Below are 71,698 nucleotides of genomic sequence, written 5' to 3'. Positions count from 1 at the left end.
CCAAACAAGTTGACAACAAGAAGAAGAAGAAGCTGAAGAAGGCAGAAGAGAGGATGCTTGGCTGGGGTGGGTTCTTATCTCGCATCTTGAACTCCTTAGTACATCAATAATATACGATATAAATCCTTTAAATTGAGTGCTGATTGGTTCTTAGTAGTATCAGTATCTCACATTATTAATCTAAATTTTTTAATTTAATTTTGTTGATTTTCTTTTTCTGTTTTTTGCTATTGCTTTTTTCCCCCTGAGCTTGTGTCTTGTATTATTGATTAATTAATTGTTGTGTTTTGATGCATTATACCTAGTTTGCTAGATCTAGTAGGTGTGGGTACTGAACACTGTATCTTTTTCGCCTTTTGAAATGATGTCTAAGTATATGTCATGATTCTGCCATGACATTTAGCTTTGTGATTATTGCTGCAGCACTTGTTGATGTTTTGATTGTGGACTATGCAACCTAGAATCTTCTTATCTTTTCACATATTTGAGTCCGTATACTGGGAATTAGAATATGGAGAAGTGCTTGGTGTGCTGATCTTGATGATCACTTTCGAATTAAAACTATCCAAAGAAATTAAGCACCTTTTATTTATGGCTGGAGAGATGAACCATTCAAATGTTACAGTTTCCACATAAAAGAAAGTCACTCTGGTTTATAATCCTCGTTTTCAGAGGTGCCAATAACCTCCTTTTCAGTATTTTATAATCTTATAACTGGTTTTTTTCCCCCATATTTTTTTTCCTTTTTTTTGTGGTAAATTTAAGAAATTATGGTTTAGAGACAATTCTCTTATGAGTAGAATGAATTAGTGGATGACTCTTCTTGAATGATGTTTAGTTTTACCGACCTTTTCTTGTTTTTCCCTTCCTGTTTTGTTTGATCATTGTAATTTGGTTTCTTGATGTTGATGCCCCTATAGTACATTTCCTGCATACTTGGGCTGTTTTATTTTTCTAATAAAAGTTTTTACATTACCTATCCAAAAAAAAAAAAAAAAGGATTAGTGGATGGAGTTTTTTCATCTTTCAAGAAATCGATGAAGTTTATTGCCAGTGACCTCTAGCTTAAATGATACCTCCTCCCCCCACAAGAAAGGGTGGAGCATAAGGGTGTAGGTTCAAAACCCACTGCTTTTGTGTGTAAACTTCTAATAAAAAAAAGGATGAAGTTTATTTATTTATTTATAAGTGGAAGAAGTTTATGAAGAAAAGATTGTTTGTATGACCTACTGGCCTTATACTCTCCATTCCTAAGTAATTAACCACTTTGAAAAACCCAAGAAGGATGGAGTCCACAATTCCCCCCCCTCTCTCTCTCTCTCAACTTACTGCGTGTGGACTGTTTTTATCTTCCTAAAATTGAAAATGAAATGCTGTTGATTCTGTATATGCATGATAAATCATTTTCTTCGTATTTTCAGATCTATATGTAAGATTTTCTTGGTTAAGTGAACATATAGCTAATCTCTTTGTGAATCTAATGAGGATGAAATCAAGAAATTACATGTCATACTCTTACAATAAATTCTAAAGCTCATTTTTATCTGTTGGAGGAATTGATCTGAAATCTCAGCTTTGATAATTGTTTGTTCTGTGTATCCTGACAATAACATGATCTTTCTCTTATGTGGCACAGCTGGTCGTGATGATGCAAAGGTCTCAATTCCTGCTACTGTTATTCTTCGTTACATGTTCACTCCTGCTGAAATGAGGGTAAGTTTTGAACCTCCCATGGTTTGTAGGACACTTCTCCCTGTGATTATCGTGATGGGAACTTGTTACAACATCTGTGGCCTTGCCTGTCCTGCCCCTATCTGGATAATGACATTGGAATCCAATTTTATAAATCACAGATTGTGAATTTTATGTTACTGTTATTGACCAGTGTTTTAAAAACCAGACCAGACAGATTGGTTGGATTGATCTGACCATGAACTGGTCTCTGTAATGGTCCAATTAATACTTCAAATTTGTACTTAGTAGAATCCACCTAAAACCATCAAACTTCCAGTCTAAGCATAACAACTGGTGAACTGTAAGCAGGTCTGATGGTTCCTACAGTTTGTTTCAGCTCTCTCTAGTTTTCTCAAACTCATGCCATTTAGGTCTTGAAACCCATATACTAGCTTTCCCTGAACACCTTAGCCCATTAAACCAAATTGCGGTTGTCCTCTACTTCTCTCCTCCCCTCATCACTTGTTCTACCTCAACCTTTCCTATTCCTCTCATTTTTGTCCTGCTTCCACCCATGCCCTCTCATTTTAAACTACATGCCATTGTCATTACTAGAAACAATATGCCATTCTAATAAGTCCAGGTGTTGGTTCTTGGGTTCGTATCATTCTCTCATGCCTGCACCCTTGGGTATATTTTTCTGTTTTAACAGCTTAGTGCTGATTCCGAACAAACCCTAGGTGCTGATTTATAGGTTCTTATCTTTGGTTCCCAAACACTGAATCCCAATTTTTTTAGAGTTCATTGTCCTGCATCAGCTTTATTATTCAATTATGGTTTTTTTGTTTAAACATGAACGTTCCAACTTAAAATTTTAGAACAATAGGACAGTTGTTTCTGATTTCCATCTGTAAATAGTTGATATTACAATGCATGCTCCTCTCTGATAGGATATATGCTATTACTAGCAAGTAGTAACAAATTAGACTTGTGGATTCTCTGAGTTTGACTTTTTCCAAATGTTCACAGGCTGATGAAAATTTGCATTTAGATTTAGAGGCAGATGTTAAGGAGGAATGCACAAAGCTTGGTCCATTGGACTTGGTCAAGGTAATCTAACTCTCATAATCAGGGGTTTTCACTCTCTTTCCTCTTTATAAATATGCTCTTTCTTGAGACATATGTTGAATTAGCTATTTAATTGACAATTCCACCAGCTTATTTCCAGTGCTGACTGCTCAGGTCTGTAAGATTAGTTATTAAAAGACTTTTATTTTTTATTTTTTGATAATTAAGTGATGTAATTTTATTAATCATATAAAAAATGAATCTTTGAGTTCATTATAATGAACACAAAGGAATAGAGAATTCAAAAAATCATATGGGAAGTCTAAGAGAAGCTAGAAAATCAAAAGTGGATGGACAATCCGTGAAACCCCAACATCTGGACCAATCAAAAAGAGTGCAATGTAACACAATTTTTAACTGATTCAAGGAACTCTTTCAATTCTCAAACGAGTGAACGATTCTGTTCCTTCCAAACAATCCACATCAAACACCCCATAATTAAATTCCAAATATTCAAACAATGCTTCCCTAGCCCATTCCTCCAGCAAAGTAGTAAGCACTTAATTGACTCAGGCATGACCCAAGAAATTCCAAATAACTGAAGCACAGCTCCCCACAAAGCATGGGCAACATCACAATGCAGTAAGAGATTATCTACTGATTCTCTCGTCCTACGACACATACAACACCAATTCACTAAAAGTAAACCCATCCCCATAAGGTTATCCAGCGTAAGAATCCAACTCCAAGCTACTGTCCACAAAAAGAATACAACCCTTCTAGGAATCTTAGAAGTCCAAATACCCTTCCAAGGAAATGAGAAGTTGTTAACACCCCTAATCACTTGATAATAAGTTTGGGTATCAAACTTACCACTTCCTTTAAGATACCAAGGCATCCTGTCATTGCCCTCACCCCTTGGAACCTGAGAGTAAATATGATCAAGAAAAGAGACTGCTGTCTCTGTTTCCCAATCGTGAAGATTTCTGTGAAACCTCAAATTCCAACTCCTACCAAACCTCCAAAGCCGTTTCCCCAACAAAGCTTGATTAAAACAAATAATCCTCCTAATCCCCAATCCACCCACCTCAATAGGTGAACAAATTTTATCCCATGCCACCAAAGGATATTTGAAACCCTCATCCAAAGCCCCCCTCAAGAAATTCCTCTGAATTCTTTCCAATCTATCAGCCACAGATTTAGGGATGGTAAACAAGGATAAATGGTATGTAGGAAGACTAGACAGAGTGCTCTTCAACAAAGTGAGTCTGCCTCCCTTTGAAAGGTAAAGACATTTCCAACCCAAAAGTTTCTGTTCCATCTTCTCTAATATGGGATTCCAAATAGAAGATTTCTTGAAAGGGGAACCCAGAGGCATGCCCAAGTATTTCATAGCCAAACAATCCACCCTACATTGAAGAATGTCAGCTAAACTCTCGAAAATTACTCACATCCCCAATAGGAACAATTTCACTTTTCCCCACATTAACCTTCAAACCAGTATCAAAACATGAAAAAGCCAGCCTGATGCAAAGCAACTGCTCCGTAGAAGCATTGCATTGTTTGCAAAAAGGAGGTGTGAAATTCTCACCCTAGAGTTGTTGAGCCCCACGTGAAAGCCATGAATTAAGTCACTCTCCTCAGTTTTTCTTTAAAATTCAGCTCAAAACTTCCATGGTCAAAAGAAACAGAATGGGTGACAAAGAATCACCTTGTGTTTTTATGTTTATAAGTTTTTTATTGGCTAAATCCTCTATTCCTTCTCCATTTTACTAGTTTGTGACCATAGGATTTCTTTATGCCATTCTTTGTGTTCACTTAACCATGTCTAGATTTCAGTTTCTTTCCTCTGTACTTTCTGCTTTGGCATTTGTGAAGAATAAGATAAAAATAAATTTATTGAAAATGGATTTTCTTATATTAGTATTTTTATATTTTTTTGTCATTTTTCTAATTTTTTTTTTTAAAAATTTATTGTCATTTTTCACATTTTTTAATCACAACGAGCCAAGCTTCTCTTTACTCTTTTTTTTTTTTTTGGCTTTATAGCTTTGGATTTTTATCTAGAGTGATGGTTTGGTTTTGTCCATTTTCATTTCTTTGAAATTCTTTCTTATTTATTTTTTCTCATGCTCATTTTGGATTTTGCTTGCAGGTTTGCGAGAATCATCCACAAGGTGTTGTTTTGGTAAAATTCAAGGATAGGAAGGACGCTCAAAAGTGCATTGAAACAATGAATGGAAGATGGTAATTGATAAGAACCTACTCACCCAAATAAATAAATAAAACCCCTTCAAAAATTTTATGATGTGAGTGCAGTTACTGTGCTCCTTGCCTCACTTAAAGTCTGGTAGCTAACTGCATCTTTCTATATCACAAAATGGAATGACATGGATTTTTTTTTCATGCTAAGTTAGTTTTTGGCCCCATGCATGGGTGGGGGCCCCCGGGGTGGTGGGGGGAAGATCCTGTTATTTGGTTTATGATATTAAGTTTTTTCCTCGCAGTAACTGTTGTCCAATCTATATGGGTCTTGCTGTTGTGTCACCATAGGATTCTTTAGATGTAATGGCATCAACTTGTGTCAGTATATATCCTCCTATCTGATATGGCGTTGAAGGTCTTTTTCACCCTCCCAATGTCTAGAATGGGTTCATCAGGTTTGTGGGTATATTACCTTGAGCGTGATAGGACTTCCTTGGGAAAGGATCAACTGCCATATTATTTGCTACTGTTATACTTGAAATTGGGTCATTTTTTTAGCTTGCATGGAAAATATCATCAAGTAAACTTGGGACATTGTATTAGCTAACACAGAAGATATCATAAAGTAAACCATGTGCTCCCTGAGATACTGAGAAGCTTTGCTTCCCTGCATCTGTTCCTGAAATCCCTGTAGCTTGGCTTGAAATTTAAAGATGTATGTTGGCTGGCATTTTTTGCTATTAGTGTTATTATTTCAACTTGTTTTCGTTTTCCTTTTCTTTTCTATTTTTTCATTTTGTATAAGGCTCTTTTTTCTCTTCAGGTTTGGTGGTAGACAGATACATGCCAGTGAGGATGATGGTTTGGTCAACCATGCTCTGGTGCGGAATTTGGATGAGGATGCTGTACGGCTGGAGCAGTTTGGTGCTGAGCTTGAAGCTGAATAAGTTGGTATCAGTGCTGCAAATTTACTATGTATTCGCGAAGGACTAATTCTTGTTGTGTAGAAATCACTTGAGGATGATAATGGTGCTTTAAGATCCACATTATCCTATGACCTCTGTTAATATAGGTTTTACGATAAAAAAAAAATGACCATCTGTAAAGAAAGTGTTGATATTTGGCACTTTTTTAGTGAGCTATGAGATGTTGAAGTTTGATAGTTACCCTTCCTTTCTTTTCTTTTCTTCTGTTTTTTTTTTGGTTGTGCTGAATGATAGTTATCCTTTATTTAGGGACCAAAGCTGTTCACTGATGAATTTTAGTAAGCTACTTAGAACTATTATTTATCCCACTGTGCCATCTTTTCCTAGACCTTGATGCACCAACATTGGCAAATTTTCATGATCCTTTTGTTTGTCAATTACCGACATACCTCTTTGCATTTGAATTTTGATCATTTCACAGATGAGGAATCTTAGTAAGCTTTGTTGTTCAATGGAAGTTATTTGGTAATAATCTGGATAATATTGTTGAAAATTTAGCAGGTATGACAGTTGGTGATCAGTTACATTCATAACCTTTTTATTTTTTTGGCCACACCAAAAACACTTTTGTTGGTGTCTATCACCATAAAAAAATTGGCGCTTTGGTTCTACAGTTAGTTGCTTCGTTCTTGTTGTTGTTGTGTTTATATTTTTATGGTTTTATTTTTTGTTGTACTAACAAGCAGAACCCAAGACCCTGTTGAAAATCAAATTTGCAGGTCATCCCTTTCATTTTCTTTTTAATGGAAATCATTCTGTGTTTCAACTTTCAAGACAAATATGCGTGTTCCATTTAATCGTAATTGTTCATCCTCTATGATGAGAAAAAAAAGTTCTCTTTTGCTATTTACACCTAGTAAAATCTGAAAAGTAGACATTGAAAGAGCACTATCATCAGGTGTGTCAAATGCCAAATATTTGGCATTTGACACACCAAACAACAAAAATAGACCCTCATGAGGTGTGCCAAATGCCAAAAAATTTGGCACACCGCTACAGTACCGTCTCAAATATGAGACGGTACGGACACAAATGCTATAAATTTTTTTCCTTATTTTATTCTCTTTTCTCTCTCTCCACAACACAATTCTCTCTCTTTCTCTCCTCTCTGGTCTCCATCTCTCCGTCTCTGCACCTCTTTCTCTCTCTTTTTTATTTTATTTTTTTCCTGAGAAGGCGATTCCGATCTCAGTTTCATTTTTTTTATCTCTCCATCTCTACGCCTCTTTCTCTCTCTCTTTTTTTTTTCCCCCTGAGAAGGCGATTCTGATCTGAACCTCTACTCGCCGATTGAAGCTCGCCAATCTGAACCTCTGCTCGCCAATCTGAAGCCTTGCTCGCCCAGGGGTGGTCGCTGATCTTTGCTCGTCGTCCTCCATAGTCGCCGATCTTTGCTCGTCGTCCTCCACAGTCGTCGTTCTTTGCTCGTCGTCTTCCACAGCTCTTGCCGCCGATCTCGTCGCCGATGGTTGGTTGAGTTTGGTCATTGATTAATCTATTGGGTTGGGGTTTTGTTGAAGATTTTGAGTTTTTTTTTTTTTTTGGTTGAGGTTTTTGGATTTGGAATTTGTTGGAGGATCCGGTGATTGTGGTTGTTGTGGCGGTGGTTGTAGCAGTGGTTGTTGTTGTGGCGGTGGTTGTAGCGGTGGCTGTTGGACCTGGTGGTGACTGGGCTGTGCATTTGTATTTTTGCTGTGTTTTGGGTAAATATATTAATTTATTGTGTAGGAAATATTATTTTAATATATAGAATTGAAGTATAGAACATCTGATAAATTGTATGTTGTAAAATGATGTTCTAAAATGATAAAGTGGGTTTTTGGTGTGTTAAAATGACATTTTTTTTTAGAGAGTTGATGAGAATGTTCTAATTGCTGTTATTCTAGTTCAAATATTGAGAGAGAGAGAGAGGAGGGGGGGTGGGGGGGAAGGAGGAGGAGGAAGGGGGAATAGCATTTAATACAAATTACAACTATGATTTATTTATTTTATATCAGATTTACAATGATAATGTTTGTTCTAGGTAAATAAATACATCATTTTAACCATAATTGTTTTGTTGTTGTTGAGAATCTCATATTTAACCATGGTTAGTCACATAACATGGAAATTTTAGCATTAAAAGAAATGATGAAATTTGGACTTGGATTGTGTCGAATCCAAGCACTGGACACGTGTCTGTATCTTAACATGTCTAGTATATTAATGCATTAAACACAAGTCGTATTTGAAAATTATATAATGAGGAAACATCTTCAACATAATAGTGTGTGATTTTTAAATTGAGCAATTTTCGTGTGCCTTGGATTTAATTAAAAATAGGTTAAAAAAATAAATTATACAAAAAGTGAATTTGGTCTCTAAAGTTTCGTTTTGTTTTTTTTTTTTTTTCATTAATGTTTATGTTTATTGTCAATGTTGATCATTCTGTACAAGTACTCAATTAACTGTTAAAAAGTATTTTCTTATAACTAGAAAATTAATAAATATAATCTAAAGTAAAAAAAAATCTTTAAAGAAATAAAAACGAATCTCCTCATTGACTCTGAGGTAACAATGGAAAACTCCAAAAGTCCACTTAACACGCCCATTTCCCCTAGTATTTATTTATTTAAAGGGATTGCTAGTAGTGTAAGTCCAATAGGCTATGTAAGGAGGTCTCCTAAAATATAACATATTATATCTAACTGTCTAAAAGTATTGCAAAATAATAATACCAAAAAAAAAAAAAAGAAAAAAGTAAGGCCTCTCACCTAGTCCAAAAAAAAAAAAAAAAGACGAGAAAAATTTAATAAATAAAAAATATTATACTCTTTTCGAATGTTGTTCATTCTTTTAATACATTTTACTATGTTTGCAATAATTTAAGGAAATTGCTTTGGACATCTCTTATTGTCCTAATTTTATATTTGTTGGGCCTAGCCACCTTGTCAAAGTTTACTCCACAATATTTTGTAATTTTGGGCTTTATGTCTTATGGTTTTTTTTTTTTTTTTTAAATGAAAGAAACTAAGTATTATCATTCAATCAGAAGGAAAATCAACAACAACATAATGAGAAATGTATGATGAAATATACTCCATCCAAATTAACAAAGGATAAGAAAATCTAATTCTCCTAGTTAAGGCATAGGCTACAGAGTTACCTTATCTCCTAGTATAAGAGAAGGAATGAGTTTTAAAAGAACTCACAATAAAGAATGTGTCTTTAATAATATGACCAATAACTAAGTGGGGAGAGGGACCATCTATGAGAGCCTTGTGAACCAATTTTGAATCTCCTTAAAAAACCAAGTGATGTAAGCCTAATTCAACAACGAACTGAGTTGCCCTTCGCGCTGTTAAAGCCTCCAAAACCTCTACCGAAGAAGGTAATGGAGTTTTTTCATAATGGGCAGCTAAAATTTCTCCACTGTCAATCCAAACTACCACTACAATCCATGCTTCACTTGTATCTTCAAAGGTTGCCCCATCATAACTAGTTTTAATCTCGTCGCTGGCTAGAGGCTTCCATTTGATTTCCTTCTGTCTTGTCTTTGCTATAGATACCTGAGGTCTTTGCTGAAATTCATAAAGATAATTGCTTGCTGTGTATAGCATGAAATGTGGACTCTTGAGTTGTTGAACACAAGCTGCGATCTGCATTCTCCAGGATTTTCCTATTCTTCAGATTTCCTCTGTTGGTAAAGCCTCAGAGCAAGCTCTCTAAAGAAAAATCATGACTTATGTTTTTTTTTTGAAAAAATGACTTATGTCTTATGTGATTACTAATTAGTGAATAAAAAATGTTTTATGCCACATGTTGTATTTTATGCTTTATTAATCATAATTTGTTACATGGTTTTTTGCCTTACAAATGCAGTTTAAAAATTGAAAGAGTCATCATGCAACCTACATTATAGGTTGAAATCCTACGGTATATATCACTTCTTTTTTCTTGTTGAAAAAAATCATATTAGTAACGTACTAGTAAAGGCATAAACCATAAATTGGAAGTACAACACTTCAAAGTTTATAACAAAGTTGTTTCTCAAAAAAAGTTTATAACAAAGTTTATTTTATTTTTTTTATTATAAGAAAATGGTGTCTGTTTTACTCTTTACTAAAACATTTAGAAAATCTCGTCAACCGATAACGTGGTGGATTGTACTAGAGCATTCACAGCAGGTTTGGCAAATGTGTCAAATGCCAAATATTTGGCACATTTGCCACACCAAACACAAAAAACACCAAATACCAGATGTGCCAAATCCTATAATTTTTACAACATGTAAACAGTACCGTTGCAAATTTGCAACCGTACAGAATAAAAATGACATAATTTTAATCATATTTTATTCTCTATTCTCTCTCCTCTCTCTTCATTTTCATTTTATTCTTTTCTCTTCTCTCTCACCTCTGTTCTCTCTCACCGGTTCTCCCTCTTCTCAGCCACCAATCCCCTCTATTCTCTCTTTTCCCTTTAATTTAAGATCAGTTTGACGGTGGCCATTATCACCGGAGGCGCAAGCGGCATGGGCAACGAGTTCGCCGCTCAGGACGCACGAGCCATCGTCATCGCCATCGCTCTCTCTCTCTCTCTCTCTCTCTCTCTCTCTCTCTTGGTGGTTGTTGTTTTGATTGTTGTTGGTTGGCTGAGATTTGTGGATCGGCGTTGATGTGGGTTACGATGTGGGTTTTGGGTCGACGTTGATGTGGGTTTCGACGTGGGTTTTGGGTCGGTGTTGATGTAGGTTTTGGGTCGGCGTTGTGGGTGTGAGATTTGGGATGGGTGAAGGTTGATGAAGGTTGCTACGGATGATCTGGATTGGTGAAGGTTGTTGTTGGTGTTTGTTTGATGAAATGATGAATCGGTGGCTATGTTTGTCTGTTTGAATCAATGACTATTTGTTTGTTTGAATCGGTGTTGAATCGGTGTTGGTTTGGCATTTGGGTGGTGGTTGTGCTTGGTGATTGGTTTTTTTTTTTTTTTTTTTTTTTTTTTTTTTTTTTTTTCATGTTATGTTGGTGGTTTCTGCCTTGATGGGGTGTGTGTGATGGTGGGGTGGTGGTGGCTGTTGGTGCGGCAGTGGTTTTTGGTGGCTGTTGTTGCGGCAGTGGTGATGTGCCGTTGTTGTTGATGGTAATGAGAGGGGTAGATAATATATTATTTTAATGTGTAGTATATATTATTTTAATATATAGAATTGAAGGATAAAATATCTGATAAATGGAATGTTATAAAATAATGTGGTAAAATAATAAAGTAGGTGTTTGGTATGGCAAAATGGCATAATTTTTGCCACAGCTGCTGTGGATGCTCTTAGAGATTTATAGGGTTTATACCTAGCCCAATGACCCCAAAATTTATTTATTTTTTCTTTCAAAATTATGCTGTTGATTCATGATAATTACATTTTATTTTCAAATCAAAACATCAATTAATTTTTTGGTATAAACGGAAACCTTATTCCACGCAAAAGACTTTACCGAAGATTTTCATTCATTGGAAGATTAGGAACCTTCTAAAAGAAACATTAATACGGACCGAAGATTTTTTCATTCGACGGTCACTAATAGTCAGTCTGATACTTCAAAAAAAGCAACATTAATCTGGACCGTTGGTGCGTTGATCCCCTACATCGAATCCAACCTTAGTCCTTGGTTGTCGACTTGTCGTTCAACACTTTGGTAAAGATCGTTGTACTGAATCCCCAAACTACCCCCAATATGCAATACAAAAAGACTAAAATACCCCTACTCAGACACTTGTCAATCTCCTATTGATCTAGCTACTAAACCCTAAATCCAGATTCTTAGAGGGGATATAAACTCCCAAAACCCTAACCCTTTTGTTCTATCACACACACCTACAAAAGCGAGAGAGCAAGAGACAAAGAGACCCACTAGGGTTTTAGGCAAAATATCAAAAGCAAGAGCTTTAGAGAGAGAGAGAGAGCGCTAGGGTTTTGGTAATAAGCTAGAGAGAGAGATAGAGAGAGAGAGAGAGAAAGAGAGAGCGACAATGGTGGCCGACAAAGGGAAGAAGCTAAAGACAACAGAGAAAGGCGAAGAGGAAAACAACTCTGAGACCATCGATGAGAAGCTTGTCCTCTCCATCGAAAAGCTCCAGGAGATCCAAGACGAGCTCGAAAAGGTTTTTTACTCAATTGGGTTTTTTCTCTTTTTTTGTTTGTGTTTCCGTGTTTTTTGCATTTCTAAATTTTCTCGGAAACCAAACAGGATTGTGTAATTGAGTACTGACTATCTGGGTTTTTTTTGGCCCTGGTAATGTTTTAATTAATTGCAGTGGATTCCTAATTGTAATGGCTAATTTGGTTCTAGTAAGTGCATGAGTGAAGTGCACAAACTTAAAGATTTGATTTTTCTTAATCTGGGTGAAGGTAATTAAGCTAATTCAGGAATTGATTTGCTAGTTGGATTCCTAGCAAAATGAATAGTGTTGATTTTTATTTGTTTTGTATGTTGTGGGTTTCTACACTAACAATTTACACATTGGAATATCTGGGTGTGTTGAGTTTTTCGTGGATGGTGGATGCTTAAATTTTGCTTGGATTCACGCAATTCACGCCAATCCTAATTGATTTCTATCACCAAGAGCCTTGTAGCTCAACTGACACTTTTTGGTGTTTCCGAGGGAGACATCCAGAGTTCAAATCCCCCCTTCCCAACTATTGACAACAAATCAATTTCGTTCATTTTGCACGAGATGGAAATTGAATTTGGATAGGACCGAGGGGCTGCCCATGGATATGCTCGATATTGCATATGATTTTTTTTTTGTTTTTTTTTTTTTTAAATTTCAATTGGTTCTTGTTTGAGTTGTTTTTGATTCGTTGTTCATCACTTGAATCTAAAATGTTCTAACATGGGTTATAAAATGTTCTAGATCAATGAGGAGGCCAGTGATAAGGTCCTAGAAGTGGAGCAGAAGTATAATGAAATACGCGGGCCTGTTTATGATAAGCGGAATGAGATTATTAAATCCATTCCAGACTTCTGGTTAACTGCTGTTAGTAATCTGTCTTTGTCTCTCTATTTTAAAGAAAAACGCAATATGTTTGCTGTTATATATTTTATTTAATTTTTTTGTTTCCAACTTCATGCAGTTTTTGAGTCATCCTGCTCTAAGTGAACTATTGACAGAAGATGATCAAAAGGTTTGGGCATTGTACCTGCATTAATAATAATTTTCAATCTTAATCAATGAGCAATGCCACAAGGATTCTTCTTAAGTATCTTATTATTTAGCTGGTGTTTCTCAATGTGCCTACATTGTGATTTTGCTTTATTTTATTTCCTATGTTGTTGATAGATATTCAAGCATCTAAGCTCCTTGGAAGTGGAGGATTTCAAAGATGTCAAATCGGGTTACTCTATCACATTTGTGAGTTTACTTCTTTTCTAAATGCTTAGTCTTATAGAAAAATATGGAAAATTAGTTCCTTTAACTCTTCATTTTGATGTAGTTGTCAATTTTATGCTATGTTTCAACTAATGAAAGCAATAAATTGTAATGGATTTGTTTCTGTGATTTGCAGCACTTTAACCCAAACCCTTATTTTGAAGATACAAAGCTTACAAAGACTTTCACTTATGCTGATGATGAAGGAGCAACAAAAATTACAGCCACATCAATAAAGTGGAAAGAGGGCATGGTAAGGCCTACTTATATTACTACTAGCCATATTATACTTGTCTGTTTTGTTGTGGTTTGGTGATTAATTGCATTAATGGTATGTGAAGGGCATACAAAACGGAGTTAACCATGAGAAGAAAGGGAACAAGCGGCCTGCCACTGAAGATAGGTTGGTTTTCCACAGCCTGTGAACTGAATTTCAGCCAATCCATTGGCATAATAATCCATTTTGTGCAACAAAAAAAAAAAAAATGAAACTGTAACAATAATGCAAACAAGGATGTAATAACAATTTAGCTTTAGTCACTTCTGAAATTCTAGTCGTTTGGGCTTTGGGGGTCATGATGTGCTAAGATTAACCTGATTATTGAAACTTGTTCTGTTTGTTGTGGTTGGCTCCTGGTCAATCTTTTTGGTTGGTATCCCTCATGTAGGGTGTATTTTTTTTTTTAATGGGAATGTAAGGTGTATTTGATTTTTGCAGTAACATGCTCCACAATATTGCATTGGTAATTTGCTGTTGCAAGGTGGAAAAAGCATGCGGCATGCCCTCCCTTATAGTTGCTTACATGATTTGATTCCTTTATGCCTTGTGTCAGTACTCTGATTTTTGATGATTGTTACCGTCAAGTTAAAAAAAAAATGTCAAATATTTCCTCATTGTTATTGTTCTTTTACCTTGTTTGAGCTCTAGATTGAGAGGGGAAGAATACTGGTGGTTGCCAGAGTCATGTATTAAGTGTTACTAACGCTTATTCCTTCTATCTCCAACCTTCAATCTATGGATAAGATTAGTACCTTGACATTCTTTAGATCAATTGAACATCTTCACTTTCACTATTACTTCATGCTTTGCCATGTTGGATGCAGCTTCTTTAGCTGGTTTTCAGAGACTCCAGAGAAAGATGACTTAGATGACATTCATGATGAGGTAAGTTTTATTTTAGTCTACAAATATTCTAGCAAGAGTTTTTTTTTTTTTTCCAATGCTGGGAGGTACTGGAGATGTCTATTATTATTACTATTACTACTACTACTCTCATTGCACTGCTGTACTAAGCTTTCACTTCCAAAAAATTTCAGATTGCAGAGATCATCAAGGAGGATTTATGGCCGAATCCACTCACCTATTTCAATAATGTAACTTCTTTTTCCCTGGTTTTTTTTTTCCCTTTAATCCCATATCTCATGAATGGGTTTTTTTATTAAGTACTTGGCCTTTTTACTTACATAATATTATATTCTAATAATAATTGATGACCTCTCTGACATAGGAAGCTGATGAAGAAGACTTCGATGAGGAAGAACCTGGTGAAGAGGTAAATGAAGATATGGATCTTGATGTGAATAATTTGAGGGCATAATTTCTGTAATTCTGGTGCTGTTGTCTATTGCAGGGTTTCATGTTCATTAATATTTGTTTAAGAGCTATTGTTTTGTCTTTTATGTGCTTTGTCAATCCTAGTTTGTTATTGCTTGCAGATTCAATTGATACCTTTTCAGGTAATATATCATCTAGTTCAGAGAAGATGTGGGTGCTTATCATTTAGGAAACATGCTTAATGAAAAGAAGATTAGGAGTCTGATAGGATATTAAGACCTATCCAAAAAAACGAGTCTGATAATATATTAAAGCTGACATTTGAGTTTCATGTAGTATGTTAGGTGCCCCCACCTGGGGTGCCTCAGCACCAGCGGTAAGGGAGAGTGTCTGGACAGACTATAATTCTAGAAGTCTCTAGTTTGACTCCTAGCTGAGGCATTTCGCGATTTACCCGATGCTTGCTCAGTGGGGGGGTGTAGGCATCCGGGATTTGCCACTTAGGGGCGGTCCCACTGGCCCATACCTTGAGGGGGTTCCTCGTAAAAAAAAAAAAGTAGTTATTTAAGTGATCTAGAGCAGTTTTAGCAGTGAATTCAAGGTTCATGAACTTCCTAAATACTTCTAGGCTTTTCTTTATTAGCCTTAAATGAATAAATATATCAAGATGGCAAGAGGAGGTGTGGATGTAGATGAATTGACTGAAACTGCTCTAGTAATTTTATAAAATCCACTATCATTTGAACCGGATTTATGGGGTTCTGGTTTAGCCTCATATATTTCCTTGAAAAAGAGGGTCTGTGATCTAGGTTCCATTGTATGTTTGTGGGATCTTGGCTTTTTTCTGTCTCTCTTGAAGGGGTATATGGCTGAGGAAATCAAGGTGAGTTGACTACATTTAATGAACAGTTTATGTGGAAACAAGATTTTCATAATGGCTTACCCAAACAAAAAAAATTGGATAGTATGAATTTATCATAATGTAGTGATTTGTTATTCTTCTATGATAGGGATTGGAGTAGGTAAAAAAGATTCTTTTGTCAATCTGAGAGATTTCTTATCATGCAAACTTTCAAGCTTAAACATTTTTATAGTGCCTTTTCAAATCACACTAGCTTTATTAAAGGAATGACTGTTCCTACCACTTTTTGGAGGAATGTTTAGGAGGGAATGGAAGGGCATTTCCCTCATAGCCATTCCATTCATGCCCACCAAACTCCCAAATAATGTAATAGTTGGAATATCCCTTAAAGATCCTTTTTTTCCAGTTCCTTTCCACTTTTGGCATTCCTTTCCCTTGTTTCAAATGGGATGTAAGCGTTGTCACCCAACCCTAAGGGGTTGGTCTAGTAGTTCCCAAGGCTTCATGACCATGAGATCTTGGATTCAAAATTCCTAGCCAACATCTTTGGGCCACCACCAAGGGATTTCTTGCTTTAATTACTTGGTATGTGGCACAAAACTCTACACACTAGGGGGGATTAGTCAGGTGCTTGAAAAACTTTGGACACCCATGTTAGCAAAAAAAGGTGTCATCTCCTAATCAATTTTTTTAGGTAGGACAACAAGCAGAAGTATGCTTAGGTTTCTAGCACACAATACACCTTTTTATGACAATGGTGATACAAAATTAAAGTACTTGCTGGTTGTGGATGATAAAAGGTCAACTTTAGAAGTATATTGAATAGCTGTGGAGGAAAGTTTTGGGCTCACCGGTGGGAATACAGTAAAGTTATCATTAAGAGGCTTTTAGATAGATGTTCAATTCAGCCTCTCTTCATCAGTTAGGTAATGAGCAATATCTTGATGAATTGTTATACTGAGAGTAAGCTTTAAGTCAAAGAATACTTGCCTCATTGATGGCTTGCAACAATTTTTGGAGCATAGTTATTATTCATTGTAGACAAAAAACCAAGGTGAATCAGTTTCTCTGGTTCCCTTGATGGAAATGGACGAATAGATGGTGATCAAATGGAAGCAATTGCTGCACATGGAGTATAGTTAGTCTTTTCCATGAATTTAAGATGAAGATTTGTCATTAAGAGTTGCATCTTGAGTGGTTTTGTTTGTTTCGGTCATTGAAAGCAGGCATTTTACTTATCAAAGACAGTTTTCACCATGACTTCCTCCAATTTGGTTCTTTAGTTCATCAAATTTATTTGTTGAAATAAAATATTTTTTGATTGATAAGTTATACATGCACCTAGTGGGTTTTGAACCCACAACCTAACCCTCCAATCAATTACTATTGGATAAGGAAGTACTAGTTAAGCTACACTCATTGGCAGTTGGTATAGAGAATTAATTGTAGTAGATTTGAGGCTTGTGTTATGAGGAGGTCAAATAACACTCTGGGTTTTAGTTGGTTAATGAAAAATTTAGTTTTCAAAGATATGTCAAAGCTGGAATCAGTACTTGCAACATGCTTGGATGATGTAGGTTGAAAGATTTTACCTGTGGGGTTGACACTAGAATATTTATTTCCATGCCTGAAACCATAATCTATCTTTTTATTATTTTTTAAAAGAAAAAGGAAGGCTATTTTTTGGATGTTAATAGATGATATAAGATTATATCTGGAGTAGTATCTACTGAGATAAATTTCTGTTTGAAATGGATAGAGAGGGACTATGTAATCCCTCTTGCTATATATTGTTCTCAATTATGTAATGTGTTTCTCTATAAAGGTTTATGATATTGTACCTACTCAATTCGTCATGTGAGGATGTTTGTTTAAAACTTTGCAATGAAATGTCTGATAAGTCCTCTAATTCCAAAATTGATTTTACTTCACAATGCAGATATTTAGTTCTGAATATTTGCACAAACTCTTAATTTACCAGCAAGGAATTTTGTTGATTATAATAGTAATTATCCCATCAGTAATTTTGACTGTTGAAATTGTAGATATAAAATTAAAAATTGACTGTTGAAATATTTAACAATACATACAATCACACAGTGCTTGCCTTTATCTCTTTTCCATCACTTTTCTATTTTCCAGACCTGTTTGGAAGCTATAATTTAGTATTTGAGTCCTATGCTTTCTGAAGTTATATTTGATGTTGAATGCTTTTTGGACTTTCTGTATTGCCTATAACCATGTTAATGTGAATATTGGACTGTTATATTTCAAGGCTGAATCAATGCCAATGAACTACTGTCTTTCCTATGGCAGGGAAAGGAAGGCGACGACTCTGAAGATGATGAGGATGACCAAGAAGATGATGAGGATGATGATGACGATGGTGGTGAGGACGATGGCAAGTGATCTCGCTTCATTAGTGCATTCACTTGTGGCTTTCACTGCTTTGGTAACAGCTTTGTGTAAAGTGGTCTCTACTAGTTGCTGAAGTATCCTGTGATGGTGAGGATGACACCATCTTCACTCCTTTATGATAGCTCTCTATCGTGTAGGCAACTGACTGCCACCGCGGCCAGTCCGTAATTTTCTGACTTTGTTCTTTTTGTACTTTTTAAGGCCATATTATGCTATTTTATGGGGTTATTTTTGTGGGTTCCCTCCCTAATATCCAGTCTCTTAAGACAAAAAATGGTATATGAGCTTTATATGTTACATTTTATCATAACTTATGTGGGGAGTAAATCATGGTACTTGGTGTAAAGCTGTTCGAGTATCCTATATATGCCAGATTATCCACAAATTGTGCTATTTTTTAGCATGTTATAGATAGTTATTGCGATCTTTTTTTTTTTTTTTGGTTATAATTTTAGCTCAGACCCGGTGCAATAAGGGATGGTGTAATAGGTCTGCGTATCGGCTAGCCACCTGATTATTAATATTAATTGTAATGAAATAATTGTCATGGTGAGATAATGATTAATTCTATTTTCACAACATTATCACCATAAATTGTAGATGCCAAGTTGTTATTGGTTTTTATTAATTTTTTGGCTCCCTACACTATTGGTTTTTATTTTCAAAATTCCAAAACTTTTAAAAAATATCATTTAAAAAAAAAATCGGTGGATTTTGAAATATTTCAATAGACCGAATTAAAGTGGGGCCCTTGTCTCCTTATAAATCAGGGAAAAAAATTATTAATTTTCTTTTAAATGGATTCATTTAAAGGTTTGGATTAAAAGTTATAAATCCAGAAATTGTATTGGGTGTCATGCAAGCCATTTGAAATTTGAAATTATACTATTTGATGATATAAGAATACGAAAAATAAAAATATTCCCTACTCGAGATACTCAAAGGAAACTGAAAGTTTTGGGCTTCTGCTAGTAAATCCAGGTTCCCAAGAAACAACGCTGGACAAGTATAACAAATTAAGGGGCTGTTCGGGTGAAAAAAAAAAATGCCCATTCATTACTGAAATATTATCGCTCATCACTCCATAAGAAGCTAAAAAAATTAGGACCCACATATTGTGCACCTGAACCCACCCCTATCCGGCCCCTACTAACTCCACTCACCCCAAATTTCACTTTACAAACAACACCAACAATGTCATTTGCACCTGCCGCCGATGATGGTCAAGGTCTCGCCGTGATCGTCGCCGGTCTGAGTTGTGGCTGCCTTTGGGGTTGGATGATCTCGTCGGCTCGGTAGGCGTGACTGGAGGTGAAGGATGAAGGATGAAGAATGAAGAAGGTAGATTGGAGAAGAAAGGTGAGAGAGAGATGCTTTTGGGTGATTTTGCTCTGTTGCTTTTTCGTGTGAAGGGGGAGGGTACTGTGCTTAGCCGTTGGGTGGAGTGTTGGTGTGGGAAAAGGTCTGAATTGGATTTGACAAGTAGTCTCTGCCATGAGCCCCTGTGGTTTGATTAAAATTACCAAAATGCCCCACCGTTATTCAGTTTTTATAAATCAAAAAACGCTTAAAATTCGTTTTTATTAGTTTCCTTAACTTATTACTCAATTCGGTGAGAACTGTGTGATGAAAACAAAATCTGAGAACAAATCTAAACAAGTAATTGCTCCATGGAACCCACTATTTTTAAGTGATGAATGTTCGATGAGTGATGAAAACGCAAAAATCCAAACAACCCATAAGTTGTCATGCTGACATAGGATTTTACTCTGGTATCAATTATTCTGCTGGTAAATCCAGGTTCCCAAGAAACAACACTGCACAAGTATGACAATTGCCATTTTTTTTTGCATGGATGACAATTGTCATGTTGACATGTTGTGTTACTCGTGTATCAATTGTTCTCTTGGCTCCTTTTAAAAAAAAAAAAAAAAAAACTCTCTTGGCTCAATTAGCTTTAGCATTATAGGCGTAAAAACCCCGGTTGCTATTTTACCAACCATCATTTCAAATCTCTTTTATTCGGGAATGTATTGCTATATATTTTAAGGAACCGTGAGTTCTCAAATATACAACTTACCATTCATGGATTGTAAACATAAAAAAATATATTATTGGAGAGAGAGAGACATAGAGGAAGAGAGATGGGAGAGAAGAGGGAAACAATTTTTTATATATTATTTGATTGTGTAGTTTATATTATTTTTTTGGGTTATATGTAAAAATAAAAACTAAGATATTGAGTATATTGTTAAATGCGTTGATAAAATAGATAAAGTGGTGTTTGAAAATATAAAATATGTTTTTTTTTTTTTTAATTTTTTTCAACTGTATGAGATAACAAGTTGTTGTTGATGATGGATCAATAATAACTTGTCAATAGCAGTGGCAATTCATCTTCATGTGTCGGGTTCATGTCGTGTTAACTTATGAGTATTTGACTATATAAGTCAACACTAATCTGACATGTTTATTAAATAGGTCAGAATTCCTTAATCCTAATACAATTTGTTTATAAAATAGGTCAGTTTTATTGACCCATTTATCAAATTTTATCAAAGCGAAAAGGAAAAAAATAAGTTTTAACCTAATTGATTTGAACTATGAAAAACCAAACAAATAAAATTTGTTAATATTAATTGCATCACAAATAATCATTTAAAATTAAAACATATCTCAATATCACAAATAATCAATCACAATATTTTTATATACCACAACAACTAATAAGTTTATATACCTAAGGTTTTGAAGGGTATACTAGTAAAATAACAGTTAAACAAGTAAAACGAGTTTTGTGAGTTGGACACAAACACGACATATTTGTTAAACGGGCCAGTCGTGTCAACTCATATATGAAACCCTTGTTAAGCCTAACCCATAACCTGCTAACTTTGGGTAGTGTCATGTTTTTAGGTCATGTTGGATTTTGCTACTCCTACTTGTCAACTCAATAGTTGTAAAATTTATTATGAAAAATATTGTGTCAGTAGCATTACTCTTGGCCAATATGTTTGGTGACAAACGGACATTCGGTGGAGGCAAAATGATTTGACTGCTAGTGTGCTAGGAAAATTATCAACTTTATAAAAGTGATGGTGGTGCAAGAGTTGCAAAACATAGTTATCAAGTAAAACAGAATTTGCAGAAATGGTTAGCTCAGTCATTCCCACCGTTGATTTATCTCCTTTCTTTAGAGATGGGGATCATCAGGGTGACAAGAACAAGGCCATGGAGGCAATAGGTCAAGCCTGTTCTGAGTATGGCTTCTTCCAGATTGTGAACCATGGTGTGCCCCATGATCTAATGAGCCAAGCCCTTCACCTCTCGAAGACATTCTTTGAGTACCCTGATGAGGAAAAGCTCAAGTCTAGTCCTGGGTCTGAAGCACCACTTCCTGCAGGTTACAGTAGGCAGCCTAAACACTCGCAGGACAAGAATGAGTACTTGCTACTGTTTCCACCCAGTCCAACTTCAATGTGTACCCCAAAAACCCACCTGAATTCAGGTATGTCTAAGACTATTTGCATCACTGACAAACTAAATCACACACCAAGAATAAATTTTTTGATAATGTTGATTACTGACTGTTATCACTTATCAGTATAAAAAATTTTGGATTAGGTTTTATCCTCATAGTGAAATTTTCTCATTTATTTATTTATTCTTAATAATACTTATCATTAAGTAGAAAAAGGAACTACATAGAAAGGAAACTAGTGCCATCTAAATTTATTTCCCTAGGAAAAGATTAGGGATGGAGAAGATGAGAATATTTCCCTCAATAATACACAAAAAGCTGATTTAGCAATGTTATAGGCTAACTTGTAGTTTGAACTAGATTGAGGATATATAATAAATGATTCTTACTTATTAAAAAAAAAAAGTTTATATAATAATCTCTTATTGTTATTATTATTCGTTAATGTTGGTGTCCATAACTCTTCTAGTAACTAAGTATTTTGCGGGTGTGTAATTTCCCATCCCACAAACACTAGGAAATGATAGGGATACTAGAGATACTGGTTAGAAGGTTTGGACCTAAGACCTCATTAGGCTTTGGAAACCACTAGATCAAATAATCCGTTATTTGTTTATATGTTCAGGAAACTATTTCAATTTGTTAACTAAAAATATAGATAAAATGTATGAGAAATGATAACATGATGGAATTTTTCATTGCTTATTAAATATATTGATTTTGACAGGGAAGTATTTGAAGAGATTTTCTCCCACTTAACCAGAACTGGTATGCTTGTGGAGAGCATCTTAAATGAGTGCTTGGGTCTCCCTCCCAACTTCCTCAAGGAATACAATCATGATAGGAGCTGGGATTTCATGACGGCTTTGCATTACTTCCCGGCAACTAAAATTGAGAATAATGGTCTCTCCGAACGTGAAGACGGGAATTTGATCACTTTTGTGTTTCAAGATGAAGCAGGAGGCCTAGAAGTTTGCAAAAATGGAGAATGGATTCCGGTAACGCCTGCAGAGGCCACAATCGTTGTCAATGTAGGCGATGTCATTCAGGTATAGTCCAATATTCACATTTTCATTAATTCTCAGAGTCTTCATATAAAATAGGTTTCAAATCCTATCGTATCTATATATTATATAATAAGGACATGACTTCAATTATAAGGTAATTAGAATTTATTTGTACTTCTATAATATTCCCACTAACAACATGTTGAAATAAATTTAAAAAAATAATATGTTTTTTTTTTTTTGAAACTTTTGGAGGTGTTGAGCAACAACAAATTTAAGAGTGCAACTCATAGAGTAGTGAGAACTGAAGGAAGAAGCCGATACTCGTATGCCTTTTTCTATAACCTGCAAGGAGACAAGTGGGTTGAACCATTATCACAGTTCACCAAAGATATTGGACAGCCACCCAAGTACAGAGGATTCCTTTACGAGGAGTACCAGCAGTTGAGGATGAGAAACAAGACCCATCCACCTTCCAGACCTGAAGATGTAGTTCACATTACTCACTATGCAATATCCACCACCTAGAACCTAATGCATTAGGATTCTCTCCATTTCAAATGGATGTATTTTATGCTTCAAATTAAAGTATGCTTATGTTTTGTGGTTGTGGAATGATCTGGGTTTGGTTAATGTGAGCAAGATGCATTAATATATTTTTTCCTGTCTTGATTGTGTCTTGTTAACCAAGCAAAGTGGACGATACTTTTCCTTTCCCAATATCAGAGACTCTTGAACCAAAGTATATCTTAATGCATTTTGCTTGATAAATAAAAAAAGTTATCTACTCGTTGATGAACTATAAATAAAAAAGTTACATCCTTGATGAGGATAAAGTTTTCTATCATATTAAATAAATAAAAAAACTAAACCAAGCCAAAACAATTAGAAATTTGAGGCACTTTCTAAGAGTTAGTAAATTGTTAACACGACCCAGTATTTATTATACACATCCTATTACACAATTTTACATATGCTTAAAAATCACAACTTCAGCATTTCAAATGTGTGTAATACTCCAGTATTTTCTCCTAGTTAGTTATCCCTAATTCCATATAAATGAATTCAAATTTGTGAAGCATTTCGTTTTTGAAAGAGATGACAACATGAAACGAGGAACATGCTTGTACAAGTTTCTGAACAGAGCATGATTCGTATACCAATTCCCAATACCCAAAATTACACATCCCTAGTCACACACCCCTTCACGCTTGTACAAGTTTGGTGATAGCCTAATACGAGGAACAGCCTGCAATGGTGTCCTCATGTAAGTGACCAATCCTGGGCTCTCAAACATGTCAATTTCCTCTAATTGGACCCCTCCAGGAGGGTCCCAATGGAAATGATGCAATAAGTGACCCAATATGGACATGACCAAATTGATGCTAAGTTGTGCAGCAGGACACATACGCCTCCCAGCACCAAAGGGTAGCAACCTAAAATCATGACCCTTTATATCAACATCTTCTTCAAGGAACCTTTCAGGCCTAAACTCTAATGGGTCTTTCCAAACCTTTGGGTCACGACCTATGGCCCAAACGTTGACTTGAACATGAGAACCCTTTGGAATGTCATAGCCACCAATCTTGACATCCGCATCAGCCAAATGGGGTAGCATCAATGGTGTTGGAGGGTGCAACCTTAGGGCCTCCTTGGCAATACATTGCAAGTAAGTGAGACTTGACAAGTCCGATTCGGTCATCACACGGTTGGGCCCAATTACGCGGTCTAGCTCATCTTGGGCCTTTTGTTGGACCCTCGGGTTCTTGATCAACTCGGCCATGGCCCATTCAGCTACTATAGCAATGGTGTCCATACCTGCTGTGATCATGTCCCCAAGTAGTCCCATTATGGTATCCTCACTAAGTTCATCTCTTTCTCTAAGAGTAAGCAATGTATCCACAAAATGTTTACCACTTTTGTTGCATGATTGTATGTGCTTTTCCATGATAGTCCTAGTGAATGCATCTTTGTGTGCCAAATGCTTGGCAATTTCTCCTTTTTTAAGCCATGAAATCCATCCTAGCAACTTTATCGAATGAGCTATAATAAGTGATTGACCAACCTTCCTTTCCTGTTCCACAATTGCCTTAAATTCCAATCCATGCTGGTCCATGACACCCTCATTCTCAAACCTCTCTCCAAATACTAGTCTTGTAATATTGTTGAATGCCACTGACCCCAAATACTTCCTAACCATTAGACTTTTCCCATAACCTTCAGGATTGGTGCAATCCTTAAAAATTGATTCAACCATAGCTCTAACTTCATCTTCTCTAATGGGCCTAAGAGCTTCAATGCTCTTAGGAGAGAAGAGCTCCATGGTACAAACTTTCCTTACCTTTACATAGTGGGGGCCATAATCAGCCCAAATAAGATCCTTACCATCTTTGACAACCTTAGCAGTTAGACTTCTCCTGGGCCTACTTGCTAATTGGTGATCATTATCTTTGAGTACTTGTTTTGCTAATTTTGAGTTTAACACAACTATGCTCAAATCTGAACCATACCACACAGACATGATTGGACCATAAATTTGTGACCATTCATTGAAATTGCGGCACCCAACTGGCTTGATGTGAGCAAGGTTTCCTAGGATGGGCCATGGATATGGACCTGGTGGGAGCTTGAACCTTATCCCTTTATAGAGTTTGAAAACAAGGAAGATCAAGGTGATTGATACAAGTAGAAGAGGGAGAGACATTATGAAAACAAAAAAAAATGGTGAAAAGCTTAGTTTTATGATGGTTGAAGAAATGGTCATAAGGGGATTTATATAGATAGTGATATCAATATTTTGTTTATGTTTTTCTTGCACAAGCATACAATTCATGACAAACTCAAGACCCTGGATTGAGGAATAAACGCATGAAAATAATGCATTCATGTTGTTTACATGTTTAATATTTTAAAAGACATGAATATGTGAAGGCTTCCATTGCCCAACCGTTTTCTCAAAATTCTCTTAGTAGAGGCAACAAGGTTTTGGTAAAATAGTATTATTTAAGAAAATTTTTTGACTCTTTACTTCCTTTTGTAACAATTTGAGAAATATGGAGTGGGAAAAACGTTTTAGAAATTGACCATGCATCACAATTTAAAAATAAAAATAAAAATTCATGCAATTGTTCTCATACTGAAATGTTTAATATATTTGCAACATTCTTATTATTATTTTTTTTTTTTTGAAGAGAAGATTCTTATTTGTTTAGAAGCCCAAAAGAAGTCATGGGAATTTGAAAAACCCTAGCCAAGGTGGACTGTTGATCTGAGATAGTTCCATCTAATTGGCAGTCCAAACCTCATTCCAAATTTATGTCCAAGGCATGAATCGAGTACAAGTCCAAAACTTATTAGACTAAAACAGATTATTAATTTATTAAGAAATAGAAACTAAAGTAACTTTGCGATATTTCAAACGATAAGTTTAAGAACACAATTTTTGCCAAAATTTGTTTAAGCGTTTGATTGTGAGTGACTAACAATTACTCTGACACGAATTATACATTTATTTTCAACCAAACACCGAAATTACTTCAACTAATTATTTGGAAAAAGTTGTAACAAAAAATTTGTCCTGACTTTTGGTACTTTTCCAAATGACTAGGTTTCTTTGTCACCAATTTAATTTACTTAGAAAAGATTGGAGATTTCTGTAGAGCCAAGTCAAGGAAATATCGCTGGATTTTGCTGTTGAGACCCAATGAAGCCACATTCATCTAAATACTGAAAATTAAAAACAAGGAAATGTGTTTGATTGATGATCAAGATTTTTTGTTGCATTAAATGCTGAAAATTACAAGCCAAAATGATTTTTTCTGAAAATATTTTTCACTGAATCAACAGGAACTTTTAATCCATGACTAATCAGGGTTAGGGCAAGGATGTAAAAATGAGGGAAAATAATAATAATAATAGTAGTAATAATAATAATAATAACAAAAAAACAAAACGTGTTTTGCAACGAGCCCATCACGTTCTAATCCAAACAATGAGGAGGGAATCTTCCACATTATTACGTGCTTTATGACGTCAGCCCACTGACCAAAAACAAAAATGACGCAAGCCCTGACATTTTTATTATTTTTAGCCAAAATTCAAAAAAATACAAAAAATGCAAAAAAAAAAAATTACAGAGCGTGAGGCACACACAGAAGAAAGGAGCGTGGGAGCATATAAATGTCCTTTCATCCAATTGAGTCACAGCAGGGATCTAGTGGGGCCCACCTTGGTAAATGAATGAAAATGACAATGGGAAAGAAGTGATATGATATGATCAAACCCTATCTCCTTTTAGACTCCTTGGACCTAAAAGATTCCAGCTGTCTTCTTTTCTCTGCTCTTCTCTTCCCCACTACTATTATTATTATTATTATTATTATTATTATTATTATTATTATTATTATTTATTATGGGACAAATTAATTAACCAATCCTATCAAACAAAGCAAATTAGCAAAATGTGATCTACTTCGAAATTGGGTATTTCTTGTTTGAGCCCAAATTCAACTTTCATGATCTATAAAATTTGAATATCCAATTAATTTAGTATATATGAATATGATTGGTTATACTAAAAAAAAAAATATGATTGGTTATTTAAGGTCGGTGGTATACTAAAAACTAGCATGAAGTAGATTTTTATTTTGGTTTTTGATGGAATATAATATTAATCAATTGTGAGTCTGGCCTATTCTAAGCTTTGTTTAAATGATATATATCTTCAATAAGCACAAAAAGTAGAAAAATATTAGGAACACAAATTAATCCACAATTTTTACCACGTGAAAAGTTATAAGCGGTGGATATAAAATAGTGAGTCAACACCTTTATCAGTAATAACTCACTCTGTGAGTAATTGTAGTATAAATTGTGAATTTTTTTGTATCTCTAGTATTGCTGTAAAAAGAAAGACGGCCCTAAGCTAAATGAATATTGACTAGGTTGGGTTTAGGCTCGAGGTTGAGTAATTAGGGCAGGTCTAGACCCAAATTGACACTAAATATTCCTTATGAAGGTTGGGTAATCCAAGCCCAAACCTATTTCACTAGTTGCTGGGTGCACCACCCACTGACTGACACATCAACCAATCCACATTATAGTAATTGTATTTGACAACCAAGTGGATTGGCCAGAATTGGGAAAACCCGGATCGCCTTCTTCCACTATCGGATCTTTTTTTCCAGATACTGCTGCTCTGATATATCTCTGTCCTCAATAATGCAAGATTTTTATTTTTTTCTCCTAAAAGTCAAGGTATTCGAGACAATAATCTTGATGGATGCATTAATTGACCTACAACCCCAAGTGGAACATATAATTGACATGCAAATTACATGCATTGTATCTCATCCTATAAACCACGAAAAATCTTATATTGACATTCACAATAAGCGTTTCCAGTTCAAATTAAATCTCATCTTCCCTAATTATCGAAACGTTCTATCAACAACTCAATTTCCATGTGGGATTTTAGGTGCAGGTCAAGCATCAATATTAGTCATATTTTTAACTTGGGAGTGTCTCCATTGCTGTGTATTGCGCCTAGAAATCATATTCACATTTGTCTATTTGCAGGACTGTTCCAACCAAATTTCTCCAACAAATTGAAGCACCCTGCTCAGGGTAGTGCCAACTGCAAAGCAATATTAAAGCTGTAAGCTTTGAAGCCGAAGATAACTTCTCACTGTGATTGAGAAACCATTAACATGGCCCAGAAGTACTGATGATTGAAAGTGATTAATAAGAGTTGCTTGACTTACCCATATATATATATATCATAGGGCATGCAAAAACATGTTAGACCATTTTGGATTGGTCTAGAAGTCAAATTCTTTATACTTCATTACTTCTTTAGTAAAAACACCCAACTTTTAACTCTCTTAATATGATCATTGTACATGAAAATAGAACCAGATCTCTGGGTGCACAATATATAATCATGGATCTTCTATATTATTAGGTGAGCTAGGGCCATAAATTTTCCCAGGATAATCTCTTGGGTCCCATTAAAAAAATAAAAATAAAATAAAATAACTGGCAATTTAGCAGCTCCTATAGATTTCAGCAAAAACTCTGAGCTAAATATGTAAGATGTCTTCTTCAATGGTATACAGAAGTGGCAAGTATGTGTGGTCTCACAAAAGGCAGCAATGGTTAATATGTGGTCCATGTTTCTCGGCAACACAGGTCCACAACCCACAAGCGTCATGTACAGATCGAAGAATGCAACATGAAATATTAACTCATCGTCGTACCAATCCAAACCATCAGAGACCTAGCAAGCCCACATGTGAATATGCTTCACTTTGATCCTCTAAAAAAAATAGATTGATACTTGTTACACGCTTTGAAAATGAGTCATGGAATAATATATTTTATGATTTGAGTTTCCAAACCAATTCTTCTATATTTTATTCCTTGACGAAAAAGATAAAAAAGATATGTGCAGGTTAGGACATATATTATGATCTGAGAAAGATGGAAAATCCAAATTGATCATAAATCTTTTTTTCTTTTTTTTTTTTAAGGAAAATCATAAATCTTTTTAAAATTCGAATATGCCATGGAAAAAATATTCGAAAAGGTATTTAAAAAAAAAGGCACTATTACAGAAAGTTTTTGCTTTTTTTTTTTGTTGAGGAAAGAAAGTTTTTGCTTTCAACTTAAGTTTGGTTGAAAAAATCCATTGGGCTAGCTGGACAAAAGAATAGTTATGAAAATTATAGACCTCAAAATAATAGTATATAATTCATGATCTACAGTTCATTAACTATTGTAATTTAATTAATAAATTCAAATACATGGTTGTGATGATCAATATACACTACAAAAAAAAAAAAAAAAAAAAGTTGCTATTTGTAATCACCAGGCACCCTTAGTATAGTTGTCACTTCATAAGTATAAGTACTTGTTGGGTGTGGAGGTTAAAGGTCGAGATTCAAGTTTCTAAGAGAGAACTTCACACACATAAACACTTAGATTAGGTTAAAGTAGAATTTCTATCTTATATTAAAAAAAAAAATTGCTTTTTGTAACGGAACTTTCCATTGTATAAGAAAATCCATAGGAAAAAAATTACTTTTTTGACAACAAACCTCTTACATCGTTGATTGTTCGTTAAATATTGAAATATTTGCAACGGAAAAAAGTGTTTTGTCGGAAATACTTGTAATTTTTATCCGAAATCTAATTTATTTTGGAGGGAAGTGATTGTCGTTATACTTTCTACACTTGACTCCTAAATGTTAGGAAGCACGAGTATTTCACTTGAGATACTGTATTTGTATCAAACATAAGATATGTCTAGAACACATTTGCACAACTATTTCAACTATTTCTTTTTAAAATAATAATAATAATAATAATAATAATAATAATAATTGTAGGATATGACAAAGTACACGAAAGGTGCACTTTTTTTTTAATCTTTTTTAATTTTACTCTTGAGTACTTATCTAATAATCTTTTATTTAATATTTTAGATTTTATTGTTACTTTGTATTTTAATTTTTAAACATTATTTATCAGTCATAAATTCACTTTATTATAAATTATTACTTTTAAATTGATATATGTCTCACATTGTATGTAAAAATAAATATTTAATAATATAAGTAAAAATATATTTAATAATTAGTTAATATGTGTATTTTTCACCGGTATCTTATTTTTCAAAAATGACAGTATTATTAAGCTTGTGTTTGGGTCCATATCCGTACTTCTTTATTTACCATGACAGAAAAACGACCGAAATGTAAGAATTTGCAGACCCTTGATATTATAAAATTGACTTTTATTGATTGATTGATTTGCAGACCCTTGGAATCATAAGTATTTTGCAGACCCCTGATTTTTATTGATTGATTTTCAACGACAATAGTTCGAGAATAATTTGAAGCCCTTTAAGTTTTAACTCAAAGCTTACTGTTAATATGACTGTCAGCTCAGACTATCTAAAGCTTTTTTTTTTTTTTTTTTTTTGAGAGGTATCTAAAGCTAATTTTAGGCTAGTAAAAAGTAAAAACTAAATTAAAATAGACGCACCAAGAACTTTATTGACTAGGGACATATAAATGATCCTCTTCTTTGACACATAGAAATTATTTAAAATTTTCATATAAAAAAAAAAAAAAAAAGATTGACAATTTAGAGTCCCATCTTTGAGCTAATCATATTAAAGGAAGTTGTTGTACTAATTGATTGGAAAAGAATTACTTAAACCATGGAAAGCATTGTGTAATTTAAAAGGAATGAAAAAATAGTACTTGATAAAATTCATGTGTGAACAGTAGTTAGTTAAAGAATATACAATTTCAGATTATATAATAATAAAAAGAATAAGTATTTAATATAATATAATTGGATTCATAATTTTTTTTTTTTTTGGGAGAAACATAAATTTACTAACTTTTTTTTTTTTTTAGAGAGAATTTCAACCTATGGAGTCTGCTCTTAATGATAACTCTTTATCATTAGACCAAGATACCGATCAGTTTTTGATATAGGCGGGGATTAAACCCTAAATCTCTTATATAACTAATAGAGATTTTACCAGTTGAATTAACTGAAACCCACATAAATGTTATCATTATATGTTATATTAACTACGAGAATATAGATGTAGATTTTTACTAGAAGTTTATTTATTAAAAAATAGTTAAAGTAATATAATCTTAGCAAGAAAAAGTGAGGCTTAAAAAAAAACCTAAACGAATAATATAAAAAGTTAGAAGAAACACTTTTTGCCAAACAAACACTTTGTTTTCTTTTATATCCTCAACTTCAAGGCTACCATTTGGTCATTATTCTTTCATATCCATAATGTAAAATGATTGACTTGAATATCTAAGTAAGGGTTGGTTTGTTTTGGTTTAAAATGTAAGTTTATTTTCACCAATAACTCAGGAACAATTTTTTAAAAATAAATATTGTAGGGACATGATTATTAAGGACCCAAGAACAATATTAGGCTTAAATATAAAGAGTCCGAACAATACAATTTGTAGAGTGTGGGCTTGAAAGGCTGAACCTTGGTCACTGGACAGCGATCTGGGCGTGACTTTCATGGAAGTTCGTATGAGGGTGGACTTGGCGTGATTGACAAAACCGTTCCTCAATGCATCCTATGGGATTTTTGTCCTCGGACCCCGTCTGAGGAGCTTAATGTTCTTCTCCTCCTCCATTTTTTAGGGTCTCTCCCTCCGGGGCCCTCCTCTCCCTTGGTTCTTCTTCCCTCTTATACTAGTAGTTACTTCCCTTTCAATGTCCACGTGTAAGTTTTACTTTCTAGCATGAGAACTTGTCCTATCAGCCCATACCTAAAGTGGTTGGGAGTAGACGTAAAAGTTGAATAGCATGGTAAAGAGTATGGGTCTGTCAGGCGCAGAGCTCTTTATTACAGTATTGACAGCTTTTTCACTTGTCTTGTCCCTGCATTAAACTCGTCCTTCTTCTTTTAGGTGTCTTGTGGGATGCTGAGCGTGAGATTGTCCTCGGCCACACCCTTGGGTCTTTTTAGGGCTTTCATTACGCGTCCTCGACAATAGGTCTCCTCGGCTTGGGCCTTGGGCCCTAATATAAAATGGGCCGGGACCACAAATTTCCCGACCCCACAATAGCCCCTCAAAATTCTATTGCCCGACCTCGTGGTTGGGTAGGAGGGTTTTGGTGATGTTAGGCCCAAATCATGGCTTGCCCAGCTCTGCACTTCATTAATGTTGGGGTTTATCCATTTGTATGGGAGGCGCGCCGGATCATGAGACATCCTTCTAGATTCACTCACACGGCGTCCCCGACGTTTCAGTGCTCGAGGCACGCCATTAATATGTCTCCTTCACGAGGCTACCTAAACTTTATGGTTGCAAACGGTGCTGGGAGTTGAGCAAAAACCGTATCGTCTGTAGCATTTCTTGTGAACCTGCGTAGATTAAATGCCTCCAATTTGCCCTCTATATAAGAAGTAGGGTAGGAGGTTACTCCTTTCTCGTACAAAATCCTTTGTCCCCTTCAAATTCTCAACCCTTCAGCTGTGCTCCTAGTCTTCATCTCCAGTGCAATCAACCCTTAGAGTAATATGTTTGAGGCACAAGTGGGGATGAAGGAACCACAACCGCTCCAGAAGCAATGGGTCTCTTCGAATCTCAGGATGGCACGGTCAGGGCAGGGAAGACAAAGACTAAAGACAATTCTTCGTTCTCATAAGGTGGGAGTGGGTCCTCCGCCTCTTTCAGTCAAAATTCGAAGCATGTACTGGTCGCGTCAAACTTTCGGTGCGACAGTAGTGGGATTTCCCGTCATCAAAACTAGCTGCTCTATCGCAAGCGCTGCTAATGTGGACGCTCATCAACTTCCTGTGTGGCCATCCACGAATACTCCGCTCTCTGCACCTTTTCTTCAAAGGTATTAATCCCACGTTAAGTTCTTTTGCTGCCTGAGTTATGGGCACGTAAAAGTATTGGGAAAGGGTTTCCTCAAACAACATTTTGGAATTGTTGCATCTTTCTTCTCTGCAGCTCTTCTTCTGCTTCTCCTTTGTACTTTTTCTCTTTGCTTATGCAGTTAGCTTTTAGTATTGGCTTACTTAAGCTCCTTTATTGTACGTTGTACGTTGTACTAGTTATTTATCTTAATAAAAAATGATTCTATTTCATTCTAAATATTTTTCTTTTCTACAGTACTTATTTTGTGAATAGATGTGTTTCATGTGCATTTTTATTTAACAACACTCGAGGTAGGAAACCTCGTATCAAAAAGCAATTAATTTAAACCTATTGAGACTATCAAGTATAATAATACCAACCCACAGCAAATTAAACTTATGAGACTAACCGAGGTAACAGCTGAGTGCTCAACGATGCGCAAGGTAGTCATCCGAGAACGAGGAACTCAAAATAAGCCATCCGAGAGGGTTGCCGAGTAGTGGGGAACTTTGACCATATTTTGATAACACCTTTTTCTTTTACGTAGTTGGTTTCCCCATAAGCTTGAGTCCGAGGACCATATAAGGCCTTGGTTCTGTCCAAAACTTGTAATTTTTATTTTAAGTAGTTGGTTTCCCCATAGGCTTGAGTCCGAGGACCATACAAGGCCTTGGTTCTGTCCAAAACTTGTAGTTTTTATTTTAAGTAGTTGGTTTCCCCATAGGCTTGAGTCCGAGGACCATACAAGGCCTTGGTTCTGTCCAAAACTTGTAGTTTTTCTTTTAAGTAGTTGGTTTCCCCATAGGCTTGAGTCCGAGGACCATACAAGGCCTTAGTTCTGTCCAAAACTTGTAGTTTTTCTTTTAAATAGTTGGTTTCCCCATAGGCTTGAGTCCGAGGACCATACAAGACCTTGGTTCTGTCCAAAACTTATAGTTTTTCTTTTAAGTAGTTGGTTTCCCCATAGGCTTGAGTCCGAGGACCATACAAGGCCTTGGTTCTGTCCAAAACTTGTAGTTTTTCTTTTAAGTAGTTGGTTTCCCCATAGGCTTTTGTCCGAGGACCATAAAAGGCCTTGGTTCTGTCCAAAACTTGTAGTTTTTCTTTTAAGCAGTTGGTTTCCCCATAAGCTTGAGTCCGAGGACCATACAAGGCCTTGGTTCTATCCAAAACTTGTAGTTTTTCTTTTAAGTAGTTGGTTTCCCCATAGGCTTTTGTCCGAGGACCATACAAGGCATTGGTTCTGTCCAAAACTTGTAGTTTTTCTTTTAAGTAGTTGGTTTCCCCATAGGCTTGAGTTCGAGGACCATACAAAACCTTGGTTCTGTCCAAAACTTGTAGTTTTTCTTTTAAGTAGTTGGTTTCCCCATAGGCTTGAGTCCGAGGACCATACAAGGCTTTGGTTCTGTCCAAAACTTGTAGTTTTTCTTTTAAGTAGTTGGTTTTCCCATAGGTTTTTGTCCGAGGACCATACAAGGCCTTGGTTCTGTCCAAAACTTATAGTTTTTCTTTTAAGTAGTTGGTTTCCCCATAAGTTTGAGTCCGAGGACCATACAAGGCCTTGGTTCTATCCAAAACTTGTAGTTTTTCTTTTAAGTAGTTGGTTTCCCCATAGACTTGAGTCTGAGGACTATACAAGGCCTTGGTTCTGTCCAAAACTTGTAGTTTTTCTTATTTTCGAAGATTAGCCTCTCGACCAAGGTGGGGGGCGTTAGCTTGATGTTGGAAGCCTCTAGAGCTGCCCGTGCTATTGACGCTGCAAGGCGTAGCCTCTAGCGGAAATTTATGTCGGAACAACAACAGCGTGTTGTTGGAAACGAAGAAGCTTTCACAGACCCTTGCATGACAGAGGCTTGACTCCACCGCCACCTGTGCCAATGCGCAAGCCTCCCCACAGACAGTGCCAATTATAAGGACACGATTATTAAGGACCCAAGAACAATATTGGGCTTAAATATAAAGAGCCCGAACAATATAATTTGTAGAGTGTGGGCTTGAAAGGCTGAACCTTGGTCACTGGACAGCAATCTGGGCGTGGCTTTCATGGAAGTTCGTATGAGGGTGGACTTGGCGTGACTGACAAAACCATTCCTCAATGCATCCTATGGGGTTTTTGTCCTCGGACCCCGTCCGAGGAGCTTAGTGTTCTTCTCCTCCTCCATTTTTTAGGGCCTCTCCCTTCGGGGCCCCCCTCTCCCTTGGTTCTTCTTCCCTTTTATACTAGTAGTTACTTCCCTTTCAATGTCCACATGTAAGTTTTACTTTCTGGCATGAGGACTTGTCCTATCAGCCCATACCTAAAGTGGTTGGGAGTAGACGTAAAAGTTGAATAGCATGGTGAAGAGCATGGGCCTGTCAGGCGCAAAGCTCTTTATTACAGTATTGACAGCTTTTTCACTTGTCTTGTCCCTGCATTAAACTCATCCTTCTTCTTTTAGGTGTCTTGTGGGATGCTGAGCGTGAGATTGTCCTCGGCCACACCTTTGGGCCTTTTTAGGGCTTTCATTACGCGTCCTCGATAATAGGTCTCCTCGGCCTGGGCCTTGGGCCCTAATATAAAGTGGGCCGGGACCACAAATTTCCCGGCCCCGCAAATATCATCCTTGGAGTTTTAATGTGTGTGTCAATTTAGTTTTTTTGGACTTTTGATTTGTATATAATTAACCTTCTACACTTTAGTTTTGTTATAATTAAATATTTTACAATTTTTTCCATTAAAGACTAACGCATTTTAATCACATGACGTATTCATAGTTTTTTTCCACAACATTGATAATAATTAAAAAAAAAAATCATTATTATCATGAAGCATTATGTGATGAAATTTGTTACTTTTAGAAAATACTAACTTACAAACCTAATGTGAATTGTTTGTATTAAAATAAAAAATAATACAGAAAGAACAAAGTAGAAAGGTTCAATAATCTTTGTATTTATGTGTATCAATGGTGTCATGCAAGGTAAATACACACACAAGTTGATCTATTGGGAATCCTTCATTACACTAAAATCAAGAACAATTCTTTGACTTTAGTAATAATATCAATGGCTGACTATGATGTACAACATGTGCTAGATATGTGAAATATATTAACATTCCCCTCAAACTTGAGGTGATCGAGGAAGTTCACTTGAGTTTGAAGATGAGATCATGAAGATGGCCTGGCCGGTAAAACTTAGTAAACATATTAGCAAGTTGGTCTTTAAAGGAAACCGAGTACAAATACAAGCTACTCTAGTGAAGATGATGATCGATGAAATGACAATCAATCTTACTGGGCTTAGTGTACTCATGGAACACAATGTTGTAAGTATTATGGATAACATTTTAATTGTCGACATGGGTGTAAGTACACGTATTCTAGAGAACACTCATATCCACTAAAAGTCATCGAAGCCACATAAGCTCTAATTTTTAAATAAAATAAGATATATTTAAGATATATCCAAATCATAAATAAACTCTTAGAAAAAGGCAAGGGGGTAAAAAAGAGATGTCTCTTAGAAACTTTACTGCTCAAATGTGTAAAAGTAAATGAAAGATTAATGTCACAATTGTACAAATAAACCTTAAATGAGACCTAACAAATTAACATGCATGATAAGAATGGCTTGCACCATATATGACCAATCCCTATTCCCTACTTACTGTAAGGTCATGATTGTATGTTTTATGATTGTCATGAAAAAAATTTGGAGATTATTGAAGCCATTGGTCGTCTTTTTTCTTGATTGTCCTCAAGGGCGACCCAGCTACATGCAGTAAGTAGCATCTACTTAAAGCACCAATCGTACGAGACTTCGTTCCCGTTGGTCATTTTATACTTTTCATTGGACCATTAGAATCACATGCATTTCCTCTCATCGTGTGTCTACAATGGATCCAAAGTTTTAACAGTTAAACCAATGATTTCCCACTTGAGCTTTGCATAAATTAATTTAACAAGTCATGTCAAATCACAATCAGTCAATCACAAACACTCATTCTAATTTAAACTCTTCAATGTGATAAGAAAAGCAAATAGAGGATAAGCCTTAGACGTCTTGTAATTAATAGCAATCTCATCTGCAAATAAACAAGCCAATGGTTTTTTTTTTTTTTTTTTTTTTTTTTTTTTTGTGTGTGTGGAGATTTTGAACGTGTTAAATTTGACTGGAAAATAAAAGTAAAAAATGTTTAAGCTTAAGCTCAAGCTTGAACCAAGCATAAAAAATAATGTTTGAACTTAACATCGTCAAAAAGTTAAAAAGTTTGAGCTTGACTTGATTTATTAATCAAATCGAGTTCGAGTAATATATCAAGTTTTTGAGTTCAAGATCTAATATAAATATATTATCAAGCTTATTTAATTTGGACAAATGGTCCCAACTCTCCCTACAAAGGATTAGTAAAATATGATTTTATTTTTCAAGCTCATATCAAGCTTATTACTAAGCACATAACTAAGCTTAACTTGTTTTTTATCAAGCCTTATTGTTCACAATTCTGTTCATGAATATTTTGCTTGAGCTCGGCTTATTTAATATACAAACCTAAAACTTAGACTTAAGCTTGGCTTGTTTATAAACAAACAAGCATGAACGAACTTTTTATTAAGTCAAGCTCAAATTGTTTATGAATGACTTGGTTTGTTGCTTGAGTTTGAATCATGACCCTACGTCCAACAGTTTAGAGCTGCAAACAAGTTAAATAGTTGAGTAAGCTTTATACTTTCTTAGGCTTTGTTTGTTAAAAATTAAATGAGCTTGAGCTCGGATCAAGCTTATGTTGAACTTTTAAACCTAAGTTTGATTTCTACTTAATATAAGTCTGTTAAGCTAGCTTGACAAGTTTACAAATTTGATAAAACGTACCACTTGAGCACCAAGTAACCAAACATTTCTTCTCCAAAAAAAAAAAAAAAGAAAAGAAAAAGAAACCAAACATTCTGGACACAATGATAAGTAATGGCCCAAAGGGGTATGCAATTATGCAAACTGAGCATAATTAAAAGCCAAATTAAACATAAAAATTGAATTAAGAAAACCAAACTATTATAGTTGAAGCTTAACAAGAATATATCAATACTTTTTAGATATATTTTTGTAATATCAAGTTGCTTATGAGCCTAGATGATCACCACCCTTGTTTATAAATTAGTTTACAAATTTTATTTTTGTAAGCCTGAACAACACACTGTTTGCCTTGTTCAAGCTTGACTCATTTAGCCTTTAAATCCAGTCTGAGTCTGTTTGATTGGTAATTAAATAAAGAGCCAGACTTAGATACAATATTTAGGTGTTGTTCTTTAGGTTCACTTTTTAAAATCCTGCTATGTGGATTTTTTCTTATGCGATGGAATTGTATTTTTTAGTTAAATAGTCACATAACTAAATCTTAAAAAGGGAACCTAAGGAACAGCACCTAAAGTACTATACCTAAGTTTTGTCCTTAAATAAATAAACATATATAAACAAGTGTTTAGAACTTCCCTTCATATCTCTATCACACAATATTTCATGTTCCTTATTTTATTTATGAATTATGAGCCTTGTTGAGGAATTAGCACGCATTTTTACTTAAACCTAAGAGAGGTGAGCTGTTTCTTGCTCGAGCTTAAGTCATTAAAATTAAACAAACCTTAAAATCAAGCATAAGCTTGTTTATTTAATAAACTAACAAAATAAACTAGTTTTTATCGAGTTGAACTTCAATTACTTATAAACAATTTGGTTCATATATTTGTAGGTATAAAAGAGTTCTTGGCTTCCACTACTTTTCCTTACCACATTATTAACTTTTCCTTCTCTATCACACAATCTCACAAATTCCTTGATATGATGTATTGTCAAAATCAAAGAGTAAAGAGCCATTTAAATTATTTTTCGTGAGTGGTATTTTATTTTCTAAATATGTATTTTGGGAAGAATATATTGTACAGAATATTGCAAATATTGTTAGAATTGAATTTTGTTTTTCCCTACTATTTTGACCATACCAAATTGCCAATTGGGTCGATTCAAAATTCATCGAACTGTGCTTTTATGGAACGGAGTAATTATTGTAATTATCACGTGAACCATCATGAATTCATGATATTTAGCAAAGACCGTTTATGGGAACACAACTGTATTAGGCTGAACCATGAATAATAGTTTGGAGAGAGAGAGAGTCATATTTACAAAAGGGTTGTGCATATTTTAATGGAAGAAACCTCTCCATCTTTGTGAAATCTTTTTGGGTTTTTAATTAGCTGGGAAATCTAGCATTCTTAACTCTTACTTCTTTGTTTCTTTCCCATCAAATTGACAGTTTTCTCTCATTTCAATTTTAACTCTTTATTTTTTGTTTTTTGAATAGATTAAGAAGGACTATATTTCCTCTTTAAAAAAGAACTTTTTTTGTTTTGTTTTGTTTTTGAGACTCAGTAAACTGGATCCATGGGATGGGGTGAAAGATAATTGCATGTTTTTTGAGTCAAGTCACACACTTTAATTGAGTCATGTCACACACACACAATATTGATTGTGTCATGGGCCAATCAATTATTCAATATAGCCTCTATACTGCCCCAAAAGGCAGGCGATTGTTCTGTTCATTTCATTCTAGTGTCTTCCATACATTTTTTTTTTTTTTTTATATTCCCAAGCATGCATGTCCAATTCCAAAAACTCCAAAACCCATTCATGCTCATGCATATAGCAAAGCAAATTAGCAGATATAAACATAATAATAAACCCATCCCAAACACAAAGAAAGAGAGAGATAGACTTTGAATTAAGGTATTGAAAAATAAAAAATGCCCTATAATCAAGTTGAAGACCAAAGTGCAAAGCCAAGTTGAGGAATCCCAAAGTCCCCCAGCAAAGGTGCAGCACAAAAGGCAAAGGCCAAAGGCAAAACGAAATGATTACTTGAATGAGGTTGGGACCCACCCGATAATCTTTCCTTTCCAAGTCTCTCAATTTTTTGACTTGGGATTGGGTCCCACCTTGGCCACCATTGTCTTTATGGATTGAATGATAAAAAGAGCACCTCACGTGGAGTCTGAACCAAAGGGCCTGTCCAACCACAAATTAAAAAAGGAACCCTCTTCTCTCTTCTTCATTCACAAATATATAATAAAAATCCCAGATTTTTTTTTTCTTTTCAAAATTCAATTTTTTTTTAAAATAATTCAAAAGTTCAACCCAACAACAACAAAGCAATTTCTTTTTATTTTATTATTATTATTATTATTATTGCTTTTTAAAGCTCACCCATATAATTCCCACTCATTATCTTTGTTGCTTAAAGCTTTGCTTGCTCTTCTTCCTTCCTTATCTTCACTCTTTCTCTATAGAGTTACTATACACCTAGTCCTACATCAATTCTTCAAAACAAAAATTCCAGCCCATCCCACAAACCCTAAAAAGAAAAACCAAACCCAACCAAAAAAAAAAAAAAAACAATCTTTATAGTTTTATAGAGAGCGTGAGAGAGACCCACCAAAAGATTAAATAAGGGTCACTCACAGTCTCTCATAAAAAAGCATTTTAGAGTCTCTCTCTCTCTCTCTCACACTTACCCTATTATTTCCATGCGATCATGGATGGAGGTGATGAACGACTCCACCGTCCAAATTTCCCATTCCAATTGCTAGAAAAGAAAGAAGACGAACCTTGTTCCACTTCTCCTTACCCTTCTTTAGCTATATCCCAAGACCCCAACAATAACAACAACAACAACAACACTTGTACAACTGCTCTCACCACCACTCTTCAACCCACAAATTCTACTACTTCTTCAGCTATTTCTGCTGCTGCTGCTGAAGCTTCAAAAAAGCCACCACCGAAGCGAACCTCCACCAAGGACCGCCACACAAAAGTTGATGGCCGCGGCCGCCGTATCCGAATGCCGGCACTCTGTGCCGCCAGGGTTTTTCAGCTCACACGTGAACTGGGTCACAAGTCCGATGGTGAAACCATTGAATGGCTACTTCAACAAGCTGAGCCTGCTGTGATCGCTGCCACTGGTACCGGTACTATCCCAGCTAATTTCACTTCTCTAAATATCTCTCTAAGAAGCTCTGGTTCAAGCATGTCTGTACCTTCTCAACTAAGATCCTCGTACTTCAATCCAAGCTTCAATATCCAACAACATCATCAGCAACAACAGCAAAGGAGATCATCAAGCTTGTTTCCAGGTATTGGGCTATCATCAGAAAGCACTTCCACGCTTCTTAATTTCCAAACAAGTAGTAACCTCAACACCATGTTACAAGCTAAGCAAGAATTGAGGGACGCCCCGTCATCCTTGGACTTGTCGGAGACAACAGAGGAGAGTATAGGAGGGAGGAAGAGAAGACAGGAACAGGACTTGTCTCCACAGTCGCAGCAGCAACAAATGGGGAGCTATTTGTTGCAATCTAGCGCCGGAGCAATTCCGGCCAGCCACGGTCAGATTCCGGCGAATTTTTGGATGGTTGCTAATTCTAATAACCAAGTTATGAGTGGTGACCCTATTTGGACATTTCCTTCGGTTAATAATAGTGCTGCTTTGTATAGGGGAAATATGTCTAGTGGGTTACATTTTATGAATTTTCCTGCCCCAATGGCCCTATTGCCTAGTCAACAATTGGGGTCGGGAATAGGTGGCGGTGGTGGTGGAGGCGGCAGTGGTGGTAATAATATGAGTGATGGACACTTGAATATGCTTGCCGGACTCAATCCATATCGGCCTAGTGTTTCAGAGGCGAGTGGGTCTCACTCACATCATGGTGGTGGTGGTGGTAGCGATGATCGGCACGACACAACTAGTCACCATTCATAAATCATCATCATCAAGCTCATCCCCACATGTGTAGTAGTTTGATGTGTAACACACGTGAGGACTGATTGATTGCTCTTAAAAATTTGAGTTTTTATTTATTTTCCCAATTTTTTTTTCCCTTTTGTGTGATTAATATTGAGGTTTTTAGGGTTTGGGAAGACACTATTTAACATGGGTATTGGCTGGTTTTTGCTGAAAGTCTCATTTGGGTTTTTTTTTTTTTTTTTAATTTTTACTACAGAATATCTTATCATCATTGTTTGTGCAATCTTTTTCTTTTTCTCTTTTCTTATTTTATTTTTTCCCCCCAAAGCTGTAACTTTGTAATTTACGCTTTTTTATGTTGATGAAAATGACTTCTTTGCATGAAATGGTAAAGACTCCTACCTAACTAGCAATTGTGTTTTGCATATATATTTATTTCTTTTCTCTCATCTCTCCCTATCTCAAACAAGCCAGAAAGTTTGTGTAGTGAAAGGGATAAAACAGTGTTACTGCAATGTACTAACAACAACAACAACAACAACAAAAAACTACTGATGTATATTGAAAAAATTTTACCTAAAATTTACACTGCTTTATGATCATTCTGATTCTAAAAAATCTCTGCCATGAATCTCTCAATTGTTTTACTGCATCAATGATTAAGATTTTTCAGAGAGAGAGAGAGAGAGAGAGAGGGTAATAGAGAGAGAGGTGGGGCCCAGACCTTATCAGTTCCAGGTGTTGGCTCAGGTGGGTGGGACCCAGCTGCTGGTCATTGCCCAAACCAATGTACAATGTCACTGACAAACAGGTGGATCATTCTCCATCTTTTTTTTTTATGGTGCAGTTGCTGGCACCATAGAGAGAGAGAGGAGAGAGATCAGTGGTGGGTGTTAATGACCCCACTCAGACAATGGCCCCACCCCATCAGCTCATTAATCTAGACCGTTCATTCGTTTTTGTGGGGCCATTCCCTTTTGATGGGCACATTGAATGATTGGGTCTTGCTGAGGAGAAAGATATGGAATCTCTAGTTCCACGGTCCAAGTTGTTACTGTCTCCCCCCTTCAACATGTTTTATTACTTTCTAGTTGGCATTGCTATTGAGGCTATACAACTTTTTATACTTCATTGTTTATTTTTGGGTAAATTACATTAACATTTTTTGAGGTTGGGATTAATGTCATTTAGGTTCAAGATATTTTAAAATTGGCTAATCTAGTTTTAAAGACAATTTAATCCCTAAATCATTACACCTCCGTTATTCATTTATTTTTCCTCATTTAGACTTATCTCTTCTCTTTGTCTCTACTCTCTATTCTCTCATTCCTCTCATTCTTTCTCATACATCTCTTCTCTCTCTAGTCCCTTTGTTTCTCTTTGAGGCCCCTCTTCTCTCTCTCTTGCCAACTTGATCATCAACTCTTATTATTTGACGACAAAAGACTTTCCAGTAAAATTAAGAGTATTTATATCAAAATATGCAATAATTACTGTTAATTTTAGAATAAAAACTTACTTTTTTCTATTTTAGCTAACTATTTTTCAAAACACACATATCTAATTATCTATTATATACTTTATTTCATTAAAATATCAAATTTTTTTATTTGTTTATTCATTTTTTTTCTCTCTTTACACACAATAACTACCATCGACTTTTTTTCTTTATCCTTGAAAAATGCAAAGAAATAACAAAAAAATTGTTTGGCATAAGCTACAATGACTTGTATATTTGCATAAGTACCGTAGCAAAACCCTAATTTGCATAACTAGATCAGAATCTGATGATTTTTGGGCTTAATTGACTATATTTTGGGTTTTATGCTATTTTAGATGACTTGGTGAGAATGCTTTTGACTAGAAGCCACAATTATGTAAATGGTTATATACTTGATTTTTTTTAGTCAATATACTTGTATTTTTAAATCTCAATTCTCAATTCTCAAACAATACACGAGTTTGAATTTATCATGATTAGAGCTCTGATATAATTATAATGGCATGGTTGAGAGAGTTTCTGGTTTATACTTTATAGTGGCAATCACTACTCCTCATTAATTGTTTCGATGGTTACTGACCCCTGGACCAGATTGCATCCATCAAATGCATAAAGTGAAAGGTAAGTAGGGATTTAAAGTAGCACAAGGTATGTTCTAAAATTCTAACCAACTTGCCTTAAAACGTGAACATTAATTCTTGATGCACAGGCAATTCAAATCATTTTTGGTCACAACTACTCACTAGTGGAAATGTGGGACGTAATACTTTTTTTTGGGTGGTGAAAATAGAAAAGAAATCAAGTACTTATTCTATCATTTCTATGTTTGGATGGAGGGTGGAGAGCAAAGAAGAGAGGAGAGAAGAGAAACGAAGGTAATGAATGTATTAAATGTTAATATATTTCGCTCATCTTTCCCTCCAGTATTTTTTTCTCCCTTTTTCATCTCTTTCGTTAGAATATATGCCTATAATACTTTAGGTCCATTGTATCATACATACTCTCGTTACTTGTATAACTCTCATATTTTGCATACATAAATGCAATCCCTTATACAGTATTTTACACAACTTAATACAATAAGACTTTCTTTAACATTTTCATTTCAAACATATATACAAACCCTTAATTTTTCTTGTCATTTTGTCTCTCCCTTTTTTGTATTGTGATTTGATTTCAGTGTAATAATGTGCTGGTGTGGTGTTAATACGCAGAACATGTCTGTGGCCATCAAGTATGAGTTAAATTCAAGTTATGGGTGGGTCGTCCATTGTTTTTTTTTTTTTTTTTCAACAAACTATGAAAATGAACCATAAAAGTGGCTAAGTCCTGTGGGTTTCTTAATGATGATACTGCATGTAAAAGAGCCTGAGAGATGTTTTGAAGTGCCCTTAAGAGGTATAACAAAATTTCAAAAAAAAAAAAAAGGGTAACAAATTTTCTGAAAAAGTGTACTTATGGTGTAAAAAAAAAAAAAAGTTTGTCATTAAATAATAAATACATCAGGTGCGTCAGTACGTGACGCTGGTGACCGTAAATTTTTTGGGAGGACAAATTTGAACAAACCTTTCCAAAAAAAAAAAAAAACAAAAGCATTTTTTTAATTTTGAAGAAAGAAACTTTAATAAAATGGTATGACTGAAACATTAAAGTATTATTGAAGTTTAGGCTAATGTCAGTCAAGTTTAAAATTGACGAATTTAATCCTTAATCATTATAAGAATGAAGAGAAAAATGAGTAATGGTTTAGAGTTCAAGTTTAAATTTACTGATTTACACACTAAATTAATCAATTTTGAAAAATTTTGAACCCACTGGTATTAGTCCAAATACTATATTTTATCCATTAAAAAAAAAAATGAGAAACATTCTTCAGCACTATCAATAATCAACTATTTCTATATATGTGAGTTGTGATATGACAATACGTCATTCTTATCTTCTTTAACAACCGTTGCTTTCCATTCTTATAATTATTCTTGGATTTATCTGATAATATTTTAATATTTTGCCTCCCATAATGCAGAGATTTCAATCATCAATTCATCCCCACTGTCCACTGATTCCCTAATCTGTACATGTCCCTCTATTTCAGCCAAATCAACCAATTGAAACCTTTTCCCATTTGTAACTAAACCATTGACTACCTTTCACCAATAAACATTTAAATAAATAAAAAAATGTGAGTGATATAGCTAGGCACAGAGTTGTTGAGTTGTTTATTTTTTTTTAAAAAAAAATAGAGAGAAACTCAGACGCATCTAATGCACAAAGAAGTCATTCAGCATAGTTCATAAATTAATATTATATAAATTAGTATCACTTTAAAGTTATTTGAGAATCTAATCTTTTTTTTTCATAAAAAAAAAAAAAAAAATCATGTTTTTAAAGCACGATTTTAAGTATTATTTAACATCTTTAATAAAATCATGTTTTGAAATCATATTTTCAAAACATAATTATAAGAAAAATTTTAGATTTTGAAATAGTTTCCAAACTTATTAATTTAAATAATTATTATTAAAATGTGGGTTCCAGTTAGCTCAACTGGTAAAGTCTCTGATGGTTGTATAAGAGATCTGGGGTTTGATCTCTGTCTACACCAAAAATTGATTGGTGTCTTGGTCTGATGATAAAGAGCTATCATCCGGAGTAGACGCCATAGGTTAAAACTTTCTCTCAAAAAAAATAATTATTATTAAAATGATATTATTTTTCAAATCCAGTCTAAATCTTTTTTTATTTTATTTTTATGGAACTCTAATAAGTCATTTGGTCTAGTATTTGAAGCTTATCAACATTGACTATAGCAAGTTTTTTTATAGTATTATTTTATCAGAATTGCCTATTCTAATAAAATTTTCTAAACCTTTCTCTAAAATAAAAATTGTGATTAATATTATGGTTTTCTTGGCTTGTCTTACTAATTATTATTGTTGGTAATATTAATAGGATGTTAAGACATGCATTGTGTTGTAAGAAATTGTTTATATAGTTCTGATATAGTTGAATCTCCTTCTAATAGTTAGGAATCACGTTGCATGATTTACTAACATAGTCTTGATATCATTTGTTATAACTCAAGGAAATTCAAGCTTACATCAAAGTTAAACTAAAAAAAGACTAGCGAATCACAATTGAAACTCCTTCTCCTTCTAATCATTTATATAACACAAATTGATGTAATAACATCCAATATGAGGCTCAACATTCGTTCGTGTAAAACACTGATCCAATTCCATAAACATGCATGTACAAATTGGGGCGTCACAGTAAAAGCAGCAAAATATATATAATTATACACATACCAATTACCAATTGTTATGTCAAACTGATATATTAATCTCATTGCTATGAAATGTCTTTGTAAATTGTAATACTTCAGCAACACGTACACCCTTAATGGTCTATTATGACAAGCACAGGTTTGGAATTTATAGTCTTTCTTGTATTTGTCTGGGAAAATGGTGTCAGACTCTCAGCACAAAATAAAATTATATCATGGTTGTACATATGTTGCACATGGATATGAATCCATAACCACAGAACCAAATGGTCCCTGCAAGAAAATCCTGTAGCCCAAAAATAGCATGATTAGACTATCTAAAAACCATGTATTCTTAATTTGTAGCCATGGTCGGCAATGATATTTAGGATATAAAAAAGGTAAAGCTTAATACATCATAGACGCTAAAGATTCAGGAGATTCTATTAATTTGGCCCATAAAATCTCCTAACTCCCTTTTGATTTGTTGGGTTCTGGGCCCAGAAAATCTATTAATCCCACTGTTCTTTTTGGATGATAGATGTATATAGTTACACACCAGCACATGTTTGCCTACTGCAATTTTAGCCTACAAGTTGGTTGTTGGCATGAAAGTTAGTTTGGTCAAGACCCACCAGCACATTACACATCCACATCCATTTCCACCAAGTATTTTGTGTGTGTGAACGTGCGTGTGTGCGCTTGTAATTGGTGCATGGTGGCCATGTTGGGAAACTTGGGATGGGATGTGTAACATGTGTTTGTCTGTGGACAGATTTACATTACTGATTTTGGTACATTGAAGCATTTATAGCAACTTGTCAGTTCCATAACTGGTTATTCATGACCTTCAGCCTTAGTTTGAAGCACTACTCCCTTCATTTACTGGTTGATTATCAGAGCAAACAGAACCAGCTTGGCCCAAAATCCATCCAAGTACCAATTGAAAGAATTCAAAATCTGTAGTTGAGGGCCCAGTTAAAAAAGAAACAAAGGGTGGTAAATAGGAATGGCAGTCTGCTAGGTGAAAGAGGTTCTGAAGGGTTTCTTTATTTCTTAAGTTGGCAGTTGGCACTGGCCAATTGGGGTATCCACAGTTCAACACAATCACAATTAATTGGTATCTCCTTTTCTTTTTTCTTTTTAAAAAAATTTGAAGTTTTGTTTTTTTTGCTAAATAAAAAAGGATCTTTGGTGTGGACTTATCAATCCTACGTCAGTAAGGGTAATATTATGTGTACCACTAAAGCCTTGATGGCAGAAGCGTAGCCACTTGAAGATTGACCCAAAATTTTTGAAAAAAAAAAATTAAAAAAAAATTGAAAATATCCTAAATAATTTGAAAATTTTTAAATAACTTTATTATTTTTAAAAAAGTCTAAAAATAAACATAATTTTCATTTAAATAAAATACAATCCATAAATACATATGTCAACAAAATACAATAATTAAACATTCAACATCTTTAAAATAAACATATAGGTATTTTAACACTTACCTCAACAAAAAAATGAAAAAATTTATAATTTTCATCCCAACACTTTTATGGCTTACTTATATATAGCAGTAGAAAGTTTAAAAAGCCATCAATACTTGATGACTTTAGATATCTTAAAGAGCTTGGGTTACATTTTTGAAAAAAGATGTTTAACTTTTATGTTATTTTATGTTTTGCGACTTTGCCCATTTCATAGTTGATTAAAGATATTAAATCGTTTTGTCAATCTTATATCATGATTGTTTAAATTTAATTAATACACTTTTGTTTATAGCATATATTGAGCTATGAAGTATTATTATACATTATTATTTTACATTTCATACACACACACACAAAAAAAAAAAAAAAAAAAAAATTATATATCGCCCCCCCAAAGATATATTTTTGGCTTCGCCATTGCTTGATGGGGCTATCGTTGTGGGCACAACATATCTGTTAAAGTATCATGTAAAGTAATACGAAAACTTCTATCACCAAACCGCTCCCACGGTTTTTAATTGGTATCTAATTAGTTTCATATATTAGCTTCTCAAATTATCCAATGAAATTAAAAACTGTATCTTTGTTCAAATGATGAAATTTTGTGTCACGTATAATAAGCTATGTTGTGATATGACATTATGGATGTTTAAATGTCAATGGCCCTTTTTTTTTTCTTTTTCTTCTTCTTCTTCTTTTGTTTTACTCCTATTTTTAATAATTCAATAGTTATGAAAAGATTTAAATCCTTGACATCTTCCTTGTAAACTTCATTTCAATACGAATAAGAGAACAAAGAAATAAAAGTTTGAAAACCCTGAAAGATAAAACTTAACAAATGCATAAATTCTTAAGTTTAAAGTTGACGCACGGTTCACTTGTCTAATCATTTCACAAAAAATAAAATAAAAATCAAATTATTGTGCGTAACATACACTTTATACTTTTAGAACATAATCACCATATTTTTCGTATCTAATCTTTTATATATACCAAGAGTCCTGTAACTCAATTGGCACCTCCTATTATTCCAATGAGGATATTTATGGTTTAAATTATTAAAAGAAAATGATCAAGGAATGAAGAGAATGGTCTATTTCTTTGTAAGAAAATGACCGAGACTAAAGAGACTAAAATAAATGCTAAAAGATGAGTTTTCCCTCCCCAAAAAAAGGGTAGAGTCGTGCAACCCAATGTTTTAACATGCAAAGTATGGATCAATCTAAATTTGTTAAACTAAAGCAAACTTTTGCCCGTAACTTTGAAGTTGTTTTCATTTTGGTCAACGTTTTAAAATTTTACTTTTGCCATTCATATTTGACCATATTTTCATATTAGTGACTAAGGTTGTTTACAAGTTTGGCCGATTCGAGTTTATACCCAACTCGAGCTCAAACCCAATCACTTCAAGCTGAAAATCCTATTGGATTTTGGTGAGAACTCACATGATCTAGTTCATACTGACAAAAAGAGGCAAGAATAGGCGAAGAACAACAAAATTTAGTGAGTGGAGATCAGTCAGGTCGGTTGAAATTGAGTTTTCATGTAAGAACTCGCCAACCGATCGTTTGTGATTGGTTTTTGGAGGGCAAAGACTTGTTGTCAATCATCATAGGCGGCTAGTCAATCGATTTTAGGGTCGAACCAATTATTTTGGGCAAATGGGTCGGTTCCACAAGTTGGTTGAATAGCCCTATAAGTGACGTTGTCTATATCAGTAACACCTAGCATTATATGGGTGACACATGCTAATGAACCAATGTCATTTATCTATCACTTAATGGTTAGATAGATTATTAACATAAATGGATGACAAAAACAATATAAAAACAAGTTAGATTTTTATATAGATGGATTTTTATAGCTTCATATTCCATTAAAAAAAAATTATAGTTTCATAACTTCAAAATAAATATATCTACTTAATAAAAATTATGACAAAGTTTAGTTACAAAATTGGTTGTAACCTGAAAGTACAATCTTACTCAATAAAATAAACATTATTACATATTTTCAAAATCTAACTATTAAATTGTATATTCTTTATGCTCTTAATACACATGTCAAATTTTGTGTTAATCGGATATTATTTACTATATGATCTATAAACTTATATTTTATGCATAATTTTAAACTACAAAAATTTACAATTTAAACAATTTATTAATGACATAGCTATTGATATTTAATTTTTAAGAAATTTTATAAGTATAGAAAATGTAAGAAGAAGATGTAATCCAATAGTGGATTTGTTAAAATTTACCTCCAATAAAAAAATACTGAGTTAGACTACAACTAATTTTATAACTAAATTTTGTCCTAAAAATTAATAAAATAGACAAGGAAGTCTTTAACTCTAGTCTTTTTTTTTTTTTTTAGGGTAAGAAATCACAAAGAAATTAAAAGAAGTAAAGCCTTTATATGGCAATCAATTATCAGAAAATTAAATCAACAGTAACGAATTTATATAAAAAAAAAAAAAAAAAAAAAAAAAAAAGGAACTTGCTTCCAGCTGGAAAAAAAAAATCAAAAATAAAAAACCGTCCATGTGAGACTGTTGAACTTCTTCTTCACGGTTAGTTCAGCGGCCCCTCAGATACGTTACCATCCAAAATTCCATACATTGTTCACACTGAACGAATATTTCCACCCTTTACTCTCCAATGGGTGTATATAGCAGTACATCATGATCAGAGGACACAGATCAATAGCGAATAAGAATCACTCTAAAACTGTAGCTCTCATCTTTGTCCCCTCTGCTTTCCTCTTCTACTCTCTCTTCAACATGGCTTTCCACAACCAACCTTCATCTTCAGGTCAATTTTTTTTTCTTTTTTTTTGGAAACTTTTTTTTTTTTTGGCAGTATTCTCTTTATCAATCTAATCAAAACCCATATTTGCAAATTTAATGATGTTTGGTTCCATTCCAGTTTGTGCTATTTTGGAAATTACCCACTTGCATTAAAACCCAGATTTATTCATTCATTGTTGCTGTTGATTCTCTGCGTGATTGGTGGGCTAAGATTTTTTTGTGCAAATTTCTGTTACTGGAAACTGATACTTACATATGCACTATTGAATTAGTTTGTTTTTCATCAATCTAATCAAAAACCCACGATTGCTTATTTAATGATGCTCGGTCGGTTTCATTCTACTTTATGCTATTTAGGAAATTACCCACTTGCATTAAAACCCAGACCATCTTTTATTTTTCTCACTTGTTTATTGTTATTGATTTTCTGTGTGATTTGTGGACTAAGATTTTTATACAGACTTGAACTTTTTACCGGCTAATATTCTTTTTTGCCCAAAAAAAAGATCACTAGAAGCTGACATTTATATATGCACTATTGAATTAGTATTTTATTAATCAATCTAATCAAAACCCAGAATGACTTATTTAATGATGCTCGGTTTAATTCTACTTTATGCTATTTAGGAAATCACCCTCATGCACTAAAACCCAGACTATCTTTTATTTATTTATTCATTATTATTATTGATTTTCTGCGTGATTTGTGGACTGCGATTTTTATACAGACTTGAATTTTTATACAAATTTGAGTTACTAGAAGCTGATATCCATATATGCACTATTGAATTTGTATTCTAGAAATCAATCAAATCGAACCCTTTGCTTATTTAATTTGAGTTACTAGAAGCTGATATATATATGCACAAGTTGTGGGTTTATGTTTAACTTGGGAGAAACTTGCATCAGATTCTGTAATTTCAAATGACGAGCAGAGGTCGAGATTGTATGATAAGATGGAGAGGGATTTGGATGAGAACGGGCCTGCTTTTCTTAAACAAGGCGAAACATCTCAGTCGTTGTCACTTTCGGATATTTTCACTTTGAAGGATGGATATGTAACACCCATACTTAAGGTATGAATCGAACAAATCAGCTTTTTTTTTGGATTACATGGTACTACATTGTTAATTCTTGTTTCAATTGAGTGAGCAAATGATGGATTGCCTCTTTTGTGTGTGTGTGTGTAGGCAGCAAACCCTCCTGTACGGGCTAATGTTTTGTATCTGAGCACCGAATACTCAGTGCGCATCTCGTAAGCATTTCCTTTTCTCATAATTCATGCTGTTACAGTTTGTTGTATATTGTTATATGTTTGATCCATGTATTATGATTTATTTTTAATGAATCTGTGTATTGTTTTTATTGTGATTTATTGCTAAGAAAATTTAGGAAGTTTTTAGTTTTAGAAATGATTGAAACTTAGGCGATTTAGTGAGAGTGAAAACAATGGGAAATGATGCAGTCATATAAAGTTCAAGTCCCTATTCTTAGGACTTGTCTGATATTCTTAGAAGTTGAGGTGGCCAAACTAATTCAAACATGTTAATTTTTATTAGAAGGTGGCCACTGTTATATGGCTTTCTATCCTCTGATTAATTGAATTCACATGCTTCTTGGGTGGAGGAATGCTGTTTATCAACAGCTTTCTTTTTGTCAGCAGCCTTGTGATTGCAATGGGCAGTCACTTGTCATCCTTTGTGGGTTACTTAGAGAAAGGGTTCCATCCAGCTTCCAATCTTTGCTCGGAAAAATCAACATAACTGAATGGATTTATTATGTAATTGCATACATTATGGCCTGATAATGATGGATGCCATTGATGGGATTAATTATGCAAACAATTAGCATTATTTTAAGATTTTTGTGCTTTTGATTTACATTTTTTTTTTCATCTATAAGATTATATAAAACAAATGCGAATTAGATCGTTAAAACCTATTAATCATGATGACGTTTTACATACTGATCCCAAACTCATCAGATAATGAACCTAAGTCTTCAGAATACAAAATGAATAGTGGAAATATGGGTTTAAATTGTTTAATGAGATTAATGTTTGCGGTCCTGAAAAAATATATATTTGAGCATCTTAATAATAACATAATTATTAAGATAGTAAAAAAACTGTGGGGAAAAGGATGAAATTTCAGTTTTATATTTTTTTTAATCACAGTGCCATAATTTTTACATTAGCATCTTAATCTCACAGGAAGTTTTATATAGTTTTTTTTTCTCTTTCCTTTTCAAATTAATACATGCTTGCTGCAGGGAGCAATTATATAGTAGTTTATTTTTTAATTTCACACATGCTTTGATTGCCACAGGGAGGCTGTGAAACATATTTTTAATCCGTACTTTGATAAAGGTAAGCTTTTAAATTGCTTACTTTTTCACTTGTGTTATTTGAATTTGAGTTGTGGTTACATTTTTAAATAAAATTATATTTTGTGCATTTTTTTTTTTTTTGGCATTCTTATTTGTATTTTGTTTAGCAATCTGGTTTCAGAACTCCAGCATGTACCATTTTAGCATGTTTCATGCTTCACATCATATTACACCTGTTCCTGCTTCTGAAGATGAGGTAAACTTCCTTTTAGAGGGATCTTATGTTTCTATTTAATTCTTGTTGGAGTATCATTTGATTCTTGGACCTTTTTTGGTTTTTCAGATAGAAGTGGAAGCAAGTGCTGTTCATGCTGTTGCGGATGATCTCTGTCCTTTAAAAATTGTTTTAGACAGGGTGGTTTTAACCTCAACTGGTGTGCTTTTGGGTTGCTGGCAGGTTACTTTCTGAACTTTTCGACACTCTTTGGGCTTTCCCCTAACTTTTGATGTAGCTATAGATGAGGTACACACTATCAAAATTTGAGAAAATTACCCCTTGTGGTTTGGCTTTATCACACCATAAACTTCCAATTGTTACATTTAACTAATATAAAATTGTTAGGGTTTCATTTAAATAAACAGAGTTTACAATTTGTGGAAATATTATTCACCTCTCTGTGATTTGGCACAATTTAGTACCATAAACTTTTCAATTGCTATAATGGTATATTGTCACCCCTTAAAGTTTGGATTTTTGAAATTCGAAACCCTATTTTTGATGGAAACGTAATGATTTCATTTAATTCCTAAGTCCAAACCTTAGTTGGTTAAATATAGCTATTGAAAATTTGCAGTCTTAATTGTGACAGGACCAAATCAGATTAGGGAAATTGGTTTTACCCTAAAATTTTTATACATCTCAATATGAGTTGCAACTTTGCTCTTTGGAATGGTGGTGTTAATTTTTTAGTTGACAACCATATACTACACTTCAGTACGGAATCATGAGAATTCTCCCATGTGATTGTAATAGCTGCAATTATATTGCAACTTCTTGGAGTGTCCTCCTTAGTTTGAGTAATATGAATTCCTCCATGAGGAGCGGCAGAGTGGGGTTGAGGGCAGAGTTAAAACAGCAACCAGTCCAACATAGGAGGTGGTGTATGATCTGCCCTTACAGTGCTTAAGCTCTTGAAATTTCTTAACCCACAAAATGCAAAAGAACCTATAGAATGATTTTTTAAACTTCTTTTTCACAATTCTATTTATTTTCATTTGTGGGTTTCTGAGCCAGAAATTATGATTTAAAATTGTTGTTGTCCCTTTTTTTTTTTTTTTTAATAATAAATTTCACCACTCAATGCTCAAGCTGAGCTATTACTTGGTGACAAAAGAAAAGTCAGCTATAACTTTGGCCTTCTTATATTTACCTCAGGGAGAAATATATCAATGTTTTTGCCAAAGCTTTATCTATTTAAAGGTTTTAAAACTTAAGCATTGAATTTTCATCTTACAAATCTTTTGTTTCCATTAGTGGATGAATGTTACCATCAGATTGGTTAATAGCTAGGGAGATCAACCAGGTAAAGAAAGTCCTTTTATGTGGGAACCACTCTGTGTGTGACTGAAATTTTTAAATAGTATAGTTTTTGGAGAATTTCACTGTGAATCTAATGACTGAAGGATTTTTGTAGGTAATGAGATGTATCAACAGTTCATATAATGAATTATTATTTAATATAGGTAATCTCTGGGACAGATCCCATAACCATTCGTGCCAAGCTGAGGACTGCACTTCCAAATGCGCCAGAAAAGCAACTTGTAAGAATAATATGAATCTCTTAATTCCTGTTGAATCCTTAGAAATATATATATATATATATATATATATATATAATCTCAATGGCTTGAGGTATGAAATATGAATGTCTCATGCAGGGATTGTTCAGCACTTATTATTTGATGATTGATACTAGGATACTACTGACTCTTAAGATTTGCAATAGATGATTGTAACTGTTGCTTGACTTATGAAATTTTATAGGACCTCTTTTTTCCTGGTCTTTATGGCTAACAGCCTATCAGATACTTGCATGCTTGGTTTGGTGTCTAAGGAGGCCATGGCCCCCCAAAAGTTCAGAACGACCTTTCTGAAAAAAATTCCATTTCCCTTTCTTAGAATAAGTTTGAAATGTCTTTTCTGGGACTCCTTTGTATGCTTCCCAAGGCCTTGAGTTCTAAAATTATGTATGTAAAGAGAAGAGGCCCTCAAAAATAATAGAGACTTCAAATCCCAAATTTGACGTTATCCTAGGCACTTTTCAAAAGAGCATATTTTTCTCTATGGCCTCTCTTAAGGAAAACCTTTTTGGTACGCCACTGCCTGGTTTTTTTTAGAATATAGTGACTGATGACATATGCATCCAATAATGTTGGTTTGCTTTTAAAAATAAAGAGATGGTGATTTATCCTTTGTTGGAACTCACTGCTGCATGGTGGGTCCTATCTTTATGTCCTGGTCTTATTGGTGCCTTATTCAATAGTATTGGTAGATGTAAACTGGATATCTTCTCTTCCTCAGGTTAAGTGGTGATACAATAAATGATGAGTATGTGGTTGCTACTATTTTCTAATCAGCAGTCTTTTTCTGCTACAGTATGATGCTGCTATTCTTCACACATCATTTGCAAGGCTTCTGGGACACCCCACAGCAACTCCAATGGTATTACATCATGAGTATCTCTGTCTCCTTTTTTCATCTTAAGTCAAGATCAAGTTAGTGCTTGACACCACTCATTTTTTTTGTTGGGTAGAAACTAGAAACTAGAAAGGGTTAGTGCATTTAACTGAAAAGTGGCAATTGCAATTAACTAAGAAGTATATGCGTTGGCTGTCTCAGCTCTAGTTTATTAGAATCCTATTGAAACAAATGCTTGAAATGCAATATACTTTTCATGTCAACTTGGCACACCATACAAATGCAAAAGATATCAGCGCATTTTAGTGCACATGCAAGACAACTTGCACAAGGAATAAGCATTACTTTCATGGATGTGAACTATGGATTAGTTTATGGGTAACATTGATATCTTTTCTGTTTTTTATTTTTAACCCCTTTTTTTATAATAATTTTATGGGAGGTGTTTTGGGATGGAAATTGGTAGTAACAGGATTTGGGGAAAAAACAGAAGTAACAACTGAGCTTGAAATTATAGTATATACCTAAAGGAAAGAAGGCATCAGATGTAAAAGTCCAAAAAATCTTTCTTACTAAATTGTGTATGTGGTCATTACTTGATTACTTGTAAGAAGTTTGATACAAGTGTCTTGGAAAATCTGGCATTTTGATCTCATTCAAAATGAGAATTCAAGGAACATCTGTCAGTTCTTATGTTAAGATGAATTGCATGTATATTTTCTTTTATATACTTAGTTCTAAGTTTGACTCTTGCAATTGTTGTCATATTTAGGAGCTGCATAAAACTTCAGATGAAGTTCAATTCTTCCATGACCTAGTTGCTAAGCTAAACAATCAAATCCGTGGAATGGAGGTAAGTTCTTATGTTTAATTATGATTGGCAGTTTATATTTGAAGTTTTGAATTACATAGTTGAAGCTGAATTGGGCTTTTTTTCGTAGCATGCAGTGCTATAGTTTCACCAATTTCTGTTTCTACTCATGTTAAAAGATTCCACTACATGGGAATTTTAAGGCATATATTTGGAAGAATCGTTGCATGCGACCCTGTATAAGTAACCTTCACTTCTTAGTCATCTGATAGTCTTTTGTGAATGTAGCATACCATTTGATGATCGCACCTAGGTCATATTGTACATTCCAGTCTGGTTGAGACATATATGGAATTATGGATTATGGGTTTACAGTTTCCCACTTTACTTTCAAATCAATTTGAAGTACACCTTTTTCACAAATGTTCCTAGGTCGTTTTCTATTGTACATTCTAGCACTCACTATAATGATTTCCATTAGTAAAGCGTATATTTTCTGAAATAATGGCAACAACCAGTATGTCAATATCATTGGGACTGTATTATCCTTCCTGTCAAATTAAGTTGAAACTTCATCCTATATTTTTTGATAGTTTTGACTTTGAAACTGAAAAATTATTCTAGAAACAAAAGAAGAAAAAGGTGCCTGCATGGTAGAATTGCTCTATGTCAGCACCTTTCATTCAAGGTAGATATTTGGTTATAGTGAATGGAAGATTCTTATAGCACTTCCTTTGCATTTTCAGAGACAAATCATTCTAACTTTTAACCAATTGGGGATGTATTCTCCTTTTCAAGATACCTTGTTGACAATAACGTTGGAAGTAAATGTTCAAATGGACATTTCTTGTGATCACCAAGCAACTTCTTTTTTTCCTGCAGCATCCTATAGAAGTTATCCGTCTAGAGTCCTAGCATAGCTTTGGGATCAACTTTAGGGAAGAATGACCTCAATAGCCACATTAGTGATATAAAATCTACCGCAACATTGACATGTCAAAATTTTTTTATTTCCACTTTGATGGGTTTTCAACTTTTGTTACTCTTCTGGAAAGGCAGTTGATCCTTCTCTGTTTTTGAAGCCAATCCATCAGTATAATTGCTTCAAAGTATTGACCATGACCATCTAGACATCATGACTACAGACTTCACACAAATGTTTACAACTTTTAGACTTCTGGCAAGGCACATCCTTAGTTTTTGCAAACTCTTATTTGATTCTTTTAATGATTTTTTTGCATGAAATCTATCTCTCATACGGTGGCATTTGGCCTATGAATATTCAGGCTGTGGTGTCTGAGCTCTGGTATGTGGAGGAATATGATGTGCTTGCTCTTGCATTGGATGGAAGAACGAAGATTCGCAGGTTTCAACTTGGCTGCTCAAGAACCCAAGATTCCAAAGATGACAAGCATAATTAAAAGCATATTTCATTACTTATATATATTAAAAAAAAAATCAAAAGCATATTCATAGATTTACAGGATCTTTCATGATGGAAGTGTGTACTTAATATACATTTTCGTTTAAGATGGTCCTAATATTAGAAAATCTTGTCACGTCTTACATTCCATATCTCATTTCTATATTCTGTGAGTATGCTTTTAACCCCAATTAAATTGTTGATTGAAAACCCCAAAATTAAGGAAGCCATCATCTCCAAATCACTCAAATCCCCCAGTACTTGATGGTTTTCAACCCCATTTTTCTTCTAGAGATTTTGGGATATCATAGAGAACTTATATATATATATATTTTTTTTTTTCATAACTTAAATCTTCTAGACCAGCCATATGCCAAGTAACCTTAACTTCATCTCCATCCTCCCTCTACCTCACCCTAAAAATGGATCACCCTGAAAAGGTAGCCAATTCTCAAACTCATTGGTACTCTTATAAGTGTCACTAGTGAATTTTGGTTAAGAGAGAGCCCTTCCTCAAGCGATTTCATTCCCCCCTAACCTCCAAAGCCAACTTCATTCCTGAAAGGAAAGCCAGGGAATCATTTCATTCCAAAGCCAACTTCATTCCGGGAAGGAAAGCTAGGAAATCATTTCACTCCATGTCAGTCTTCAAAAGTAAATAAAAATATATGATAAAAGTTGCATCTTTAATGTTATGATTACACCAAGTGAATGTGTGTGTATATATAATCAACATGTTATATATATCTTGCCTTATATTATATAATATATACAATATCATATCATATATTATATAACAGGTTTGATTACACCAACTTTCATATTATATATATATATATATATATATATATATAATTTTTCTCTTTTTGGCATGCGACATACTGCAGTTATTAATATAGTTTGATCTAAGTGGAAAAAAAAAAATTGCAAGAGTTTAAAAATACCATTTTTATTAGAATTTTATTGCCCAAAGTTTCTTTCAATTAAACATAAGTACTACACGTATTCAACCAAAAAAAAAAAAACAATGTACTACACGTCAAAGGGCTTGCTTTGGCTTTGTAACGCATTATAAGTACATCAATATTATTCGCATAGACTGCTTTAAATAAAATTTTATTATGAAAGTTTCAAGAAATATAAATATTATTCTAATAAAAACCCAATTCCAAAAATCATAAAAAATTAAAAAATGTATTTTTTTAAAAAATAATATTAATTTTAGTGTGCTTTCGTTATTATCTTATTCTCCAATTCTAATTAATAGTATTAAAATATTTGTAGTTAACACCTGCACCAGAGGAGAATGAAGTTATAGTAAACTTTATAATAATAAAAACTATTGTGAAATATAAAACTATAGTGTTTTGTGCGCATGGGATTAGTATCACTCCATGATAATTGGCAGCAATATAGGAGTACTATAATTGTTGTTATTGTGAGCTATTGTATGTGGAGGAATATGCTACATGTGCATGACTTGAGCACGGTCAGCTAGCCTTTTTCCGTTCCATTGCTTATAGTTTTAAGTGCGTTGTGCATTGGTGGATTGAAATGATGAATGCATTCTTGTGGATAGCACACGCTTTCTTTGTATGAGTGTGACAAAACCATGACAACAAAGTACTGCAGTATAATAATAGCATGCTCTCTAATCAATACAAGTTTTAGATAAGTATGGTTCTTTGTGTATGCCACACTCCCTCTTGTGGGGAAGTTAATATTTGTTGGAATAGGATCCACAAATCAATAGGTGAGAATGAGATTGATAATGTTAGAATGAGAGCTAGTTTCTTTATTTTGAATTGAGTAAAACTATTCAAGACTGAAGAGATTATCTATTGTACAAAAAATTAAAAATTGAATTTTATATGAGTGTTTTTAGGACATTTGTTAATGGAAAATTTTAAGAAAATTTTAATATCATTTTTATGGGAAATATAAAAAGGTAAGTTTCATTTCTTTTTTCTTTTTTTCTTATAAAGAGTTTCTACAAATATTTTTTAAACTAATACCCTGAGAGCATTCGTTAACTTTTTCCTTAAAACTCTAATTGTGAAATTGGGAAAAGTGAGAGTTATTTAATGAAACATTAAATTATAATAAAATAAACTTTGTATTTTTGAAATTTATAAAAATTGTGGCAATTTTAAAACAAAAGTTGAAATCATTATTTTTAGGTTAAAATTGTGAGTTAAAAGCATTATTCTAAATTCTTTCTTAAACATGTTAACATGAAATCATGATTTGAACTTGTTTTAAAAAAAAATAATTTTTAAAAAAGCTAGAAGGTTCAAAAAGCAAGATGGTCAAAATTTGTATTTTAGTAAAAGAAGAAATGCACTTTACTCTTTGTACTTAGAGCAATATCACTTTGCATTTCTAACTTTTCTAATATTACACTTTATGCATTTGTGTATAGAAAAGTGAAAGCATTATCAATACGTGTGACACAATTTGGAACCCTATGCTTTAAACATTCGGTTTGTCACTATTTAGTACAAAAAACACACACAACCTAGTAAAATTAGCACTTTCAACTTGCTCTCTCCCTATTCATTTTGCTTAATATATTAAATATATAATTAGGCTTCTTTTTATAATATCTTTTGAAATTATGCTATCAATAACATAAAAATGCTACTAAGAGTGCGTTTGGATTGGGCGTTTTCGCCCAATCCTGCGTCTGCGTTTTTCATTTTTTTTTTTTTTTTTTTTTTTTTTCCACGCGTTTTGGGTTTGCGGCTACTGTTCATGCACTGTTCAATGAACAGTAGCCGCAAACTTTGACTTTTCAAATTTTTTTGGACCAATCACAGCACATCGTGTACTGTTTACGGACCCACAAATTTCACTTTTCAGCAACTTTTTCATTAAAAATGGGTCCCACGATACTATTCACACATTTAAAAATTATTTCGCTACTGTTTTTCAGTTTTCAGTTTCAGTTTTCAGCTGTATCCAAACGGACCCTAAGTGTATATTTGGTATCAATTTATTTAGTTTTTTTTTTTTTTTTTTTGTTAAAAGTATGCTTAAGTATTCTTGTATTTTGAATAAAATGAGAAAAAAATGAAGTTTCAAAAATTTGTACGTAAGAATTAAAAGCTAACTAAAAAAGCTAGACACAAATGAACACTAAATTAGAATATAATAAAAAAATTAAATTAAAATATATATCATCTTTATCATTTTTTTGTGTTGTATTTTACATTAAAGCTTATCATGTTTTTTACATATGTATTTATACTTTTTTTGTCTCAATTTTATTCTTATAAGATATTTCAAAACATTTTTGTAAGGTATGAATAAATAAAATGCACATGAAATCCATATAATATAAAATAGTCTTGCCCAATGGGTAAAAGACTAGTCTCGCTCCACTATTTGTTCTTTTTTTTCTTTTTCTTTTTTAATACAAAATATTATTTCCTGTACATAAATGATATGTCCATAACATTTTTATAAAAAATCATAAGTGGCATGTTGTTATTAGTTATTATAGGTGGCAAAAATGTAATTTAAGTAATAGATTCGAATTAGAACCAATAATAACATACTATCTATAATTTATTGGTTTCTCAAAAAAAATCTATAATTTATTGTGAAAATGTTGTAAATATAACATTTCTCGACACTCAGAGGACGCTGGTTTATTAATTTTTTTTAAAACATTTGATGGGAAAAGAAAAAAAAAATTAGTTTTTTTCACAGCTTTTTAGGGTTTGTTTACTTGGAGGATTTTTGTTTTTGTTTTCAAAATAGTATAAAAACAATTTTCAATAAATTGAAATTGAAATTAGTTTTTAGATAATAATTTTTATGTTGTATGTGTTTGGTTTCCAATTTTAAGAACAATTCTCAAAATACTAAATAAAAAAAAACAAAAAAAGTGTTTGGGAGACCATTCCTATTTTTGAGCTTTAAAAAAAATTAAAAAAAGTAACGTGTAAAATATGTAGATTGCTTCTTTTTATGTATGGATAATGATAAGGAAATAAAGCTATATATATATATATATATATATTTTTTTTTTTTTTTCTGGATAATGATAAGTGTAGGGGCAAAGACCCCAAATCATATAATGGGCCTCGGGCCCACCCGGGACGATTAGCAAAGTCCGAGGAGAGGAAATGATTGCTAAAGGGATTTCCAACTTAGCTTTCGTAGACAAGGGGCATTTGGAGGATGGTCCGAGGAGGAATGCCTCCTCTGACATGATGAATATGACTCAAACATGCACTCTGGCCATCAGAAGGACCCCCCCAATGGGCATTAGCAATAGGGATGTGCCCCACAAACCCACGGGAAAGAAAGAAACGCAAAATATCCAAGGAGAGGCTGCTGCTACCACATTAAATGCGTTGCAACTACTTTTCTGGCCGCATTAATGTGGAGAGGATCTATGAACAGTGCTGCCTAGGCCACCACAACTCACAGAAGGCTGAAAATGGGTGTCCGATGGGACAAGCACTCAAGTAAGGATCCAGATGATCGACAAGTGTAGGACCACGATGGCTTCAAGAAGACTATATAAGATGGAGAGTCCCCATGGGGAAGGGGACGGAGAAAAAAGAAGAGAGAATACTGTAGCAGTATAAACGGCCATAATATTCAAACAGTGACCAATACATATTCACCTAACCTCCTCGGACTAAAGATCTATGGACGTTGACATGTTTTACTTGTGTTCAATCATTGTATAGCCCTATACTAACCGTTGTCCAACTCGCTAAAACCTAGTTCTACAGCCCACTCTCTACAAATTCATTGTTTCTGGGCTCCTTGGACTAAGACCCCATACCTCTTGGGCTGGGCTCCAAATTGTGACCCTACAATAAGTTTTAAATTTGAGGTGTGAGAATTTGTTTTTGTGGTAAAATTAAGCTTCTTAATATAAGAGATAGAAGAGTTTAGATAAATATATAGGATACGATTTCTTGAAAACTTTATTTAAAAAACATAATCCAAAAAATAAATTTAAGTATAGGACCCATCATTTTATGAATTACAAAAAAAAAACTATATTTAAATACTCTTATCAAACATGCCCTGCCATGAAATTTTTTCTAAAATAATCTATTAACAAATTTTTGATCCATGAATAAGATCGTTAAACATATTTAGCTCCGACCACCAGAAGGGTGTGACATTATTCTTTTATATTTCTATTAGTTTTGGCATAGGAGCCAAAGCTAAAACATTTTCCAACATAAAAAAGTAAAAGAGGAGTAAAGGAATTTAGGCATGAGGGGGGATCCATATCCAAATAACTAGAAGACAAAGACAAAGAAAGAAAGAAAGAAAGGAAAACTGCACATGGCGAGGTGTGTGTGTGTGTGAGGTCACATACAAACCAAAACAAAAACACTAACACACACACACACGTCCTGGTTCATTGCACCAACCCGCCACGCGCTCTCGTGTGTCTTCAACACTCCCGCCACACACGCCCACTCCTTTTTCCTTTTTCTTATTTTTTTTTCTTTCTTTCTTCCTTAAACGCCTTACAACCTACGCTCTTTCTTTTTTCATCTCTCGCTCTCTCTGTCTCTGTGTTTTTGTCTTAATTTCCTCGAAAATTCTACGATTCATTTCATCTGTACTATTTATTTATATATAAAGAAAGGTTGTTTCTCAAAAAAAAAAAGAAAAAAAAAAAGAAAGGTTGTTAGGGACCGTTTTCTTGTGGAACTGTTTGTGGGTTTGACTTGTAGACTTCCTGGCCTTTGGTTTCTTTTTGATCTCCAGGTATCAATAATTCCATATTGTTAGCTTTTGCTTTTTGATCTGTGGCTTTTGTTATATTTAATTTGCTTGGGGTTTGTTTTGTGATTTCATTTCTGGGTTTTTAGCAACTTTTCTGTTTGGTTTCTAAGAAACTGGATTCTTTTTAGTCATTTTGGTTCCAATCAATATGTCAAATTTGAATTAACCCAAGTCTTGCCCATCTCTTTAACGGGTTCCAGTTTTTTTTTTTTTTGGTTCTCCTGGAAATGAACCATAAAAGTTTTTTTTTTTGGTACTGAAAATGAAAAGGATACATACTTTTCTGGGAAAGAAACCAAATAGAAGCTGATCGAATTAAGAACCAACCCATGTTTGGAAAATAAACAAAGTCTCTGTTTTTTTACGTAACTGTTTGATGCATATACTGTAGAATAGTAAATTAGATAATTTTTCAGTCATAATATGTATATATATAGGTATGTATGCATGTGCGTGTGTGTGTATGTCATTTATTCTTTTTTATTTAGTTATCTGCAATAATAAGACAAGAAAGTTTGAATTTTTTGGTTTGTGATTTTAGGGGATTGATCCTTAGCTGGATTTTAATTTATTGGGACTAGCATGAGTTCAGAGGCTCAAAGTCCATTGGTGGACAAGGTCAATGTGGTGGCGGAGGACTCCATAGACAGGTAATTTGCTTATAGATCCTAAGCTTGTTGCTGGATGGTAGTGTGATTCTAATTATGAGATATATGTTGTAATTTAAGCAGTGCATCTTAGTGCTTGAATTATAGATTGATGGATGATGCATATTGAGTAGTATGGAATGTACACATGTAGTTACTACATGGTTGGTTTTCTCTATTTGTTAACTGGTGTACATGAAACTGCAAATTACAATTTAAGAGAATGTTTTACTTGAGAGAAGGTATTGTTAAAATTAAATGCAATTGGGTATAAAATGTATAGACCTGTAAGACTTTAATTAGGAGAATGATGTTATGGATTGGACATGCCTTACAAATGACCGGTTATATGAGTTTACTAAATTATTGCAATATAACACAATTTTTTTGGTGCTCCCACAAAACCCTTCCCCAACGAATGAAAGGTTAAAATGTAATTTTCCACTTGTTAAGTTATAGGTGCACCTAGATCCTTTGGGTCTTGAATTTATGATGTCACCCTCCACCTATTCTTGGGATAGAGGAGGAGGTGCTGTTACAGCCAGAGCCTATTCTTATTAAAGGTATTCAATTTAATGAAAGGTTGATGTCAATTAGTTGCCATCATTCATTTTGAGAAATTTGTGAGTTCTCTGTTAATTTGCAGTATACTGCTGGGAAATTTTCAATATCCATTAAAGTTGGTGGTAGGTGGATTATAGCTTGTGTAATAAATAGAAGGAAATCTTAAATATGCTTTGACAGAAAAAAGAAGCGACGAACATATATGAACTTGAAATTAGTTTGCCGTAAATAACTTTCTGTCATCCATGTCAAGGAGGAAGAATAAGAATAAGAATAACAATTTGATTCAACCCCATTTCTGAAGAATAACAATTTGATTTAACAATTTTATTCTATTTTTGATTTTGTGCATTCTATCTCTGTTTGATTTGTTTGTATTTGTTTCTAGTACATTCAGTTCATCATTGTGAACATGACGTACTCTTTTTTAATGAAGATGTCTATTACCTATAAAAAAAAAGGGGGGGGGGGTTATGTGATGTTATGCTGGCTTAGATTGTCTTCATGATTTCTCCAAATTCTGGATTCACCTTTTCTGTCAAGCTCTAATTCATAGTGTTAATATGAGGCTACTGGGGGTTCTATCAATCTAGAGGTATGGACCCCTCCCATAGTATGGTATGGTACGATTCAGTTGAGGAACCGACCTTTCTATCACATGCAACTTGAAGAACAAACTCTATATCTATTCAGGATATGTTATCTTTGTTTACCAACCTTTAGACATCTTGACATTGTCTCAATCTTTTCATCTATTACTATTAGCTAGTTTTTATTTTGCATTCTTTAATGCCCCCTTCATTTATGTTTTCCTTGATACTTTTGTTGGAGTAGCACACTTGAGTTATACGTGGATGCATTGTTCTGCATAAGCAGGCATCTTTGGCATATTCCTACAGATGCTAAATGCTTAGAACTTTTTCCTAGCAACATACGTTTTGGCAATAACCAGTGTGCATGCTAAGTTTTTGAGACTAGTTGGTTATAAAACATCTAAGTGGCTTCACATGGTTTGCATATTTGGATGAAAATAGCTAGGGCACCTTGTTTAGATGCCTTAAAGCTGTTTGTGTCGCAGGGATTGTCCTGTCAAAAAGAATAAGGGGAAAGTTCCTAAAAGAATACAAAAAGCTGAGAGGGAGAAATTGAAGCGTGAACATTTGAATGATCTTTTTCTTGACCTGGCTGGTGCTCTTGGTAACTTCCATTCTTCTCATGATATTTCTTTGCCACCTACACATGTTTTAGATTTATAAAAATCCACTGTCAACATGTTTATTCTAATCAATCTTATAGTCTTGATTAGCTTTTTGGTCTTCAGTATATAAACAACAGATGTTTTTGTGTGATGATGGATCATGGTGATAGATCATTACTTATGTCAAAAATTTTCTTGTGTAGAACTGACCCAACAGAACAGTGGAAAGGCCTCTGTACTTTGTGAAGCTACTCGACTGTTGAGGGACTTGTTAAGCCAGATTGAGTGCCTCAAAAAGGAGCATGCATCTCTCTTGTCTGAATCTAACTATGTAAGGCCCTTAACTATCTCTGACTGATCTCTGGTAAATAGTTTTATTCTGTGAGGTTATCAAGTTTAAGTGGTAGAAACACAAGTTCATCCATTCAAGTAGTATTTTTATTTTCTACTAGTTACTTTGAGCTGACCCTCAACCGTTGTCCTTTTTGTAAAAGAGGCCTGTAAGTCTTGAATTGCTGAGAAGAAACTATATGAAATTAAAGTTGTCTTGAACAGGTGACCGTTGAGAAGAATGAGCTGAGGGAGGAGAATTCTGCCCTAGAAATCGAGATTGAAAAACTGCAAAGTGAACTAGAAGAGAGAATAGCCCAATCTAAACCCGACTTGAACGTACCACCTCCCGAATTTCAGCAACCAGAACTGACGTCACATTTCCCGGGAGACTGTGTCAGATTGCCTGCTGTAGAACCCTCATCACAGCAAGTACCTGCTGTCTTTGTCCTCCCCATTCATCCAGAGGCATTGCCTGATGTTACCCAGCAGACACTTAAGCCCAACTCAAATGTGAGCAAACCACATGCCAGGTATCCCACTCCAATGGATTCATGGCCATCCCAACTTCTTGGGGAGCAACCAACAGCAAGGAAGGAATTTTAACTTAGTGGAAGCAATTCCAAAACTGGGGAAGGTGGCCTTGAAAGCATTTAAAACTTTGAGGGTGCTCACTAGTCTGTAGCTTAGCAGTTCCTCATTATTTTTGGGGGGGTTAATTGGTCATGCATTAGGAGGTTTGTGTATCAATATAGAGAGCGGTTATTAATAGTGTCCTTAATGTGTAGTGGCTAATGTTTGATGTCTGGCCACAGCAGGTGGTGGCTCCTCACCAATGCATTATAATTAGAAAAAGTTATAACATGGTGGGGTTTACTCACTATTTGTTAACTGGTCCATGAAACCTCTCTCTCTCTCTTTTTCTCTTTCTCTCTTCTGGGTTAATGCAGGTAATATTTTTTCCCCCCAAAATTACAAAGAAACATTTAGAACATAGCTAATTACAGAGTCTACTTAAACCAAATAAGAATAATTAACCTGACCATTATATTAAAGAGTATATAGACAAAGACAAGACAGGTAGTTCATAAAAAGAGAAAAAAAAATCTACCTATTTGTTTACAACTTATTCCACAAGTTTTACAATTTTGAACATCACTCCAATTTTCATCCTTACATTATAAGCATAACAACTTGTCTCTTGGCACTCTTGCGTAAGCTTAAGAAAGGAAAAATTGGTGTGCAGTTGAAAAATAATCCATGCAAGGTTATGAGTTTTAGCTAATTTAGGTTGGTGATCTTACAATATCTTTGCAAATATGGAGAATTAATAAGAACAATAAAGTTATAGTTGTTGGGCTTGAATTTTTGAGCATATCATGTCTTAATGAATAACATTTTACAACTTAGATGCCGCGTAGGAAGCATATGAAAACATACCTTCAGGCCAACATAAATTTAAGTTCAGCACCTATTTTGATCATTGCACTATTGAGTTCTAGAAAAGGAGTTAAACTAGAAAGTGAATATCATGGAAAATAAAATATGTTTCAAAATTTTAACCTTGAAAATCATGACATATTTTCTTTATGAGAAATATAATATAACATATGTTTTTTTATATTTAATTTGCTTGGGTTTATTTTGTGATTTCCTTTCTGAGTTTTTAGCAACTTTTCTGTTTGGTTTCTAAGAAACTGGAATCTTTTTAGTCATTTTGGTTCCAATCAATATGTCAAATTGGAATTAACCCAAGTCTTGCCCATCTCTTTAATGGGTTCCAGTTTTTTTTTTTTTTTTGGTTCTCCTGGAAATGAACCATAAAAAAATGAAAAGGATACATAGTTTTTTGGGAAAGAAACCAAATAGAAGCTGATTGAATTAAGAAGCACCCATAGTGAGGTTTACTCATTATTTGTTAACTGGTCCATGAAACCTCTATCTCTCTCTGGGTTAACGTAGGTAATATTTTTTTCCCCCAAAATTACAAAGAAACATTTTATAGAGTCTACTTAAACCAAATAAGAATAATTAACCTGATGTTTACCAAAAAAAAAAAGAATAATTAACCTGACCATTATATTAACTAAAGAGTATATAGACAAAGACAAGACAGGTAGTTCATAAAAAAGGAGAAAAAAAAAAATCTCCCTATTTGTTAACAACTTGTTCGACAAGTTTTACAATTTTATATAATTTAATTTGTGTAGGCAAGGGTAAAGCTGTTGCTGCTGTTGGTTAGCAATGGGCACAGAGGCCAGATATGATGAATATGCCTAGATTGAGATCCCGTGCAATACCCTAGGTATTGCACGGGGTGCAATAGCTCAAATCCTAGCCTTCCATTCAATCTAATGGTTCTAAAATAACTCCACGTCATCAATCCGCGTCACTTAGGAAAAAACAATTTTAATTCACTCTCATTCCTTCTTTCTCTCATTTTTTTTTTCCTATTCATATCTTTCTCTCTCCAACTTTTCACTCCTCAGTCCTCTCCTCTGTTCTCTCTAATTTTCAAAATTTTCAAAAAATCCCGATGTTGTTGTTGCCGCTTTGCTTTCGCTCTCACGGCAAACCACCGTCATCTTACGGACCAAGTCTCAAACCAACCACCATTTCTCTCCCCCAATGATCTATCAATCCCTGCTACGCCTTTGTCGGCTTCACTGCTTAGCATCTCTAAACTACACTGCCAGCCCAATCACTTCCCAGTGAGTTCTCTCTCTAACTTTTCATATATATTGGAAACATGAAAGAAAAGAAATTGAAATTGCAATTTTTTTGATTTTTTTTTTTAGTTAGTTTTGAGATTAAGGATTGAAATTAGATGGTGGGTTTTTTTGGCTGTGGGATTTATGGGTTCTTTTAATCTGGGCCTTTTTTTTTTTTTTTTTTTAATTTTCATTCTCACGGTGGTGATTTGTACTAAGACCCAAGAAATTGTTGATGGTATATTGTTTTGCTTGGTATTATGGGTTGGATTATTAATTTGTTTATTTTTGAACTTGAGCAGAATTTAATGCTTCTTCATTGTTGAACTTGAAAGGCACTATGAATACCTTTATCTAACTTAAGTTGGACATATAGGTGATATATATGGACAATTTAGAGATTTTTTTTATTATTATTTTTTAATAGGGTATTGCAAAGAAGATTAGGCATATCAAAATCTATTAGTGATTCTTTCTGGGGGAAAAAAAAAAAACCTGTTAGTGATTGGAATAATTCATTATTACAAAATTTGCATCAATGTGAAGTTCTAAATTTATACAGCAATTTAGTGTGTTCATTTGTAGTTAGATGGCATTAGTTTTGATGATGGACAATCTCCATTGTAGACCTCTCAAAGTTGAAAAGGTAGATTTTGCTGTGCACGGGTAATGGAGCATTAGTGGAATGCTTACATTTTTTTTTGGTTGGTTGTGATCTTGCTAGTTGTAATCTAGGTTGGTTTTGATGTAGCTTGTTTGAAAGCTACAGTAAGAGCTAAAGACCATGGGTGTGATTTCTTGTTGCGGTGATAGTAGACAGTTTGACATTGGTAGTAAACAATAGATACTAAAGACAGATGCAGTTTGACATGCTAAAGATAGATGCAGTTTGACATTGGTAGTAAACAATAGGTTCCAAAGACAGATGTCTTTCAGTGTGTCATTAAATATTCATACTATGCTTTGTTTGACTGCATTTTTGTGGTAATATGCTCTCAATTTGTAGTAACAATTGAAATTGATAGCAATTAAACCTTGTAATGTAGGTTTGATAGTTCATGTAAAGGCAAAATTGGTTGTTTCTTTGCTAAGTTCTGTGTATTCATAGCTATGCTTTTATAAATCACCCCCCCCCCCTCCCCGGGGCCCAAGTCCGTCCATCATCTTAATAGTAATATTGTTGTTTTTTTCTAGCATCGTTTCAACCTTTCAATATTATCTTCTATTTAGTTTGAACTTGAAAATATTATTGCAGTGAGTCACAATATTAAAGGTTGCTACTTTTTGCTATCCATTATGCAGGTGATTTCTTGGATGCAATTGAGCGCTAAATCAGTTTTTTCTGAATTGGTGGCTCAATAATCTCAGCATGGTTATACATAAGGGCTGGCACTAACGGGCTACCATAGTCAAGCCACTTGAGATCGAAAAAGCATATGACCTTGAAGCACACACACACTTATTTCCCTCTTTTCTTTGTGTGGAAATTATATATATTCTACTAGCTAGTGGGAAAAATTGGCCTTATAATCAAGGTCTATAATTCAGTACAACTCTTGTTATCTTGTTATTTGGCATTGTAATCAAAGTATACATTTCAATGGAATTTGTACTCTTTTGGAACAAGTATTTTTTGTTCTTTTTATGTGTTTGTTTTAATATTGCATTTGTCACTAAATTGGTTACTCAATTATCTATTGTCTATTGATTTTGATGAAAAAAAAGTTTTAAGCTTGGTAACATTTCAAAAGACAAATCATAAAAATCATTACAGATATTGAAATATCAAGAAAAGAATAATTGCACTTTATTACATTCTCTTGGTTTGTACTATACATCATTGTAATGGTTTTTGTATACATAAACGAGGACACTCAAGTGTCAAAAGTGAACGATACAACACAAAACTAAAGCAAGTCTTTTTTGTCTCATTACATGTTTCGAAGTAAAAAGAAGTTCACTCATATCAAGTCTAAAACTTTAATGGCACTGAAAATTAGTCTTGCTAACGTCAAGATATCAATCCATAAGGAATGCTTCAAAACCTTTTCTGGCAATATAGCTTGGCTGGGGCTCTATGCTCTATCATCCTGCACTTTAAAAAACAAATTTCAATCAATACAGTAACTTCTTAGAAGACCAATCCTCTATTTACTTGCAAAAATCTTATATGATTCATTGGTTTCAAGTGAAATAAACCAACAATTTGACTGGAACTTGAAACATAATTGCTATATATAAGTACTTTTCTAGTGCCCCACACAGCCCACACCTTTTGAAATTAGAACAACCCTTATTTCAAG

At 34.1% G+C, this 71,698-nt stretch overlaps 5 protein-coding genes and 2 pseudogenes across 7 annotated transcripts in view; 6 read left to right on the top strand and 1 right to left on the bottom strand.

Annotated features, from left to right (window-relative positions):
• Window positions 1-6,242, top strand: part of LOC115963947 (splicing factor U2AF-associated protein 2) — a 12,990-nt gene extending 6,748 nt beyond the window's left edge. For both annotated transcript variants that reach the window (XM_031083201.1, XM_031083202.1), the window contains exons 12-16: window positions 1-66; window positions 1,637-1,713; window positions 2,704-2,784; window positions 4,898-4,989; window positions 5,771-6,242. The exon at window positions 1-66 is cut by the window's left edge and continues 15 nt beyond it. In XM_031083201.1, coding sequence (XP_030939061.1) covers window positions 1-66; window positions 1,637-1,713; window positions 2,704-2,784; window positions 4,898-4,989; window positions 5,771-5,894 — 440 coding nt within the window. In that variant the 3' untranslated portion in view covers window positions 5,895-6,242. The remainder of the gene's footprint in view (window positions 67-1,636; window positions 1,714-2,703; window positions 2,785-4,897; window positions 4,990-5,770) is intronic.
• A 5,533-nt stretch (window positions 6,243-11,775) lies between these two features.
• LOC115963604 (NAP1-related protein 2-like) lies at window positions 11,776-18,565 on the top strand. The gene is made up of 10 exons (XM_031082673.1): window positions 11,776-12,068; window positions 12,822-12,944; window positions 13,042-13,092; window positions 13,248-13,319; window positions 13,474-13,590; window positions 13,679-13,740; window positions 14,442-14,502; window positions 14,655-14,711; window positions 14,846-14,890; window positions 18,071-18,565. Exons 1-10 carry the CDS (start codon window positions 11,937-11,939, stop codon window positions 18,161-18,163), a joined length of 813 nt encoding a protein of 270 aa, XP_030938533.1. The 5' UTR covers window positions 11,776-11,936; the 3' UTR covers window positions 18,164-18,565.
• Window positions 18,566-21,322: 2,757 nt separating this feature from the next.
• On the top strand, window positions 21,323-23,488 carry LOC115963045 (annotated as a pseudogene).
• Window positions 23,489-23,658: 170 nt separating this feature from the next.
• LOC115963043 lies at window positions 23,659-25,412 on the bottom strand (annotated as a pseudogene).
• Window positions 25,413-40,350: 14,938 nt separating this feature from the next.
• Window positions 40,351-42,070, top strand: LOC115965711 (transcription factor TCP14-like). The gene has a single exon (XM_031085011.1). The coding sequence runs from the start codon at window positions 40,649-40,651 to the stop codon at window positions 41,870-41,872; it is 1,224 nt and encodes a 407-aa protein (XP_030940871.1). The 5' UTR covers window positions 40,351-40,648; the 3' UTR covers window positions 41,873-42,070.
• Window positions 42,071-50,669: 8,599 nt separating this feature from the next.
• Window positions 50,670-58,319, top strand: LOC115964054. Of its 2 annotated transcripts, XR_004085986.1 has the most exons (11): window positions 50,670-50,920; window positions 51,826-51,992; window positions 52,107-52,171; window positions 53,244-53,284; window positions 53,412-53,500; window positions 53,588-53,701; window positions 54,988-55,065; window positions 55,901-55,966; window positions 56,715-56,795; window positions 57,836-57,933; window positions 58,040-58,122. XR_004085986.1 is itself a non-coding variant. In XM_031083344.1 (10 exons), exons 1-10 carry the CDS (start codon window positions 50,791-50,793, stop codon window positions 58,172-58,174), a joined length of 966 nt encoding a protein of 321 aa, XP_030939204.1. In that variant the 5' UTR covers window positions 50,671-50,790; the 3' UTR covers window positions 58,175-58,319. The 2 variants fall into 2 exon arrangements, 1 of the variants encoding a protein (XP_030939204.1); XM_031083344.1 differs by lacking the exon at window positions 57,836-57,933 and having other exon boundaries at window positions 50,671-50,920; window positions 58,040-58,319.
• Window positions 58,320-63,613: 5,294 nt separating this feature from the next.
• LOC115965770 (transcription factor bHLH47) lies at window positions 63,614-67,588 on the top strand. Its single transcript, XM_031085069.1, has 5 exons — window positions 63,614-63,927; window positions 64,487-64,595; window positions 66,235-66,353; window positions 66,558-66,685; window positions 66,910-67,588. Exons 2-5 carry the CDS (start codon window positions 64,528-64,530, stop codon window positions 67,288-67,290), a joined length of 696 nt encoding a protein of 231 aa, XP_030940929.1. The 5' UTR covers window positions 63,614-63,927; window positions 64,487-64,527; the 3' UTR covers window positions 67,291-67,588.
• Window positions 67,589-71,698: the final 4,110 nt, after the last annotated feature.

This window comes from Quercus lobata, chromosome 10 (assembly GCF_001633185.2).
Source record: "Quercus lobata isolate SW786 chromosome 10, ValleyOak3.0 Primary Assembly, whole genome shotgun sequence".
NCBI classification, from domain to species: Eukaryota; Viridiplantae; Streptophyta; class Magnoliopsida; order Fagales; family Fagaceae; genus Quercus; species Quercus lobata.
The sequence above is the reverse complement of the archived record's forward strand: the minus strand, read 5'-3'. Positions and strand labels throughout refer to the sequence as shown.

Bases quoted from the DNA above. Each gene is read 5' to 3' on its own strand.
- LOC115963604 (XM_031082673.1), top strand. From the start codon at position 11,937: ATGGTGGCCGACAAAGGGAAGAAGCTAAAGACAACAGAGAAAGGCGAA. The intron at 13,741-14,441 runs GTTGGTTTTCCA...TGTTGGATGCAG, and splicing joins CGGCCTGCCACTGAAGATAG to CTTCTTTAGCTGGTTTTCAG. The intron at 14,503-14,654 runs GTAAGTTTTATT...AAAAAATTTCAG, and splicing joins TAGATGACATTCATGATGAG to ATTGCAGAGATCATCAAGGA.
- LOC115965711 (XM_031085011.1), top strand. From the start codon at position 40,649: ATGGATGGAGGTGATGAACGACTCCACCGTCCAAATTTCCCATTCCAA.
- LOC115964054 (XM_031083344.1), top strand. From the start codon at position 50,791: ATGATCAGAGGACACAGATCAATAGCGAATAAGAATCACTCTAAAACT. The intron at 53,501-53,587 runs GTAAACTTCCTT...TTGGTTTTTCAG, and splicing joins TTCCTGCTTCTGAAGATGAG to ATAGAAGTGGAAGCAAGTGC. The intron at 55,967-56,714 runs GTATTACATCAT...TGTCATATTTAG, and splicing joins ACCCCACAGCAACTCCAATG to GAGCTGCATAAAACTTCAGA.
- LOC115965770 (XM_031085069.1), top strand. From the start codon at position 64,528: ATGAGTTCAGAGGCTCAAAGTCCATTGGTGGACAAGGTCAATGTGGTG. The intron at 64,596-66,234 runs GTAATTTGCTTA...TTTGTGTCGCAG, and splicing joins GCGGAGGACTCCATAGACAG to GGATTGTCCTGTCAAAAAGA. The intron at 66,686-66,909 runs GTAAGGCCCTTA...TGTCTTGAACAG, and splicing joins TCTTGTCTGAATCTAACTAT to GTGACCGTTGAGAAGAATGA.